The following is a 72,089-nucleotide window of genomic DNA, read 5'->3' as shown; positions in this document are numbered from 1 at the left end:
AAAATAAGAATTTTCTTTAAAAACTTCAAAGAAAAAGAATTTCTTTATCTATAATCTCCAAAATTATAATTTTTATTAAACTATTCTTTGATATTACAAAAATATTCTTATCTTTTATAGTAATTTTTTTATCTATTTTTATATTTTTTATTAATCATCCTATTTCAATAGGATTAGTAATTTTAATACAAACCTTATTTATTTGTCTTTTATTAGGAATACTTATTAATTCTTATTGATTTTCCTATATTTTATTTTTAGTTTTTTTAGGAGGACTTTTAGTTTTTTTTATTTACATCTCAAGTATTGCATCTAATGAATTATTAAATTTTTCTTTTTTAAATAAATTTATTTTCTCCACCCCAATCATAATTTTTACTTTTATTATTATCATTACAAAAAATAATTTAAATTGACTAAATTTTTCCTTTAATGAAGATATAAATAATTTTATTAATACATTTTTATTCACTTTTAATGAAAATAATATTAATTTATTTAAATTATATAATGAACAAACCTATTTATTAATAATTATAATAATTATTTATTTATTTATTACTCTCATTGCAGTAGTAAAAATCACAAATATTTTTTTTGGGCCACTTCGTTCTTTTAACTAATGATAAATTTTTATAAGCCTATTCGAAAAACTCACCCCATTATTAAAATTATTAACGGATCATTAATTGATTTACCTTCTCCCTCTAATATTTCTAGGTGATGAAATTTTGGATCCTTACTAGCTTTATGCTTAATAATTCAAATTATTACAGGACTATTCTTAACTATATATTACACAGCTAATATTGAAACAGCATTCTTCAGAGTTAATTATATTTGCCGAAATGTAAATTATGGTTGATTAATTCGAACTTTACATGCTAATGGAGCATCTTTTTTTTTTATTTGTATTTATTTTCATATTGGTCGAGGAATTTATTATGAATCCTTTAATTTTTTTTATACTTGAATAATTGGAGTAGTTATTTTATTTTTATTAATAGCAACAGCTTTTATAGGTTATGTTCTCCCCTGAGGACAAATATATTTTTGAGGAGCTACAGTTATTACTAATCTCCTCTCAGCTATTCCATATTTAGGAACTCTATTAGTTAATTGAATTTGAGGAGGGTTTGCAGTTGATAATGCAACCCTTACTCGATTTTATACCTTTCACTTTTTATTACCTTTTATTATTCTTATAATAACAATTATTCATGTAATGAAATGACATTTCACAAAATTGAGTTTGCCGCGCTTCGCGCGTGTATCAACTTGTCTGTGGTGGAGACTGGAGTGAGTGACGCATTGTGTGCAATGGCGTAATTACGTTGTTTTGATTTGTAAAAAGATAATTTAACGGATAAAGTTGAGGAGGCGATATTAGTGAACTTTAAATGTCGTTTCTTTGTTTTTCAGGTGAGAACTCATAGTTTGTTGTACCTATGTACCTACCTAATATTGTAAAAGTAAACGGGTGTTAAAATAAAACTTTGTTTTTCAGAGAAACCATTTATGTTTAATTGCAAAAATCCTCAACAATATAATCTTATAAAACGACATTTTCGTTAACTAAAGGAAGATGGATGGAAAAGAAGATTCAAGTGATGGCAAATCTAATGTATTGGCCATAACCTCAATATCTACAGAAGAAGGAAAATGTTATGTTTTACCTGATGAGTTGAAGCCGGTGATTCACCATACGTATATTGTTAAAATGAACACTTTCTCAAAAATAAAAAATAGCATAAAAAAAAGACACCAAAGTAGAAAAATATGGATAAAATTGGATGAAAATCTAAAGAAAACGTACATAGATGAGGAAGGTAATATGCAATTCTCAGATCAATATTTAGAAGAAATGAGCACAAAACAACCAGAACACAGAGATGACAGTTTGCAACATATATTGGAAAAATTAATAGAAACTACAACCAAGAAAGAAAATCAACATAACCTAAAACATATTTCAGAGAAATTTATTATTGAAAAATTCACAAGCAAGAACCCTAATGCAATGCAATGGATAGAGAATTTTGAAAAAGAATGTGAGCGCTTTAATATAACAAAAGATGAAACAAAAATAGACATATTGCGGTTATTTTTAGAAAAATCTTGTTTAGATTGGTATAGCTCGATGGTTATTAAATTAACAGTAAATTCTGAATGGAAGGAATGGAAAGACAAATTTTTGGAAATTTTAAAAATCAAGGATGGGACATGGTCACAACTGCCCTCGCATTCAGGTATAAAGAAGGATTGTTGATTGATTATGCTATAAAAAAGAGCGGCTCATACTAGATATAAACAAATCGATAGACCCGAAAACAATGACAGATCTGATTGCAACAGGTCTACCTGGGTTTATCCTAAATAGGTTAAACAGGGACGAACTCAATAACACTACTGATTTGTTCAACGAGATAAGAAAATATGAAGGTATGATATACAAGAAAAACTCAACTATAAGAAAAAGTGGTACATTTTTTTATAAAAATAAAACTAATGAGAAGAAGCCATGTACGACTTGTGAATCTTTGGACAAAGGAATTAAATATCATCCGGAGGAGTCATGTTGGTTTAAAAAAAATAAAAATGAATCTGAAAAGCTCTTTAAAGCTAATAACTCCATTATTGAAGTAGACATGAATACTGAAAAAAAAAACGAGTAAGTACACCATTAATCAAAATCAAGCTTTTATTAGAAAATAAATTAGAAGTGAGCGGCATTTATGATTCAGGCTCACAGATCTCGTTAATAAATTCAAGACTGATTAAAGTAAAAGAAAAAAAGATAACGTGAATATAGCATATATGAAAACGGTTAATGATGTGAAGAAGACAGATGGCTTGATAACAATAAAAATAAAAATCTTTGATTTAGAAGAAGAGGTGGATGTATATATAATAGAAAATGAGGATTTTGATGATTTTATAGTCGGATTGGATATGATAAAGAAATTCAAATTAACACAAAATGAGGACTTGCGGATAGAGCAAAAGAAAACAACAAATAAAATAGACATGATGTCTAAAGATAACACAAATGAAGATAAGAATATAAAAGCATATGCAATAAATTTCAATGAACACATAGAAACACAGGAATTTGTTAGTATGACAGACCATTTAGATAATGAAAAGAAAATTGAGATAGAGAAAATTATAAAGGAATATAAAACAATTTTTGCTAAGGACAAGTATGATATAGGATCAGTTAAAGATTATGAAGCTCGTATAGATTTACTAGTAAATAGATACTGTAGTAAAAGACCATACAGATGTACAATAGAAGATAAATTAGAAATTGAAGAGCAAATATCCATGTTACTAAAGAATAATTTAATCGAAGAATCCTACAGTCCATTCGCTGCACCAGTGACTTTAGCATTTAAAAAAGGTGAAAATAGAAAATCCCGCTTATGTGTAGATTTCAGAGAACTAAATAAAATTGTTGTACCACAAGCTCAACCTTTCCCATTAATAGATGATTTGATTATTAAAACTAGAAATTGTAAATATTTTACCACGCTGGATATAAACTCAGCATTTTGGGCAATACCACTACGGGTACAAGATAGAAATAAAACAGGATTTGTCACACAAGATGGCCACTTCCAGTGGACCTGCCTCCCTTTTGGCTTGAAAACATCACCAGCAATTTTCCAGAGAATTTTAAGCAATATTCTAAGAAAGCACAATCTCACAGGATACTCCGTAAACTATATTGATGATATTTTGATATACTCGTCCACTTTTGAAGAACATATAAAACACATAAGAAGTGTATTAGAGGCAATAATAAAAGAAGGCTTTAGATTGAAATTTAAAAAATGTACCTTTGCTTCAGACTCAGTAAAGTATCTTGGCCATGTAATTCAGAACAATTCGGTAAGACCACTAAAAGACAATTTGATTTCAATAAGATCTTTTCCAACTCCTAAGACGCAAAAGAATATCAGACAATTTTTGGGAAAAATCAACTTCTACCATTAATACATACCAAGAAGCGCAATTATCTTAGATCCATTACATAATTTATTAAGAAAAAATCAAAAGTTTGTGTGGTCAGAGAAGTGTGAAGAATCATTTAATCAAATAAAAAGATATTTATGTTCTCAGCCGATATTGGAAATATATGACAAAGACTTACCAATAAAAATCTTTACAGATGCATCCTTCGAGGGCATCGGGGCAATACTAAAACAAACACAACTAGATGGTAAAGACAAACCGGTGGCATATTTCTCAAAAAAACTGAATGAATCTCAAAAACGGAAAAAGGCTATATATTTGGAATGTCTTGCTATGAAAGAAGCTGTTAAATACTGGCAACACTGGCTCATTGGAAAACAATTCACTATCTACTCAGACCACAAACCTCTAGAGAACATGAACATTAAAAGCAGGACAGACGAAGAATTGGGTGATCTCACATATTACCTATCGCAATATGACTTCACAGTAAAATACATACCTGGTAAAGAAAATGTTGAAGCAGACTGTTTGAGCCGAAACCCTGTATTAGAATCAGAAGATAACAAAGAGGAACTATTGAAAATAGTTAATTTAATACAAATAAAAGATATAGTTGAAGATCAAGAGAAAAATGAAACAATAAAAGAAAAGAGAAATCTTATACACAAAAATAAAATTTATTATAAAAAAATAAAGAAACATGAAAAGATTATCCTTTCAGAAGAATTTAGTAAAAGACTCATAAAAAAGGTGCATGAAGATTTATGCCATATTGGGATCAGACAATTGCAGAAAAAAATAAGTCCAATATATACAGCTAAAAACCTAACAAAAAATATCATAAATATTTGTAAAACATGTGAAATATGCATAAAAAATAAATCAAGATGTCAAGGAAAATTTGGATTAATGTCACAACTGGGACCAGCCACAAAACCATTTGAGATTATGTCAATGGATACTATCGGTGGCTTTGGAGGCTCTAGGTCAACAAAAAAATACCTACACCTTTTAGTTGATCACTACACGAGATATGCATTTATTGCGACTTCAAAAACACAGAATGCAAGTGACTTTATAAAACTTACAAAAAATGTGCTGGAGACAGATGAGATTGGAATAATTCTGACAGATCAATATCCGGGCATCAATTCAAGAGAATTTAAGCAACATTTGCAAGAGAATAATATTAAACTAATTTTTACAGCTGTGAATACACCATTCTCGAACGGCTTGAACGAGAGATTAAATCAAACAGTAGTAAATAAAATAAGATGCAAAATAAATGAGAAAAATAATAAGAGAACATGGACAACAGTGGCAAGAGAATGTATACAGAAATATAATGAAACAGAACACTCCGTTACAGGCTTTGCACCAAAATATTTACTGGATGGTACGAATGTTAGTATTCTACCAAATGAATTAAAAATAACAAAAAGGGAAGACAAGTGGATGGCTCATAGAAAATTGGCATTAGAGAATACAATAAAATCCCACATGTACAACAAGAAAGTATTTGATAGAAATAGGAAAATTCAAGAGTTTAATATAGGAGACAGTGTATATGTAGAAAATGGAAATAGATTGAATAGAAAGAAATTAGACGAATTAAAAATAGGCCCTTTCAAGATAATAGAGAAAATATCGAACTCCATGTATAGGATTGACACTGGTAACAGAAAAACAGAATCAACTTTATTCCACATAACAAAATTACAACCTGTCACAACAGAGGCTGAAGAAGATGAAGTAGCGGAAAACGAATATGAAGATAACTTATAGGTATATTGTGTGGATATGTTGTTTAGAATTTTCGCTCTTAAGGGGGGGAGATGTAATGAAATGACATTTCACAAAATTGAGTTTGCCGCGCTTCGCGCGTGTATCAACTTGTCTGTGGTGGAGACTGGAGTGAGTGACGCATTGTGTGCAATGGCGTAATTACGTTGTTTTGATTTGTAAAAAGATAATTTAACGGATAAAGTTGAGGAGGCGATATTAGTGAACTTTAAATGTCGTTTCTTTGTTTTTCAGGTGAGAACTCATAGTTTGTTGTACTTATGTACCTACCTAATATTGTAAAAGTAAACGGGTGTTAAAATAAAACTTTGTTTTTCAGAGAAACCATTTATGTTTAATTGCAAAAATCCTCAACAATATAATCTTATATTCATTTATTATTTCTTCATCAAACAGGATCTAATAATCCATTAGGTATTAATAGAAACTTAGATAAAATTCCCTTTCATCCCTTTTTTACATTCAAAGATTTAATTGGATTTATTATTTTAACTACGATATTAACCCTTTTAACCTTAACTAATCCTTATTTACTTGGAGATCCAGATAATTTTATCCAAGCTAATCCTTTAGTTACCCCAATTCATATTCAACCTGAATGATATTTCCTTTTTGCATATGCTATTCTACGTTCTATCCCAAATAAATTAGGAGGTGTAATTGCTTTAGTAGTATCAATTTTAATTTTAATTATTCTTCCTTTCACCTTCAATAAAAAAATTCAAGGAATTCAATTTTACCCCCTTAATCAAATTTTATTTTGATTCTTAATTACAACAATTATTCTTTTAACCTGAATTGGAGCTCGTCCTGTTGAAAATTTATATGTCATTACAAGTCAACTATTAACAATATTTTATTTTTCTTATTTTATTATCAATCCTATTTTAAATAAAATTTGAGATAATTTAATTTTCAAATCTTAATTTATTAATTAATTTATTAATTAATGAGCTTGTAAAAGCATTTGTTTTGAAAACTTAAGAAAGAATTATTTATTCTATTAATTTATACTAAATTTATTTTATAATTTATTATTATTATTAATCCAATAAAAAATAATAAATAATTTAAAGATACAGGTAAATATCTTTTTCAACATAAATACATTAATTTATCGTATCGATAACGAGGTAATGTACCCCGAACTCAAATAAATAAAAAAGAAATTATAATTATTTTTAAATAAAATAATAATCTAAGATCATAACCTCCTATGTAAATAATAACAAATAATAATCTTATAAATAAAATTCTAGAATACTCAGCTAAAAAAATTAAAGCAAATCCTCCTCTTCTATACTCAATATTAAATCCCGATACTAATTCTCTTTCCCCCTCAGCAAAATCAAAAGGAGTTCGATTTACTTCAGCTATTAATGAAGATATAAAACATAGTGTTAAAGGTAATATTATAATTATAAATCAAATTAATTCTTGATAATTTGTAAATTTTAATAAATTAAAATCCATAATTAAAATAATACATGATAATATAATTAAAATCAGACTAACTTCATAAGAAATAGTTTGAGCTACAGCTCGTAACCCTCCTAATAAAGAATAATTTGTATTAGAAGATCACCCTGCAATTATAACTGTATAGACTCCCAAACTTATACAACACAAAAAAAATAAAACTCCTATATTAAAAACAATTAAATTAAAATAATATGGAATTACTATTCAAATTATTAAAGATAATATAAAACTTAAAACAGGAGAAAAATAATAAAAAATATAATTTGAGTAATTTAAATAAACTTGTTCTTTAGTAAATAATTTAATTGCATCAGAAAAAGGCTGTAATAAACCTATAAACCCTACTTTATTAGGACCTTTACGAATTTGAATATAACCTAACACTTTACGCTCTAATAAAACTAAAAAAGCAACACCAATTAATACCCCCACAATTAAAATTAATACCCCAATAACTATATATTTAGGTACGGAAGTAAAATTCAATTAAAAACACACAATTTATTAACACAAAACCAAATACTTTTACAATTATCAAACTTTTAATGATTGGAACAAAATTTAACACGTAAGACACAAAAAGTAAAAGTCGGAAATAAAGAAAACCATAATTCAAACCAGACCACGTTGATTACAGCACAAAAATCAGCAGCAAAATGAGCCTCGTACTTGGGCGCACCTCGCTTTTATAGGCGACTACCGCCTACAATCTAAGACGGCCTCTCCTGACTATGCGGCGTCCTCGTCCGCCGTCATAGCCAGAAAAGGTCGTGAGATCTTCTCTGCGGAGACTTGCAGCTGGTGCCGCAACGCTGTCGGCGTGCGGTGCGCGAGGGGAGACCGGTGAGGAGCTCGCCGAATGGAGCGATGCCTCTGCCTCTACCGCTGGAGGTGCCGGGGCAAACTCAGGTGCGGAAGGGGGGACCAGCACCTGGGCCTACTACTTCGTAGTCATCACCTGAAATTAGTTTCGATATAGCACAACTCCATAGCTACAAATGTTAACACAATGGGTAAGCAATTCGAAATGCGACTTAGCATTAGCTGGACATGTAGATAAATCATTTTGTTTTATGGGGTGTCCCTATCACCCAGAGGAGGTGACACCTATCAACCTATGAGACGTCTCAAACCTAGCGCGCGCTTCTTCTCGTCATCTTCAGACCGCCAGACTCGGGGAACGGTCTCAGACCGCCAGACTCGGGCAACGGTCTATGGAGCAGGAACTTGAGATGACCTTCATCAGACCACCAGACAGGGCAACGGTCTATGGAGCAGGAACTTGAGATGAACTTCATCAGACCACCAGACTCGGGCAACGGTCTCTGACCACCAGACTCAGGCAACGGTCTATGGAGCAGGAACTTGAGATGACCATCATCAGACCACCGGGCTCGGGCAACAGTCTATGAAAGTGCATCTCAACCAGCCATCGTTGAACTTCCCATGAGGAGTAAAGCATTACCGTGATTTGTTTAGTCATAGCACAAAAATAGATGTCGTGGATCAGTCCGTCAGTAGATAAGTACGTAAGGGAGCAAGCAAGGCCTTTTTAGTAAGGAGGGTGAGAGTTTTGGGGCTATGATTAACAAAATCACGACTTTCATCTTCACCACCACAAAGTAGTCAACAAGCTGAACTTACATTCGAAGAAGGCACCACACGCATCCGGGCACCACTCTCCTTGCCAGGGCACCATGCCCTCCGCCGCCACCTGAGCGGTCTTGCCATACGACCCACTCAGCAGCTCCAGCTCGTAGCAGCCGATTCAGGACCTTGTATGGACCTCACATGCCAGAGTCAAACTTCCCCGTTGACTGGGAATACTTGATCACCAACACCATGCCTCCAGCCTTCAACACGCGAGGCGGACGACGATTCTGGTTAGCATAGGCATCCTGCCGGGACTGATTTTACCTCAGCAGCTTACTTGCCCTGGAGCGTCACATTTCACGCCATGCCGCTCGATCAAGCCGTGCAGTTTCTGCAACCACATTGTTGTGTGCTGGTGAGGAACTCTGGAGACCTGCTTGTTTGATATACAAACCAGGCAGTGAACCACATGCTTGACTACGAACTCACGTAGCCCAAGAAACCAGAAGTACTTCAGGATCAGGTCCAGAGTCTTTTCGACAAAGACTTGCAGCAGACTAAGACGGTATCACGAAAACCACGCTTCCGCTCCTACTGCTGAGTAGCGGTAATAGAGCGTAACACTTTAGTACACATACCGATGAGAGTCTAGCTGTCCCACTTACAGATACTCGACGAGCGTGTCCTGATCTGCGACCTGCACCATCTAAACCCAGTTGCTCGGCTTGGCGATGCCGTTGACTTAAAGGGTTGCAGATAGTCGCCACAACACATCATCGTGCGCTTTTAGTACTCAAAGGCGAAGATGAAGTCATGGAAATAAATCCACTTACGGGTAACGCGCAGTAGCAGCAGCGCTCGGTGGCTGTGAAAGCGTTGTAGACGGTCACACCCTTAAACTGAAGACAAACCAAATGGTGGCGGAAGTGTTGACTGCCAACGCTTCTAGCACGTAGGAGTACTACCTACTCACTGCACCCTGGGTAAACCTTGCTAAAACAGGCGACCACACGCTTCTTGCCGTCGTTGTGGATCCACCTCAGCGCCGGGCCATAGCCGATGCTGCTGAAGTCAGTGTGCACCTCTGTTGGCAAATCTGTCAAGACTGCTACCTTGGACTCAGTGGTGAGTCGCCGAGTGATGTCCTGAGATACCTTTTCCTGCTCTGGCCTCAATGAAAAGGAACCTCTTTTTCCGACAGACGTGCAAGGCAGGCTGTCTGGATAGCATACTCCTCAACGTAGCGCCTAAAGTACCCAGCTAGATCTTAGATTGCCAGATTTGTTTGATGTACTCAAGGGGTAAGGACTTTACCTACGTTATGGCCTTGTCTTAAAGACTCGGCCTCGCCTGACCCTAACAAATGAATCTGATCAAAATGGCAAAATCGGAAACAATCGGTAACGGGAATTATCAGATTTTCTAAAAGAGTTGAATCTACCCACGTTACATTATTTACGAACGCACTACAGTGCGTCACTGACTCGCATATTATACGAAACACAAGTCCAAGACGGTATGCGTAGGTAACGTGATTTACTACAACACATACCTATCGAAATCATGGACACTAACTTTAAAAAAGAACATTCTCACCAATCAGCTCGTACAAGGGCTCGGCAGCGTTTATGCAAGCCCCACGGCACGCGCGGCATCGTGCCACAATACCAGTGAGCCGCCATGTTTGCGAGAGGCACCATAGCCCGCAGCGGCGCACGCAGCGCAGTACCACCAGCGCGCCGTCACGCTCGTGCAGTGCGCAGAGAGGCGCGGCAGCTGCGCGACACGGAACAGCAACGCCAGCGCACCGTCACGCTCGTGCAGAGCGCAGAAAGGCGCGGCACGGTGCAGCAACGCCAGCGCACCGTCACGCTCGTGCAGAGCGCAGAAAGGCGCAGCAGCGGCGCAGCACGGCACGGCAACGCCAGCGCGCCGTCACGCTCGTGCAGAGCGCAGAAAGGCACGGCAGCGGCGCGGCACGGCGCAGCAACGCCAGCGCAGCGTCACGCTCGTGCAGAGCGCAGAAAGGCGCAGCAACGGCGCGGCACGGCGCAGCAACGCCAGCGCACCGTCACGCTCGTGCAGAGCGCAGAAATGCGCGGCAGCGGCGCAGCACGGCACCGCAACGCCAGCGCAGCGTCACGCTCGTGCAGAGCGCAGAAAGGCATGGCAGCGGCGCGGCACGGTGCAGCAACGCCAGCGCATCGTCACGCTCGTGCAGAGCGCAGAAAGGCATGGCAGCGGCGCGGCACGGCGCAGCAACGCCAGCGCATCGTCACGCTCGTGCAGAGTTCCAAAGCCCGCAGCCAAGCGTGCAGCATTGCGTCGGAACATTCGAGAAAAGAAAGATAAATGTGAGCACTATGTTCGAATCATGTTCGAATATAACTATTTCCCAGTTGGTTTAGTACATCTGTCCTTATTACGACAGGTCTACCTATTCATACAACGATCTAACACCACATGAAGATTGATTTCTAATCTTATGTCGGGAAGCTCAAATTTTTTTTTCTCGTGGCAAAAATAATTGTTGAGCAAAAACTCATCTACCTACATTACGGTTACTCTTTTTACAAAAATAACACTGAACTGCATCAAAACCGATGTTTAGGTACACTTTGTGATCCTAATTTTCACACAGAAAACAGAGTGATTGGAAAGTACTATGACTAAGACTACGCTTTCTAGTCTTAAACTGCAAATTTAAATTGCGGGTATCTTTGGTGAGATACTTCATGAAGTGACTAATGGACCGACATAAATGTTCTTAATCTCAATATCGACCTCTCGTGGGCACAGCGGAATAAATTCCGTTTTAAAATTGATCTAAGACTGATCATAACAAAAACCTTTGTACAAGTTCCACTTTACGAAACTACCACACGGCTATGCCATCGGTTGAGGTTACGAACATGATCAACTTTTTTACACCATGCATCAACATCATTAAAAATTGAGACCAAAAATAAAGACATGGTTGGATCTCACCTGGTTAATTCCACTACGTGCCACTAATTGTACGACACCGACTTAGCACGCCTTTGTTCATTATTCAATTTACGTGAATTACTTTTATACTTAAATCGATTAGCAGATTTAGACGATGGCATTGTTAATTCACAAAAACACGTAGGGTAGACGTGAAAACTTTTACACAAAAATTCAATTTGGACAAGAACACTTGAACTAGATTCGTTCACGTAGCCAATACGTGCTTAGCCATAAAGCCAAAGGTATAGGTACTTGATTCTAAAGATTTAATTGCAGTAACTTCATCTTGTTCGGAACAAGGTGCAGAAACGGGAGTGTTGCATTCTGTTTGAACGGTCACAGTGTTACCGAAACGATTAGTATTACACTCGCGTTTAGTTACTACAGAGGTTAAACTATTTTCGACAAGTCTCGACACGTTTTTCTCGATCGCGGAGTATTGATTCATTATTGAGTGCAACGTTTGGATAAAAACACGACTAAGTGCGTGATCTCGCGACCTACATCTAGGCCCTGCTGTTTCACATCCACGTGGTCTGCTTCGAGAACTTCGATGTTGATCACGGCACATCACGGCTACGATCGCGGCCACGATACCCGCGATCCGACATCGTACAAGAACAACAACAAAAATTTAAAGGTTAGAATTTTGTTCCAATTTAAGCAACCTAATTGTCAGTGACTAGATTTTAACTATAGTGGGCTATTGAATAGGAATCCCAGTTCTGAATTTAGGTACGGAAGTAAAATTCAATTAAAAACACACAATTTATTAACACAAAACCAAATACTTTTACAATTATCAAACTTTTAATGATTGGAACAAAATTTAACACGTAAGACACAAAAAGTAAAAGTCGGAAATAAAGAAAACCATAATTCAAACCAGACCACGTTGATTACAGCACAAAAATCAGCAGCGAAATGAGCCTCGTACTTGGGCGCACCTCGCTTTTATAGGCGACTACCGCTTTTTTTTTTTTTTTTTTTTTTTTTTTCCGCTGGTAAAAATGCTATTAGGCATGCCGCACAAGGGCGGGTATGTGGGACTCACTCGCGGTTTGTTTAACCGCCATCAGCATACCCACTAAAAAACCCAGCGGTGCCGTCCGCGTCAAGTATAAGACGTCTCAGGATCCCGGATATCGGATGCGACTGAGACGTCCTGGCGTTGGGCCGGCACAAGTTTACTCCCAATGCCTAGGGCAGGAGAAGGTGAGCATACTGTCTCCTTCTCCTCCCCTGTCTTCTTCTGCGGAGCGGGTGGGCGTCGGCGTCCAGCTCTCGTTCCCGCTCCGCGGCCTCCTTCAGTGATATGACAGTTTCACAGAAGGAGGCCATTACGCCCCAGCTGGTCTCACTACTGATCATCTCGTCTATTGCATTTGAAAGTGAGAGGCTTCCTCTGAGGGTCGACGACAGGATGTGCCGCTGGGGTCCCCATGCCGCACACTCTACCAAAGTGTGATGTGCCGTATCTTCTGGTGCACCACACTCGTGGCAGGCCGGCGTCTCCTCCCGTCTCGCAATCTGATGCAGGTACTTACCAAAACAGCCATGCCCTGTAAGCACCTGCACCAGCCGGTACGTCAGCACTCCATGTTGCCTTTTAAGCCATCGCTCAAGGTATGGCCGAATCGCTTCAACCGACCAGGTACCGGCGGCAGGCGTCTCTAAGTCCTGCTCCCATCTATGGATCAGAGCTGCACTAGCCAGGGCTCTTATTGAGCGGTTCTCCTCCGCCTCTGGTCGCTCTCCCCGGGCCCTCGTGACCGCACGGTAGCGGTATATCTCGGTGAGCACCTCAGCCTGGAGTTCCCAGGGTGGGTCACCCGCCAAAAGAGTTGCGGCTGTCCAAGATACCGTGCGATACCCACGAATTGCTCGAACCGCGATGATTCTTTGTGGTCTCCGCAGAAGCATCTTGTTTTGTGGAGTCAGGGCATGTATCCATATTGGCGCCCCATACAGTGCCATGCTTCTCACAATTCCTGCGTATAGTCACCTACAGGTGGACTCTGGCCCCCCAATGTTAGGCAACAGTCTTCCTAAAGCGGCGGCGGCATTAACAAGCTTAGTGCCTAAAAGCTCGAAGTGCTTTTTAAAACGCCATCGTCCGTCCAGGGTCAGACCCAGATATTTCATGTGGGCCTTTACTGGCACTATTGTGCCCTGTACTGTGATTTGTGCACCACGTGGTGGACCTCTGCGAGGACCATGGAAAAGGAGGGCCTCAGTTTTCGAGATTGAGACTCTCAAACCCAGCAGCCGAATCCTATCCACAACCAGTGACGTGCCAATCCCCGCCAATCGAGCCGCCTCTTCATATGTCCTTCCACGGGCTGTGACGAGGGTGTCGTCCGCATAGCATAAGAGCCTCATCCCTGGAAGCAGCGGGGCCCGCAAGAGCCAGTCGAAACCAATGTTCCAAAGCACAGGGCCAAGGACCGATCCCTGCGGAACTCCGCTGCAGACACGGCGCCGGAAAATTTGCCCGTTTCTTCCCTCCCACACGATTTCTCTGTCCTGCAGGTACGACTCCAGCAGTCGCCGGAGGTACAACGGTACTCTGTGGTAGCAAAGTGCCTCGAGTAAAGTCTCGAAAGGGAGACTATTGAAGGCATTTGCAACGTCAAGCGAGACTGCAAGGACCACTTCCCCTCTATCAGTTGCTTCCATGGTCATACTTTTCAAGGCATCCAGGGCATCCAGGGTTGAGCGGCCTGCTCGGAATCCATACTGCGTCTCAGATAGATTCGGGCCTACTGTCTCAAGGTGCTCCATGAGACGAGTGGCTAGAATCTTTTCTAAGAGCTTGCCAGTCTCGCTGAGCAGAACTATTGGTCTATATGCTGAAGGGGAATCCAGCGGGCGACCTTCTTTACGCAACAGGCATAACTTTCCTTCTTTCCATGATTTCGGGAACTGTCCAGTGCGTAAGCATTTATCGAACACCTCCCTGAATTCCATCCGTAGGAATTTCAGAGCAATGTATAAAACTTTGCCCGGAATACCATCGGGTCCCGGTGCTGTCTTTCTAGCCCGTAGGCGGTCGAGCGCTAAATCCAGTTCTCCCTCTGTGATAGGAGGGATGTCGTCCATATTCTGGCTCCCAAATGGGGGTGACATAGCCGGAGGGACGTGGTTCTGGGAGTCGGGAAACAGTTCTCCAACTACACGCCACAGGAGATCAGGCTGCAGGGTCTCTGTGATGGGTGCGCCTTGTGTGCTGAGTTTATTTCGCGCAACACGATAGGGGCGCCCCCAGGGGTCCCTGTTCAATGTCTCTAGCATCTCTTCACGGGCGGACTCCTTAGCTTTACTTATGGCTAGCTGCAGATCTTTCTTAGCCTGTCGATAAACGCTCCGCACTTGATCCTCGAGATCCGGGTTCTGATCGTTTCGCCTACGGTACCGAACATACGCTCTGCGGGCTCTATTACTGATTGCCCGGAGGTTTGCGATTTCAGGGGACCACCAATACACGCGGCGGCGAGGGGACCAGCGTCGGGTACGTGGCATGGATGCATCACAGATGTCCTTCAGGACGTTGCACAACTGCCCAGAAAGTTCGTCCACGCTTGTGTTGCCATTGCTGCTGGAAGAAGACCACCGCCGTACAATGGCCGCCTCTTTGGCCAGATCGCGATCTAGTAGACTCAGGCACCAGCGTGGAAACTGACTTGAGTTTCTGGGGTTGTTCCTCGGCCCCGGACTGGTAGAGATCTCAAAGCGGATGTAATTGTGATCCGAGAGAGTCTCCGCCTCTTCCTCCACTCTCCAGTTAACCACCCTGTTCGCAACTGTGGGAGTTGCAAATGAAAGATCAATCACAGACCCCCCCTGCTGCCGCACACAGGTATGTGTCGTCCCTCTATTGAGGAGGGATAGACCCGAGAGAAGAGCCCAGATCTGTACCGCCCTACCCCTTGCATTTGTGATAGGATTTCCCCAAGCCTGGGACTTAGCATTAAAGTCACCAAGAACAACGATGTACCCCCCCGACTGTCTATCGATAGCTGCCCTGACAGAGTCGAGATAGACTTCAAATTCCGCCAGGCTGCGGTTGGGCGAGAAATAAATGCCTACCACTACGTATTCCCCCCATTTTGCCACCGCATACCCGGAGCCTCTTTCTAATACCGTAAGAGGAATGTCGGTATTACTTCTGGTCAGAACCGCCACCGAGCCATCCAAGTCACCAACCCAGTGTAATTGGGGAGGAATATAATATGGTTCGCAGGCCACTGCCAGATCTATTCCCCACTCCAATATAGACTGCTGCAGGAGATCCTGAGCCCCAGCGCAGTGGTTGAGGTTCGACTGGAGAAAGTTTAAATGACCCGACTGATTCATGATGACATTTCAGCTTCCTCTTGCGCCTGATGGCAACCAGCGCTGGTGGCAGGCTGAGACATTAGGACCATCTTACTCCTTACTGGGGGAGGGTTGCAACTCCTACCCCCCATTACATGATCTGAGGGTAGACCTGCGTCTTTGCACACTAGGCAGCACATGGAGGCTGTGCATCCCAGCGATTTATGACCGCTGCCCCCACACCGGAAGCACAGGTCACCTCGGTCTGCAGCGGATGGGCAGACAGGCTTTGTGTGCCCAATGCCGAGGCACTTGAAGCAGCGCAGGGGGCGTTCCTCTAGCACCTGAACTTCAGCAGAGCTCCAGCCAACTCGCAGCCTCCCGGCATCAGAGATCACTTTAGCCACCTCAATGGGGCAGTGCAAGACAGCCATACCCACCCCTCTAGGCCCGGATAGCACATCTCCAACTTTAAGCGACTGCGTGGAGCAGTTGCTGACTCGCACGACGGCAGCGATTAACTTTTCTTTTGTGACAGAGTCGTCAAGGCCGGTCACCTTAAGGGTCACTAGTTTAGAGGGGCGAACCACGCTAGCCACGCCATCTAATACCGTGCGGAGCCTGTTCGCTAGCAATTCAGCCTGTTCCGCCGTCTGACCCTTAGGCAGCTCTAGAAGTCTTGCGCCTGTGGCCGCCCGGCGAATTTTTATTCCGTCGCCTATGCCAAATTCTTCCAGGTTGACCTGTTGCTCTGCCTGTTCCAATATCTTAGCGTAGGTCACCCCCTTCTCTACTGCTGCTGGCTGCAATGTGATTACGACCGCCGCGGTTTTGGGGGACCTAAGTTTTGCTACAGCCGACTGAGTTGGTTTGGCGGCAGTTTCATTCGACGGGGCGGCGGTGGCGGCGTTGGCAGTGGATGAAGAGGCTTTCTTGCTCTTCTTCCCTTTTTTAACGACGGTTGCCCAGTCAGTGACCTCCCTTGCCTCAATTCGACTTGGTCCAGCAATTGTTTCGGAACTCGTGGGATTTGAGGCCGCTGTGGCACTCCGAGTCATCGGGCCCATCCGAGCACTTGGAAGAGCAGTAGCCGGCTGAGTTGCTGCCACTTCCTGACACTGTTTGTCGCCTGCTAAGGGTGGACGGTGCATCTTCTCAGGCAGAAGTCGTTCTTCGATTCCGGCGAATCGGGCATCCAGCATGACGCCTACTGAGGTGACAATGGACGCCTTTAGCTCCTCAATGAGTTTCTCACTTAAGGTGGGGACGGACGAGGTGTTCGCCGCCACCATGGACGTCTTCATTTCACTAAACTCTCTACGGTGGGCCTTTAACTCCGCTTTGAGGTTTTCCACCTCCTGGCGTAAGCGGCCATTGTCAGCTCTTAGTCGTCGGGTTTCCTCGGCTTCAGTCCTAGATGCCAGAGCATCCACCATCCCCTGGAGAGCGGCTGCTGAGTCCTTAAGGAGTCTAGCGTATGGGCCCTTGAGGTGCCCTGGTTTAGAGGCAACCTGGACTATGTTCGCTACGCTTTTTCCTGCAGCAGCTCGCAGCTCCTCGGCGCTGAGTTGGATGGGGTCCTCCTTTCGGAGCTCAAAAGAAACTTCTTCAGGGTCTAAGACAGGCTCAGACACCTTGTTGCTACACACTCGATCTCGTAGGAATTGGTTGAAAGCCTCCTCTTTGGCCTCTTCCTTCGCTTCTCTGAGACTGACTCTAGCACGGGAGATCCCTGTGCCTCGCCCTCGGCCTTTCGATCTACCACGGCTAACGGATGAGGCCCTGGAGCTCTCAGAGTCTGGATCCGATTCCAGGCCTGATCGGAGCGGACTCCGGGTTCGAGAGTCGTCTCTTGGTACCGGCAATACTCCTTGACTTCGCAATTTGCGAGCAGCAGCTACACCCGTCTCCATACTCGTTCCGTCATTCATCTGTACCTAAAGGGGGGGGGCGACCTGCTAGCTAAACCATGCAGGTCAGCAATCAAGGGAACAAATACAACCTAGCCTACAAATATAAACACCTAGCCTAGCTTAACTTAACTATCCTAGCTTAATTAACCTAGCTTTAGTCTATCTTAACCTAATTTATCACAGTCCCTAGGTCACTTAGTGTCACTAGGTCTCCAGCAGGCACAGGCAACGTAGTATACCACAACACCACGGCACAGGCACCATATTACCCCAGGCCGGGGCCAAGTTGTTATCACCTCCGAGCACCGGCTTCGAGCACACGACAACTCACAATAGTCACTCAATAACAAGCGTCCGACTCGCTTAGCCTCGCAATAGATCGATATCTACAGGCGCACGAGTGCGCCCGCGGGCCGCGCGCCTCTAGCCGACCGTTCGTTGCACCGAGAACACGAAGCAATCACAACACGTCTATCTCGCACGCGGTGCGTTGCGCGACTCCCGGCGACTACCGCCTACAATCTAAGAATATTTAATAAGTCTAATATTATCATATACTATTTATATAATAAATTATATATTTATGACTTCTAAAACCATTACATTTTTCTGCCAAAATAGTAACTTTACTTTTAATTAATGATATTCTTAAATTAAAATTATTTTAAATATTTGATCCTTTCGTACTAAAATATTGTAATTATCTAAAGATAGAAACCAACCTGGCTCACACCGGTTTGAACTCAGATCATGTAAGATTTTAATGATCGAACAGATCAAAATTTTAAACTTTTGCATTTAAATTTTATCTTAATCCAACATCGATGTCGCAAACTTTTTTTTTATATGAACTAAAAAAAAATATTACGCTGTTATCCCTAAGGTAATTTTTTCTTATAATCATTATTAATGGATCATTTAATCATATATTTATGTTTAATTTTTAAAAAAAGTTAATTTAATTTTTCTATCACCCCAACATAATACTTCATTTTATTTCAACATTAATTTTTATATAATTTTTTAATAAAAATAAATATAAAACTCTATAGGGTCTTCTCGTCTTTTAAAATTATTTTAGCTTTTTAACTAAAAATAAATTTCTATAAATAAATTAGAGACAGCTTATATTTCATCAAATCCTTCATACAAGTTTTCAATTAAAATAACTAATGATTATGCTACCTTTGAACAGTCATGATACTGCAGCCCTTTAATATTTATCAGTGGGCAGATTAGACTTTAAATTATATTCAAAAAGACATGTTTTTGATAAACAAGTGAATATTTTATTTGCCAAATTCCTTTTAATTAATTTTAATTATATATTTTTTTTTTTTTTTTTTATTTATACTAATTTTATCATTATTACTAATTTTTTATTATTAAAAATTATTATTTTATATAATTTTAAATATTTTCAATAAAATTTTATTTTTATTAATTTTTTTTTATAATAAATTAAATTTTTTAAACAATATAAATTTTAAAAATTTTAATATAAATTATTTAATTATAAATTTTTAAATTAAAGCTTATCCCCTAATATATTAAATTTAAATTTTTATAATTTTTTTTAATAAATTATAAAATTATTTAAATTTAAAATTAATTTTTTTTCTAAAATAACTAGATATATTTAAAAACGATTAACATTTCATTTCTAATTAATTATTTAAATTAATTATGTTACATTAACTTTAATAATTAACTAGCTTATGCCCGCGACTTCGTCCGCGTGGAGTAAACAAAATTTAAACTCCTATTTTACACCCTTAGGGTTGATCTCGACACAGATGACGTAGGCATCCGCTTACAAATAATTTTGGAAAACTTAACCCCTCAGGGGTTAAAACAGTGTCAATTTTCAAACCCCTATTTTAACCCCTGAGGGGTTTAGTTTTCCAAAATCCTTTCTAAGCGGATGCCTACGTCATCTGTTTTCTATAATATATACTTACATTTATATACTCGATATCTTGATTCAAATTTTAAAACTGACAGACTTTCATACAAATTTCAAACCCCTTAATTTTCTACTTAGGGGCTAAATTTTTCAAAAACCATGATACACGTTTTCTATGTTTATAACAATTTGTGTAAATACAAAATTTCACGATTCTTACTTCAAAACTAACTGACTTTCATACAAAATTCAAACCCCTATTTCACCCCCTTAGGGTTTGAATTTTCAAAAATCCTTTCTTAGCGGATGCCTACGTCATAATAGCTATCTGCATGCCAAATTTCAGCCTGATCCGTCCAGTAGTTTGAGCTGTGCGTTGATAGATCAGTCAGTCAGTCAGTCACCTTTTCCTTTTATATATGTAGATTACATTTATATACTCGATATCTTGATTCAAATTTTAAAACTGAAAGACTTTCATACAAATTTCAAACCCCTTAATTTTCTACTTAGGGGCTAAATTTTTCAAAAACCATGATACACGTTTTCTATGTTTATAACAATTTGTGTAAATACAAAATTTCACGATTCTTACTTCAAAACTAACTGACTTTCATACAAACTTCAAACCCCTATTTCACCCCCTTAGGGGTTGAATTTTCAAAAACCCTTTCTTAGCGGATGTCTACGTCATATTAATAGCTATCTGCATGTCAAATTTCAGCCCGATCCATCCAGTAGTTTGAGCTGTGCGTTGATAGATCAGTCAGTCAGTCAGTCAGTCAGTCAGTCACCTTTTCCTTTTATATAAATAGAAGATTACATTTATATACTCGATATCTTGATTCAAATTTTAAAACTGATAGACTTTCATACAAATTTCAAACTCCTTAATTTTCTACTTAGGGGCTAAATTTTTCAAAAACCATGATACACGTTTTCTATGTTTATAACAATTTGTGTTAATACAAAATTTCACGATTCTTACTTCAAAACTGACTTCCATACAAACTTCAAACCCCTATTTCACCCCCTTAGGGGTTGAATTTTCAAATATCCTTTCTTAGCGGATGCCTACGTCAAAATAGCTATCTGCATGCCAAATTTCAGCCCGATCCGTCCAGTAGTTTTAGCTGTGCGTTGATAGATCAGTCAGTCAGTCAGTTAGTCAGTCAGTCAGTCACCTTTTCCTTTCATATATATAGATAGAAAAATAGAAAAATTTCACGATTCTTACTTCAAATTTAACTGACTTTCATACAAACTTCAAACCCCTATTTCACCCCCTTAGGGGTTGAATTTTCAAAAATCCTTTCTTAGCGGATGCCTACGTCAAAATAGCTATCTGCATGCCAAATTTCAGCCCGATCCGTCCAGTAGTTTTAGCTGTGCGTTGATAGATCAGTCAGTCAGTCAGTTAGTCAGTCAGTCAGTCACCTTTTCCTTTCATATATATAGATAGAAAAATAGAAAAATTTCACGATTCTTACATCAAATTTAACTGACTTTCATACAAACTTCAAACCCCTATTTCACCCCCTTAGGGGTTGAATTTTCAAAAATCCTTTCTTAGCGGATGTCTACGTCATAATAGCTATCTGCATGCCAAATTTCAGCCCGATCCGTCCAGTAGTTTGAGCTGTGCGTTGATAGATCAGTCAGTCAGTTAGTTACTCAGTCAGTCAGTCAGTCAGTCAGTCAGTCAGTCAGTCAGTCAGTCACCTTTTCCTTTTATATATATAGAAGATAGAAAAATAGAAAAATTTCACGATTCTTACTTCAAAACTAACTGACTTTCATACAAACTTCAAACCCCTATTTTACCCCCTTAGGGGTTGAATTTTCAAAAATCCTTTCTTAGCGGATGTCTACGTCATAATAGCTATCTGCATGCCAAATTTCAGCCCGATCCGTCCAGTAGTTTGAGCTGTGCGTTGATAGATCAGTCAGTCAGTCAGTCAGTCAGTCACCTTTTCTTTTTATATATATTTTATATATATAGAAGATAGAAAAATAGAAAAATTTCACGATTCTTACTTCAAAACTAACTGACTTTCATACAAACTTCAAACCCCTATTTTACCCCCTTAGGGGTTGAATTTTCAAAAATCCTTTCTTAGCGGATGTCTACGTCATAATAGCTATCTGCATGCCAAATTTCAGCCCGATCCGTCCAGTAGTTTGAGCTGTGCGTTGATAGATCAGTCAGTCAGTCAGTCACCTTTTCATTTATATGTATTTTATATATATAGAAGATAGAAAAATAGAAAAATTTCACGATTCTTACTTCAAAACTAACTGACTTTCATACAAACTTCAAACCCCTATTTTACCCCCTTAGGGGTTGAATTTTCAAAAATCCTTTCTTAGCGGATGTCTACGTCATAATAGCTATCTGCATGCCAAATTTCAGCCCGATCCGTCCAGTAGTTTGAGCTGTGCGTTGATAGATCAGTCAGTCAGTCAGTCAGTCAGTCAGTCAGTCACCTTTTCTTTTTATATATATAGATTACATTTACATACTCGATATCTTGATTCAAATTTTAAAACTGACAGACTTTCATACAAATTTCAAACCCCTTAATTTTCTACTTGGGGCTAAATTTTTCAAAAACCATGATACACGTTTTCTATGTTTATAACAATTTGTGTAAATAAAAATTTCACGATTCTTACTTCAAAAGTAACCGACTTTCATACAAACTTCAAACCCCTATTTCACCCCCTTAGGGGTTGAATTTTCAAAAATCCTTTCTTAGCGGATGTCTACGTCATAATAGCTATCTGCATGCCAAATTTCAGCCCGATCCGTCCAGTAGTTTGAGCTGTGCGTTGATAGATCAGTCAGTCAGTCAGTCAGTCAGTCAGTCAGTCAGTCAGTCAGTCAGTCAGTCAGTCAGTCAGTCAGTCACCTTTTCTTTTTATATATATAGATTAACTCTTTTAAATTCGAGATTTTTTATTTTAAAAAATTTATTTAATAAACTCTGATACACAAGATACAACAAATTAAATTTTCTTTTTAATTAATTTAATTTCAATTATTTCAAATTTCTCCTACAATACATATTTCCCTATAAAATTTAAAAAAATTTCCATTAAAAATACTTTGACCCCCATTATTTATTTTTAATTTAAAAATTTTTTTATTAATTTTATTTTATTAATTTTTCCCCCTCAAATTAATTAAATTTTAATTTCTTTTCAATGTAAATGAAATACTTTTACAAGCTCTAATTTGATCATTCTAGAAACACTTTCCAGTACCTCTACTTTGTTACGACTTATTTCAATTTTTAAATGAAAGTGACGGGCAATATGTACATATTTTAATTTTTAATCATTTTAATAAATTAATTAAAATTACATTTAAATCCACCTTCAAATTAATTTTAAAATTAAATTATTCATATTAAATTATTTTATTGTAATCCATCATATTCTTAATTATATTCTACATCTTGATCTGAATTAATTTTTATTTGAAATTTTAAAATATTATTTTTACTAAAAAATATTTTTTCAACAACGATATATAAAATTTTAAATTAAGTAAATTTATTCGTGGATTATCAATTATTAGACAGATTCCTTGTACACGCCACGACTTATGATGTGTACAGTAAAATAATACTTCAGCAGGGCTATGCTGTATCTTTGAAAGTTTTCGTTAGACTTTGAGTCCAGTTGGAAATCCATGAAATTTAGGTCACGTGATTTTCTATTCAGTATCGAATGCGTGGCTAACTAATTACGAATATCTAACATTTGGCAGTTGGCCAACATTAACATACTAGCGTATTTTATCGACTTTATATGGCTAAATTAAATATCTCTGCCTGACAGGAAGCGTAGTAGAAATGTAAGACTTTTTAATTTGTACGACTTACACTAGTTTTCAATTATTATCTATGGACATTTGACATTGACATTACGAGTTACGACCTAATTGTTTGTTTTGATAAACAAACTTATTTTAATTTTTAGCTGGTGTTTTCTTAATTCGATCTACGGTTTTGTTTTGAAAAGTAAGTGAAAAACATATTAATGTAGAATAACTATGACTATACTGTAGAATACCGGTATTCGTGAGTGATTTTTTTGTGTACAGTAGCATAATACCTAGTTAATATTAGTTCTTCAGCATAGAAGTTGAATGTGAGTCATGAATTGCCCTTTTTAACTGACTTCTTGCCTTTATAGATGGCTACATACAACTAGAAGGGTGTCGGTCCGACAGTTCGAACTCTTAGTAGAGTTCGCAGACCCAACGCGACTTGTCCATACGCGCTTGAGGGCCTCCAGCTAATCGCTGTTGGAGGTGTGTCCAAAGACCAAAACTGCCGAACATTGGCAAAGAGTGAGTTATTTTTACCTATTAGTATTCAAAAAACATGCTAGTCATTTCATAGGTACATTATAATACTCATACTAACATCGCATGCTGCAGTTTATGTTATGTCACCTTACCTATAACATTAGATCCAAAAATTAATCACTACTTGTGATTCTATGTTTCTATTTCTATTCTTGTGACCTGTCTATTGTGAAATAGAAATTTTTTGAATATCAATATCAATGTACGGGTTGTGTGTGAATTTGATGCACACATGCAGATAAACATAAGCTAATTAATCTTTGATATAAATATATGAAAAAAAAGCTGACTGACTGATCTATCAATGCTCAGCTTAAACTACTGGACGGATTGGGCTGAAATTTGGCATGCAGATGGCTAGTGTGATGTAGACATCCGCTAAGATTTTGGAAAATTCAATCCCTACGGGGGTGAACTAGGGGTTTATAATTTGTGTAGTCCACGCGGACGAAGTCGCAGGCATAAGCTAGTTAATTATAAAAACTAACTAGTTTTATTATTTTCAGGACGTACTTAATGCTCGAGACCAAGAACAAGAAGTTTAAAAGACAAAGTAAGTATTTAATTTATCATCATACATCCCTTCATATAGATAGCACCTTCATTACTTCTGAGTAAGATTCTCAGTGTGAGATGACCTTGGCCAAGTGTTGATTGGTAGAATTCACACACCATAGAGAACATTATGGAGACATGGCATACAGGTTTAGTTTCCTTAAGTTAGTGAAAAACAACAACTTTTACTTTTAATAAGTTTATAATATTCAGATTATTGACATTTTTTTTTACTTTATTAAATCCTTACTTAATATAAACATGAAAGCGCCTGTCAGTCTGTCTGCTAGCTGTTCACTGCCCACCCGTTTAACTGATTTTAACTAAATTTTGTACAGAGGTAGTTTGTGGCTACTTTTGGCCTCGGAAAATAAGAGTTCCAACAGGATTTTAAAAGTCTAAATCCAAGTGGACAAAGTAGCAGGCTTCATCTTGTTGTCATATTATACTTACATTATGATTTTTTTTACTTTTGCGATTGCAAAATCTCATGTTACATAAAGTTCACCATTTTCATTTCAGTTCAGCAGGATGTGAACATGCCCAGCTGAGCATACCAGTTGGAGACATGGCGGCTAGCCATCGAGGAGCGGCATGCGGCGGCTCTCAATAGAATTGCTAACTGCAAGCAAACTGCAGCTCTAGTCTAGAGCAGCAAACTGAAGCTGAACGAGTGGCTGATGGGGTACCTATCCCAAATCAAAGACAATGCGTGTAGACTTTAGATTTGGAATTCAATCGGCATTTGTTTATAAATCAAACCTGGGACTTCAGTTAAAGCAATCAGCATTTGCTTAAGAATCGAACCTGGGGCTTAAGGTCACAATTTACTCCTTGTTTAACTGGTACGGGTGGTGCCTTCTATAATACCATAAGGTTATATATTACATTATCCTATTACATACTTATGACTTATTAAATACTGTTACCTATGTCAAAATTTATAACTATAAATTATCAAAGTTAGAATATTAATTATTGTTATGATTGTTACTAGATTTTTTAAATAATAAAATTTAATTGTTTATTTCTTGCTTTTTGAATAAAAAAACACTCCTTAATAATAGGGTTGTATTCAAGAAATGACAAATTTGTTTTTGTACAATAAAAAATTATTTTTAGGGTTCAGTACTCAAAAGATAAAAACGGAGCTCTATTGATGTCATTCTGCTATGTCTGTACGTCCGTTTGTCCGTCCGCATATTACAAACCTGAAATTTTGGTATTGGTGTTGAACATTAACTAAATCGAATATTGAATTTGAAATTCAATTAAATTATTTACCAGGGGTTTACACATATGAAAAAGCGGCATGGAATTTTTCCATACCCTAGCATGTGTGGTATCATTATCTAGAACTCACTGAGTAGACTACAAATATATTATAAAAATCCTGTGGGAACTCTGATTTTCCAGGGTATAATGTAGCCTATGTCCTTCCCAGGGATGTAAGCTATCTCTGTACCAAATTACGTCAAAATCGATTGAGCAGATAAGCCGTGAAAAGCTAGCAAACAGACAGACAGACAGGCACATTCGCATTAATAATGTTAATATGGATTAATTTTTTATCTTAAAAAATAAAGAAATGCAGTACCATCAAAGTTATCAGTTTAAGGATGAGATCTATAGAGCGCACGTTGACTTTGCTCAGACTAAAGACACTGTTAAAACGAGGCAGCGCTATATCACTAGCATATATTATCTGTGTAACTTGAGTCAACATAGTCAAAGTACACACTATAGATTTGAGCCTTAGACCATTTTTATGGCAGCGTCTATCTCAAAAACCAAACAAAAGTTAGGAATGTGAAATTTCGGTATATTATATACTGAATTTAAACAGCAAAGATAGTAGACATCATATACAGTTAAGAATTATTAATTTCTACTAGGCCTTCTATGGCAGAGTCTACTATGTTGGTTACTCTGCTTCTTCAAAAGATCTCCTTGATTCCGATTTGATCACATAGAGACACCGAGAGTGTCTCACAGAGAGTGGCATTACCACTTTTGCTTCACCATTTGCTAAACTATGTTGGTTACTCTGATCTTCATCCCTGAAATAATCAATATATTATATACCTGAAAAAAGCTTCCATGCTAATTTATATAATGACAATTTCTGTACATAGGGTGTGCCATAGTATAATGGATATTTTTATCAATAATAATAAACTTATACATATAAAAAGACTAAGTCCTAGGACACACTAAACCACTGGGTTAGGTTCCTTTTATGATGTAGGTACACAGATTTTTGGAAACTCCACCCCTCGCTGATTTTTAAAACTCGCGCGAAGCCGGGGTGGGTCAGCTAGTAGCTGCTATAGTAGGTACATACTGGAAGTATGTGATAGCTTAGTGGTTAAGACGTCTGCCTCCTACTCAGGAGGTCGGGGATTCGATTCTGGGCACACACCTAAACCTTTCAGAGTTATGTGTTTTTTAAGCAATTAAATATCACTTGCTTTAACGGTGAAGGAAAACATCGTGAGGAAACCTGCATGCCTGAGAGTTCTCCATATCCGCACATGGCCAGCGTGGTAGACTATGGGCAAACCCTTCTCACTCTGAGAGGAGACCCGTGCTCTGTAGTGAGCCGGCGATGGGTTGATCATGATGATGATATAATAGAATAATGTGCCACGAGCTAAGGACACCTGTGACATACGTACAAACAAACTGACAGACAGACCGATAGCAGAATGACATTAATAAAGCTCCATTCTTAGCTGTAGCTTCCAGTAGCTTTAGCTGTGCGATGATACAGCTAAGCAGTTAGTCAGACAGCTTTTCTTTTTATATATAACTAGCTTATGCTCGCGACTTCGTCCGCGTGGACTACAAAATTTCAAAACCCTAATTCACCCCCTTAGGAGTTGAATTTTCAAAAATCCTTTCTTAGCGGATGCCTACGTCATAATAGCTATCTGCATGCCAAATTTCAGCCCGATCCGTCCAGTAGTTTGAGCTGTGCGTTGATAGATCAGTCAGTCAGTCAGTCAGTCATTCAGTCAGTCAGTCAGTCAGTCAGTCACCTTTTCCTTTTATATATATAGATTAGAAGATAATATGCTAATTAGTTTCAAGTTATTAACTTACTTTTGCATAATTATTTTCCTTTCCCTTTGGGGTGCAGGAAACTAAGTACTTAGTGAGTACTTCCCAAGCATTGAGGTTTGAGTGCATCGGTTACCTCAGACTTCGGCTAAAGGTGGGTTGGGACATTTTATTTAAAATAGATGCCCCCATTGGGCGCTGGTATGTTCCCGTTGCATAAACATGCAGAGCTGCCAGGCTCTACAACAAATATTAGTAAATTTTCATGTTAAATTATTAATTTCAATATTTTCCTAACTCCTCAATATAGGTACTAAATTGCAGATTTTTATTTTTATTTGTTACTAGATGGTGGATTTAGGTTTTTAACTAATCCCGTGGGAACTCTTTGATGTTCCGAGATAAAGAGTAGCCTATGTTCTTCCCCGCGATGTGCAAGCTAACTCTGTACCAAATTTCACCAAAATCAATCATCTAATCAATGTTAGTATGAAAGTATGGATTTTGTACCCCAGAAAGTTGTAACAATAAAGAGAAAAAGACAGTAGAAGTGGACAGGGAAGCTCTTATTTCTATTAGAGATTTTGACCAGTGACGCTTGGCAGTGTGAGAGGTTGTAAACAGAGTAGAATAGGTACAACAAAAAGTACCTATTCTAAGTAGGTAGGTAAAGGTCAGTAATATTCTGTTTTGTTGGTTGTTATGAATGTGATAGGTACATAATTGAAGGCAAAAGCTAATCATTGTCTTACAAAAGATCATAAGTAAGTATATTAAATAAATACTTACCTACTAATTATTTAGTAGGTAAGTACCTACTTAGTCACATCGTAGCAAAGATCATATCGAAAGGGAGCCACGATCCTCAAAATTGAGGGAGCGACGCAGGAAGGAAGACCTACTTAGTACTTACCTATTTATTAAGCTATGACATGGTTTTGACTAGGACTAGAGTTAAGTAGTAGGTACATGAGACTTACTTTTAGTTCATTGCGAACAGCTGTCGAACGGCTTGGAGGTGAGGCTTGAGTTCTTCCAATAATTGCTCAGACAAAAGTTCACAATGAACTCTTCTCTGGCAGCTCCATTGTGTCATATCGCGCAGCCTGCGCCTGTGTATCTGTAGCACGTTTTGTAATTTGTTGGCGCTGCTCCTCGTCTTGCCCCATCAAAACTTCACGACCCATATTTTGATTAGATTCCTAGGTATTATCTACAACATTAACATAACCACAAAATATAAATAATAATTGAACTCACAACACTAAATTATCATATTTATTACCTATTTACTACTAATAGGTACCTAAGTATTACTTTTTTAATAGGTATTTACTAATAATTTTCATCAATTATTAACAAAAAACGGGCTGAATTGAGTCTATTTGAAATTAATAATCCTTCGAAATTAAAACATCTCTACATTCGTTGAGATTGCTAAAAATTTATTACCTCTATAAAACGGACGCATTATAGTGGAGAGTCGCAAAACACTGGTCCCGACTAGTTGTTAAAACGATCGTTGCCACCTAATAAAGTTTCCAATTGCAAACTGTCATTTTTGCTTAGTGAATAGAGTTTTAAAAACTATCGATACGAAAACATACGTGAAAAAGCATTTCTGGTTTCTTTTCCATACCATTAATGGCTATGATCAAGAGTCATTGTCTATGACGTCATCTTCGTTAAAAACTGACGTTAGCGAATAGAAAATTTGAGTTTGACATGTAATTATTAGAAATTTTCACGAAATTAGTGTGCCACTGAGATACAGCATAACCCTGCAGGTCACTGGTATTATGGTCCTTTATTTACTGAGCACTGCAAACTTAGAACAACAACAATTTATACTTGCCTCGACATAATATGGTTCCATACACTATGAACTTTAGCGCGACATACAGGAAATCAGCGCCATCTGTGTTTGATCATGAAAACTAAACTTATATACCTGATTATGAACTTAAAAATGTCTTAGCAGATTATACATTCCGCCCACCATGAACCAATGGTTCATAAGTATTCTGCGTAACAACTCTAGAGCTTAACAAATATCGTGAATAATCTCTAGTCCATGGTGGCTCTATAGAATAGCGCATACTAAAATTAAAAAAAAATAACAGAAATTGACAAACTCAAACTTAACTAACACTAGAAAGCACTATAATCTTATAACTCTACAAAATACACAATTAAATTACAAAACTATAAAATTATTCACATCCAAGATGGTTCTAATCGAGTGACTTAATCAGTAACAGGGAGAATACAAATCTTAGAAACTGGTCTTTTAATGATAGTGCCTTTGCATCTTAAGCTTATCACCCGTGTAACATTGTCCGAAACAGTATGCTTGTCAACGATTACCTCGTAGAACCACTCTCAGTGAAACAGTCTCCAATTCTAGATTCGGAAGAGTGGCGAGTCCAACGATAACGGTGTAGAAACTGAGTCATTTTGAGTGGGTTGCCATCTACGGAAACCACTGATGTTAAACTTCTCATAATTGGCATCTGGAACGAGCAAAGTGGCTCTCCTACCAGAAAACGTCCAGTTGTCAACGGGAACGGATCACTTAACGTTGACAATGGCCTCGAAAAGAACTTAACTTGAAAATAACTGATAGACTTCTGTAACGCTTCATTCATCTCCTGACGAGTTAGACAAGCTGGGAAATTAGTACTTCGGGGGCTTTGGTCACTTCACAATATTCTTGAGAAAGCAACAGCTCTAATTAGTTTTCGAAGCATTGAGAATCTCGTAAAGAAGTTTCGTTTAACTCAACACTCTCTACTGTATAGCAAATCTTTCTTGGCTTCTCTTCTAATTTGGTATCTTGGCATTCTTCATGTGGACTGTAATTTATGTTAACTTCACTTAGCCAAGAGGGACCTTTCTTCCACAAGTTTAAACTATCGTAATCCTTGGCACCCCTTGATGCGCTATCGGCAGGGTTGTCTTTTGACTGAACATGTTCAGACCGGTAAGTAACCCATTCTTTTCTCCTTGTTACTGGAACCTGTATTGGTGGGAGTTGGACACTGTATTCAAACTCGTCGGTGCTACTATTCCAGGTAAGTTCTAATACCTTCTGTATAGCTTCCGTTTCTTTTCCTGTGCCTATTTCTAACTTCTTGCTTCTTCTAACTTCTGCTTCCCTTTCACCTCTTCCCTTTCCAATTTTCTTTATGAACTCCTTACTACTACTTGCCCATTTCTGTAGTTCAAATCTTCCTTTCTTACAGATTGGGTTGTCGTCTCGAGAAGGAAGCTTCATCACGCAACGTCCACAATCATCTCTGGTCAAGGTGTTAGTAAATCTCTCCTCGCATCTCCGTCCCTCGTCAGTTAGCATTTTCTCCTTAGAACAAACATCATCTGATTCTAGCTCCCAGACTTTTCTCAGTAAATTGTTTTCATTACTTTGAATGTGCATGCTGACAACGATATTATTTTCTTGCTGCGCCTCAGATTCTTGAAGACCTGAGTGAATCTGACCAGATAAGATCCATCCCAACTGAGTGTTTTGGGCTAAGGGAAACCCGGGAGGACCCTTGATAAGACCATCAATTAAAATCTGGCTATACACATCTGCGCCAAGCAACAAATCTATTTTATTTGGTGTATCAAACTTCGGATCCGCTAATTTTAACCCAATTAAATCTGGGTATAATTGAACGGTTGCCTTCTTAAAGGGAAGAAAAGATGTCAGTTTGCTAAGCACATGAGCCTTAACAACTAAAGTGTATTCCGGATCGTGAATAGACTTCAATCTGAATTCCACCATGTACATGGAAGCTAAAGACTCGTCCTGATTGCCAATTCCTGAGATGTAAGTCTAATTTGGCATTTTTCTTAGTCCCAATGCTTGGACGGTTGACTCCGAAATTAAGCAAGCCGTTGAGCCTTGATCCAACAAACATCTAACAACTAAATCAGTACCACCTGTTCTCGACTCAACCTTAGCAAGAGCTGTAGCCAAGAGAACTTGACTATGTACATTTGAGCAACAGGTAACTATATCGGTTTGTGATGTAGTTGCTGAAGAAACAAATACACCATTATCGCTGAACTCTACATTCTTCGATTCTATCTTCTCCGACTCTACCTTCTCTGACTCTACCTTCTCTGACTCTACCTTCTCTGACTCTACCTTCTCTGACTCTACCTTCTCTGACTCTACCTTCTCTGACTCTGCCTTCTCTGACTCTGCCTTCTCTGACTCTACCTTCTCTGACTCTACCTTCTCTGACTCTACCTTCTCTGACTCTACCTTCTCTGACTCTACCTTCTCTGACTCTACCTTCTCTGACTCTACCTTCTCTGACTCTACCTTCTCTGACTCTACCTTCTCTGACTCTACCTTCTCTGACTCTACCTTCTCTGACTCTACCTTCTCTGACTCTACCTTCTCTGACTCTACTCTTTCCGACTCTACCTTCTCCGTTGCTTGAGGGTGAAGTAGAGAATGATGTTTTCTTCTACAAACTCTGCATCTAGAGGATTGACGGCATGAAAAAACAGGATGGTTCTGGCCCATACAGTTGAAACACAGCCTACTAGTTCGGACAAAGTTATGCCGGGTATTATAATCCATCTTCGCAAAATCTTTACAATTTATTAATTTATGATCGCCTCTACAATATTGACAGATAACTTTGGACTGATTGGATGTATTAAAACCATTAAAATTCGCTACATGAGAAACATTGACCTTATTGTTTACAATAGAAGGCTTAGGCTTAACATTCAAAAATTCTAGAGATCTAAACTTGTGTTCAAGAAACTCTTTAAAAACAGACAAAGTGGGCAATTCATTTGACTCATTTGCCTTTGATTCCCATTGCTTCCTGGACTCAGAATCCAGCTTTTGACTCACAATATAAATAATAATAATGTCCCAGTTACTAATGTCTATCTCTATATTTTGTAGAGCACTAAGGCATTCGTTCATATTGTCTGATAATTCTCTAATGGCACTAGACGATTCATTTTGCAAAGTTTTCTGACTCATGAAACGCCGTAAAATGTTGTTAGCCAAATATTGTTTATTATTGTAACGATTAGTTAACTGAGTCCAGCAAACACTATAATTTTTATCAGTAATGGGAACATGTCTTAAAAGCTGCTCTGCTTCTCCAGACAAATGACTCTTAAGATAATGTAGTTTCTGAACGTCATCTAATTTAGGATTGTTGTGTATTAATGAAGTAAAAAGATCTCTAAAACTTGTCCACTCTAGGTACTTTCCAGAAAACTTCGGAATGGAAATCTCAGGCAATTTAACAAAGTATTTAGATTTACTATCTTCACTTGACAACTTTACTGACTCTACAGATGATTCGCGTTTGCCTTTTAATTTTAATAACAGTTCTTTTAATTCAGTTTTATAATCTAAATATATTTCTTCCGTTGTATCATATATTGAATTTTTAAAATAACTAGATGTTTCCAATTCTTTCTTAGTACCTTCTGTCATTATTTGTCTATGCACATCCATAAACATTTGCCATTGATTCTCTAAAGCCTCCAAACGCGTCTCTACATATGAAACCGTAATACGATCTTTAGGTGATTTCCTAAAGTTAATTTTACCTTTAGAGATAAGCTCCTTATTATCCTCCTGAAGTTTATCGAAAACTTCCATGGCTATGATATGTAGCGCGTAAACAAATAATTAATGAGAGATTTTTAAACTTAAACAAAGAAAATTTTAAACTAATCGACAAATAAATTTAAACATAAAACACAAGTTAAAGTTCAATTTTTAAAAAATCACAAGTCCAAAATAGACCGCAAATATTTTACAAGTTAGAATTCAACATAGAAAATTTCACAAGTCCATATTATAACTTAACTAATTCTATGTTCCAATATACCGAAAATTTTCTAAGTGTTTGAGAATTAGGGACATAGACGAAATTTGGGCATGGATTCCCCGTCACTTCACTTTTCTTCGAGAATTAGTCTATGTCCATGCACTAGCTTTAATTTGTTAAAGTTAATTGCTTCTTTGACTTAAGGTCCAATTTTGCTCGAATTTATTTCTTTGACTGAAGGTCCAAATTAGCTTGACAAATGAATAATTAATAAAGTACTCACAATTTATCACGGCACACTTCACTCACTATATTCCGCACCAACTTCGCACCTGGTCGGCCCGTGTTGTCATCGGGTCCTCGTGACGTCCTCGGTTGATCTGCCCTCTCGCTCCACCACTGGCCGCTGACGTCACAGCCTGGTCTTTATCTTCACTCTTCAGGCTGAAACCCCTGGCTCCAATCTCCAGGGTTGACACCATCGATGACAATCCGCCACCACGTCGATGCCGACTAGGTTGTACAAACCACCAACCCTATAATCCGATATATCCGGATCGCAGGAACATTTTGTACACGCCACAACTTATAATGTGCACAGTAAAATAATACTTCAGGTCACTGGTATTATGGTTGTTTATTTACTGAGCACTGCAAACTTAGAACAACAACAATTTATACTTGCTTCGACATAATATGGTTCCTTACACTATGAACTTTAGCGCGACATACAGGAAATCAGCGCCATCTGTGTTTGATCATGAAAACTAAACTTATATACCTGATTATGAACTTAAAAATGTCTTAGCAGATTATACATTCCTCTAAATGAACTAAAATACCGCCATATTATTTAAGTTTCAATATTTTTTATTTACTATTTTAGTTTTATAAATTAAATTTTTAATAATAGGGTATCTAATCCTAGTTTATTTATTAAATTTATTAAATCATAAAATTAAATTAAAATTTAATCAAATTAAAATTTCACTTAATAATTTAATATTTATTTTAATTAAATATATTATTTATTATTTACTGAAATAATTTAATTTAATTTTTGTATAACCGCAACTGCTGGCACAAAATTAGTTATTAATTTTTATATTACTAAATCTTAATTTCTTAAATTTTTAATTTTAATAACTATAATCTCATTATTAATTAATATTAAAATAATTAAAATTTTATACTAAAATTTATATGTAAAGTAAATTTATAATAAACTACAAAAAATATAATTATTTTATTTATTTATAAAATTTTCCACATAGATTTTTTTTTTATATTAAATGTATAATAGAAATTAATAAATTTTTATTATTTTCTCTCATTTTTTTTCATAATAACAATATTAAATATATATTTCATGATAATCAGAATACAGGTCATTTTAAATGATAAATATTATTTAATTAATTTTTATTAGTCCAAAAATTTATAAATTATTAATATATAAATTAATTAAATTATATATAATTATAATTAAATAAATAATAAATTAAATTTTTAATATAAATATATATATATATATATATATATATATATATATACATTAAATATATATATAAATATTTAATATATTTGATTAAATATTTATTTATTATTAAGACCATTTTTAATATTTTTTATTATAAATATAAAATATAATAATTAAAAATAAGCCAAATAAAGCTTTTGGGCTCATACCTTGGTAATGATTATTTTCAAAGATTTAATTTAATTTAATGATAAATTTTTTAATAATAATAATATTTATAATGCCTATTTATGTTGAAAAAGATATTTACCTGTATCTTTAACTTATTTATTATTTTTTATTGGATTAATAATAATAATAAATTATAAAATAAATTTAGTATAAATTAATAGAATAAATAATTCTTTCTTAAGTTTTCAAAACAAATGCTTTTACAAGCTCATTAATTAATAAATTAATTAATAAATTAAAATTTGAAAATTAAATTATCTCAAATTTTATTTAAAATAGGATTGATAATAAAATAAGAAAAATAAAATATTGTTAATAGTTGACTTGTAATAACATATAAATTTTCAACAGGACGAGCTCCAATTCAGGTTAAAAGAATAATTGTTGTAATTAAGAATCAAAATAAAATTTGATTAAGGGGGTAAAATTGAATTCCTTGAATTTTTTTATTGAAGGTGAAAGGAAGAATAATTAAAATTAAAATTGATACTACAAAAGCAATTACACCTCCTAATTTATTTGGGATAGAACGTAGAATATCATATGCAAAAAGGAAATATCATTCAGGTTGAATATGAATTGGGGTAACTAAAGGATTAGCTGGGATAAAATTATCTGGATCTCCAAGTAAATAAGGATTAGTTAAGGTTAAAAGGGTTAATATCATAGTTAAAATAATAAATCCAATTAAATCTTTGAATGTAAAAAAGGGATGAAAGGGAATTTTATCTAAGTTTCTATTAATACCTAATGGATTATTAGATCCTGTTTGATGAAGAAATAATAAATGAATAATTGTTATTATAAGAATAATAAAAGGTAATAAAAAGTGAAAGGTATAAAATCGAGTAAGGGTTGCATTATCAACTGCAAACCCTCCTCAAATTCAATTAACTAATAGAGTTCCTAAATATGGAATAGCTGAGAGGAGATTAGTAATAACTGTAGCTCCTCAAAAAGATATTTGTCCTCAGGGGAGAACATAACCTATAAAAGCTGTTGCTATTAATAAAAATAAAATAACTACTCCAATTATTCAAGTATAAAAAAAATTAAAGGATTCATAATAAATTCCTCGACCAATATGAAAATAAATACAAATAAAAAAAAAAGATGCTCCATTAGCATGTAAAGTTCGAATTAATCAACCATAATTTACATTTCGGCAAATATAATTAACTCTGAAGAATGCTGTTTCAATATTAGCTGTGTAATATATAGTTAAGAATAGTCCTGTAATAATTTGAATTATCAAGCACAAAGCTAGTAAGGATCCAAAATTTCATCATCTAGAAATATTAGAGGGAGAAGGTAAATCAATTAATGATCCGTTAATAATTTTAATAATGGGGTGAGTTTTTCGAATAGGCTTATAAAAATTTATCATTAGTTAAAAGAACGAAGTGGCCCAAAAAAAATATTTGTGATTTTTACTACTGCAATTATAGTAATAAATAAATAAATAATTATTATAATTATTAATAAATAGGTTTGTTCATTATATAATTTAAATAAATTAATATTATTTTCATTATAAGTGAATAAAAATGTATTAATAAAATTATTTATATCTTCATTAAAGGAAAAATTTAGTCAATTTAAATTATTTTTTGTAATGATAATAATAAAAGTAAAAATTATGATTGGGGTGGAGAAAATAAATTTATTTAAAAAAAAAAATTTAATAATTCATTAGATGCAATACTTGAGGTTTGTATTAAAATTACTAATCCTATTGAAATAGGATGATTAATAAAAAATATAAAAATAGATAAAAAAATTACTATAAAAGATAAGAATATTTTTGTAATATCAAAGAATAGTTTAATAAAAATTATAATTTTGGAGATTATAGATAAAGAAATTCTTTTTCTTTGAAGTTTTTAAAGAAAATTCTTATTTTTGATTTACAAGACCAATATTTTAATTAAATTATAAAAACAAATGATAATATTTAATATATGTAGGCTCGTCAGCACCAGAAGTATGTTATTATGATCGAGATTGAAGACTAAACCACTAAAAGTAACCTTAGGTAATGGTTAACCAGATATGTCAGGATTGTTACCTTTAGATTAACCGAGCCTTCATGGGCATACCAACATCATTCCTGCACACTACGAGAGATATCACAGACTACCCTCAACTATTAACCTACCGTCAATAATGAGTCATGATAACAATGTCTCTTATGAGACTAGGCAATGCTAACTAACACCAGCTAAGTCCCTACCTAGCGACCGGCTCCAACCATCCCCATACCGGCCCCAGACCAACCAGCTAACCTAGCACACCACACTTAGTTCAATTAACCTCAACTACAACAATCACGTTTGTCTAATACAAATTGGAACGATACAAGAAGGACTTACCGATACACAGCTAGTGAACACACACTACACAGTCACACACACTTTCACAGCACCTTTCACAACCTAGTACTGTAACCTTACGTCTTAAACCACATTAGGTCACAACAACAATTATAATAACCTACAGTACGACACACATAGTGTCTACTGAGAAGTGCCCCCGGCAAGAGCCACACGAATAATGTCTCGTGACACACTGCGTATCTCATTTTATAATCTCGGTGACGGTGGGGACGATGACGCGATGTTCAATGAGCAAAGTGTTTACAATTAAATGGCGGCGAGCCTACATATATGAATAATAGTATTTATTATATTTTTATTTGGGAATATAATTTTTGTAAGAAAACATAAACATTTATTAATTGTTTTAATAAGATTAGAGTTTATTGTTTTAAGAATTTTTTTTTCTTTAATGTTATATTTAAGAAAGGTTGATTATAATATATATATACTAATAGTTTTTTTAGTATTTTCAGTATGTGAAGGAGCTTTAGGATTATCAATTTTAGTTTCCATAATTCGAACTCATGGTAATGATTATTTTCAAAGATTTAATTTAATTTAATGATAAAATTTTTAATAATAATAATATTTATAATGCCTTTATGTTTAAAAAAATATATATTTTGAATGGTTCAAAATATAATGGTAATAATTGCTTTTTTATTTATAAATATGTCTATTAATATTAATAATTTTAGTAATTTAAGATATATGATAGGATGTGATATAATTTCTTATGGGTTAATTTTATTAAGAATTTGAATTAGATTTTTAATAATCATAGCTAGAGAAAGATTATTAAAAAATAAATTTTATGATAATTTTTTTTTAATAAATATTATTATATTGATAATAATATTATATTTAACTTTTAGAGTAATAAATTTATTTTTATTTTATTTATTTTTTGAGGCTAGATTAATTCCAACTTTAATATTAATTATTGGGTGAGGTTATCAACCTGAACGAATTCAAGCAGGGTTATATTTATTATTTTATACTTTATTTGCTTCTTTACCTTTATTATTAGGGATTTTTTATATTTATAGAAATATAAATAGAATAATAATATATTTTTTAAAATTTTATAATTATAGATATATTTTTTTATACATTAGAATAATTTTAGCTTTTTAGTAAAAATACCAATATATTTTGTTCATTTATGATTACCTAAGGCTCATGTTGAAGCCCCTATTTCTGGTTCAATAATTTTAGCAGCTATTATATTAAAGCTAGGGGGGTAAGGACTTTTACGGATTATAATTATTTTACAGAAAGTTGGGTTAAAAATAAATTTTATTTGGGTGGTTATTAGATTAATTGGAGGATTTTATATTAGTTTAAAATGTTTTTGTCAAATTGATATAAAATCTTTAATTGCTTATTCATCTGTATGTCATATAAGAATTGTTATTGGAGGGATTATAACTATAAATTATTGAGGATTTATTGGTTCGTATGTTTTAATAATTAGTCATGGATTATGTTCATCTGGAATATTTTGTTTATCAAATATTAATTATGAACGATTGAATAGTCGAAGTTTATTTCTTAATCGGGGGTTAATAAATTTTATACCTTCTTTAAGATTATGATGATTTTTAATATTATCCTCAAATATAGCAGCTCCTCCATCATTTTATTTAGTAGGTGAAATTAGATTAATTAATAGTTTAATTAGTTGATCTTGATTAACTATAATTATATTAATATTAACTTCTTTTTTTAGCGCCGGGTATAGATTATATTTATATTCTTATACACAACATGGGAAATATAATATTGGAATTTATAGATTTTATACAGGAGTTTTTCGGGAATATTTGATATTAATATTACATTGACTTCCTTTAAATATTTTAGTAATAAAAATTGATTATAGAATACTTTGATTTTATTTAAATAATTTAAAAAAAATATTGATGTGTGGAGTCAAAAATATGAGTATATTCATTTTAAATCATTAATAAATATTCTTTATGTTTTATTAGATTTTTTTTCATTTTTTTTAATATTAATTAATTTTTTTATGTCAATTTATTTTATTATAAATGAGATGGTATTATTTTTAGAGTGAGAAATTATTTCTTTTAATTCAATAAATTTAGTAATATCTATTTTATTAGATCCAATTTCTTTAACTTTTATAATATTTGTATCTTTAATTTCTTCTTCTGTTTTTATATATAGTAAAAGTTATATAAGATCAGAATTAAATTTAAATCGTTTTATTATTTTAGTTTTATTATTTGTATTTTCAATAATTCTTTTGATTATTAGTCCTAATATTATTAGAATTATTTAGGTTGAGATGGATTAGGTTTAGTTTCTTATTGTTTAGTTATTTATTATCAAAATATAAAGTCTTATAATGCTGGAATATTAACTGTTTTATCAAATCGAATTGGGGATATTATAATTTTAATAGTAATTGCTTGAATAGTGAATTATGGAAGTTGAAATTATATTTTTTATTTAGATTTTATAAATAATGATTATTCAATAAAAATTATTGGGGTTATAATTATTTTAGCTGCTATAACTAAAAATGCTCAAATTCCATTTAGTTCATGATTGCCTGCAGCTATAGCTGCTCCAACTCCTGTTTCTGCTTTAGTTCATTCTTCAACATTAGTAACTGCTGGTATTTATTTATTGATTCGATTTAGAAATTTATTAGTAAATACAATATTTATTAAAATATTATTATTATTGTCAGGTTTAACAATATTTATAGCTGGTATTATAGTGACGGCAGAACTGGTGATCCACGTGAGATCAACGGTTCTGACCTTTTAAAAAAAATAAAAACAAGACCGTTTTTCCGATATCAGAAGTGGGATCGCTCCAGCGATCCCTTTCTGCCGCTCAGTATGTTACAGATCCTGGCTTTAACGAAGTGAATCCTGAGGTACTACCTGGTGGTGCGCATGGTCGGAGAACGCCTGCGCGAATCATGCAGAATACGAGTAACCCTGCTGTCCTGCCACCACCGCCGTTCCAGACATGCGCCAACTAGGTGACAAAGTGAAGATAACCGAGTCTTCCTGCCTTTTTACGACTCGGACGGTAACGTGGGAGTACGTGAGTGTGTGTGCGATTATATTACTACAACTAAAAGTTATCTCACTAAATCGTTTAGAAATGAAAAATCGTTAGTTTATGATGGATTTGTTTTACTTAGTACCAATGGTTATCTTTCCTCTGATCACTATTAAAATATCGTGGTAGTTCATTAGATGGATAATTTAATGCCTTTAGTTCCAAAAGATTGAAGCACTTACGGCCCTTTTGTTTGATACCTCATTATTTCCTAGGCCAGATATTTCCTAATATTTATTGCTCTTCTCTAACTTGATTAAAAAGAAATTATTTCAACCCCTTACCAGCGTTTAAAATATTAAAACTAAAAAGATAAGCTATTGAATTTCACATCCATGTCGGAAGCGCAGCTTCCGGACTTCGACTAATTCAAAGTCGACAATGGTCGATGCATGTGATTACTAACGCTGAAAATCTGCTGTACCTGAGGTTCTTCAACACTTTGGATTCATGGGCGTAAGTTCACGGTAATAGGTACCTAACTGACTGCAAAGCGCTGTAGGAGTCCAATCAAGGTCTTCTACGCTGGGCGTGTCTTGAAAACTTCGAGTATAGACTACAGGATGGGCGAGCGTTAATTTAAAACAATAGGACTTCTTTATTAATAGTTCTTACTTAGCAACCGCAAAAACCAGGCCTCACTTGGTTTCAGATTTAGTTTGTTAATAATAATAAATTCTTGCTTAATAATAACCACGGAAATAAGGCCTCGCTTGGCCTCTAATATAATGATATATAATTAATCATTTTCCCTGATGAAAATCTCAGGGAAAACCCTAAAAGCTCCCGTAATCAAAAGTGGCGCAGCCGGTAGGATTTTCCGACTTAAAATCGTAAAGGAAAATTCGTAGAACCAAAACAAATAAATTTTCTTTTGTGACGAGTGTGAAAAAGGGGCCAAGTATGGGAATAGAGAAGGCAGTTCGGTGAGTTATCCTTTCGCCAATCCTTTGTCCTACAAATATAGAGACTATTAAAATAAAATATATTTTATAATTGTTGCAAAGATATTAAGTATGAATTATAAATTAAAATGAATTTATTTTAATTTAAGTTTTATTATAATCAAAAAATTATTTGCAAATAAATTAATATTAGAAATTAAAATGAAATTATTTTAATTTCAAGTTGTATTACCTATTTACAAAAATATATAAGTTTTAACGGTAATGTACTTTTTACTTTATTAATTTGTAACTTATACAAATCTTATTTCTAATTCCAATTTTTTTATTCTTACATTACGCTTTTATTGTGTTAAGGGCCCATGTGTGTCTATTTTGTTAAGGGCGCATGTGTGTCTACTGTGTTAAGGGTGCGTGTGTGTCTATTGTGTTAAGTTAAAGTTTTTTTAAAGAAAGCCAGTTGCATCCTCATTTCATTACTATTATCATGGCAACCCCGTCCATCTTGTCTGTACCGAAGGAAATCGTGCAATTAATTCCCTTGTATGGTGGTGATAAAAGACAGTTAAATCTTTATTTGCGAAAATGTCAGTACGTGATTGATCGGTTTCAAAGAAATGATGAACAAAATTTTTACATTTTTAATGTTTTAACGAGTAGATTAAAAGACGATGCAGCTGCGCTCCTGTCCGAACGAGAGGACATCGTTACATGGTCCGCATTAAAAGCTTTGTTAATCCAACATTTTGGAGACCCTCGCAGTGAAGCGTGCATTAATATCGAGTTAGAATCTTTAAAAATTAATCCAGGTGAAAGTTTTCTTGATTTTTGCAATAGAATCCAAAGTGTTCGTTCGTTATTAATGTCGAAGGTAAATTCGAGCGATGATTTGGAATTAAAACATTCTAAGGCAGTTATATATAATAACACAGCTCTTAACGTGTTTCTGTATAATCTTCCCGAAAATATGGTGCGTATTGTTAGGCTGAAGGCACCCACTACTTTAGAGGCGGCTTTAAGTATCGTACTCGAGGAAGTAAACTTTTTAGAGCAATATAAGACGCGTAATCGTGTGCATGGTAATAACCCAATAATGAGTCCGAGTTCAAGGCCAATTAATTTTAATAACCCACAAATGAAGATGCCTCAATTGCAGGGTCAAGGTTAACCATCAAACCTAGCGTTCGGTCATAGACCTCATTTAGGTTTTCAGCCACAACAGTTAGGGATTAGGCCCCCACATAAATTTGGGTACATGCCCCCACAACAATTTGGGTACAGGCCTCCACCACAATTTGGGTACAGGCCTCTACCATAGCTTGGGTACAGACCCACACAACAATTTGGGTATAAACCACCACAACCCCAGCAAAAATTCGGGTACAAACCACCACAACAATTTGGGTACAAACCCCCGCAACAATTTGAGTATAAAACACCACAATCCCAACAACCAACTAATGACGTATCTATGAGAACAGCACAGCCGAAAATGCAACAAAATTTTCAGTTGAACGAATTAACTTTGACTAACGATGAGGACAGCTTTCCGAGCTATGACGATCATTATAAGTATGACAATGACTCTTCAAATGACATTAACTACGGTTATAACGTTGACATAAATCAAACAGAGAATTCTAACTCTAACGTATCTTATCATAAATCAGTACCACTAAATGATATTGAAACCCCAATTCCGGATTTTCAGAAAACAGCCTCTGCAAATAAACAAGAAGTCATAGAATTAAATTGTGACCCCAATTTAAACTTCCCTATATTTATTTGGAAGAAATAGACGCAAAAATGATGATTGATACAGGCAGTATGAGATCTTTTCTCAGTCCTCGAAAAGCTCATGAGTATTTTAGTGACTCTATTAGAAAAGAACAATTTCAGGTAGTTAGCACTCATGCTTCTAGTAGGCATGACGAAGTGATAGAAATTCCTCTCTTACCTAGTTTCAGAAATGAAAATTGGCATAAGTTCTACTTATATGACGTAGACAACCGTTATGACGGACTTATTGGTAATGATCTTTTACAACAATTAGGCGCAATCATAGATTTGAAAGACCAGTTATTGAAAACTAGCACTACTTGTATTCCAATTATAAACGACAATTTAAATTATACGATTAATATACCTGCAAGGTCAGAACAGCAAGATAAGTTACCCATCGATCAAAAATCAGGCGATGCTGATGCTCTGTCTACAATTAAAATTATTGCTCTAAATTCAAGCGAAGAAAATTTGTCACTAAAAGTTAACGTAGATCAAAATTTGAGTAGCAAAGATTCATCTACAGTAACTACGTTAGATTTGAACCGAACAACAACCGCTAGTTCCATAGAATTTAATGGTAAAAACGTAAATGATTTCCCAGTACGACCAGAATCTAGTAAAACAGATACAATTATAAATACTATCTGTCCCGGCTTACTCACGTGTGTAGTCGACGTTAGCCCGACTAGTTTCGAACCCATCCGGGGTCCTTTTTCAAGGGAGTCCGTCCGCGCACGCGCTGCGGTTTTGACTGCGGGACACACGTGCCGCTGCCCGTAGAGCCCGTTGTGAGGGTGGCTGGGGTGGGGGGGGAGACAGCTGCCGATCGTCTCCCGACAGTTCTTGCTGTTCTTCATCACTGGAACTGTCACCGAAATCCAGGCACGCGGAGCTAATGGTGTCCCGTCCCACGACTGATGCCCTTGTCTTAGCGTCAAAAAGCGGAAACTAGTCGGGCTAACGTCGACTACACACGTGAGTAAGCCGGGACAGATAGTATTTATAATGGAAATCACTCACGGTAGTTTAAACGCTAAAACAGATACAATTAATTTAGCTATAAATCCAGATTTAACTGGGATACCGATTCTGAATGAGGTCATAAACAGAAAACCTGTTTTACAGCTAACGAAAACCCAGAATGCCCCGTTTCAGGAATTATTCATTGATCTTTTTAGCATTGAGGGAATAAAGAAAAAGGTTAGGAAAAAGAAACGTGACGAAGCTAATATTGAGTTTTCTGAAGGAAACATTGTTTTTGCAAAGGATGTTAATAGGCGTAAAAGTAAAGATAAACCTAGATATATCAAAGCAAAAGTTATATGTCGTTCTGAAGGAAATATTTTACCAATAAAAGTAGGAGAAAGGAAATCCAAAACCTCCATTAAAAACATTAAACATCCTCCACAGGTTCTGCTATGTCCTGCTAGTGGTGATGCAGTCACAGGCTTTTCATCTAAAAACTTAATATAAAAGAAACTGACTTGATTGTCTCTAAAATGTTTGATCATTTTATTAATGTAATCAGCTGCTAAGCAAAACAATTGGATTTTTGTAACTTTTTACAGGATTATTTAGTATATTTAGAAGTATTTCTCGTACTATTTTTGTTAGTTTAAGTGAAATTGTAACAGCATTAGCGTTAAGCAAAATCTCTATTTTACATTAATCAATTGTGAACTCTACAGAATTACTCTATGTATCATTTAAAAGTAATTTCTAACTCGAGAACCCTAGCTATCATTCCCAAATATCCTTACCTTTTGGCGAAAGGAATAAAGTATGTACTTACCGCTTGCTAAATCATGTCAAGAATTTTCTACCGGCAATCAGTTCCTTGCACTGCAGATAACCGAGCGTTATATCATTATGGACTTGTTACGTAATTAAAGGGCTTAATAAAAACTAATAAATTTAATTTATAAAGATGAATAATATTTAAACAATAATTAAAACAAAGAACTTATACTTAAAGAAACAGAGTAACAGTGTAGAACAGAGTTTGAAATAGAATGTTTGGATTTTGGGATATCTGGGTTATATATGTGATTTGGAACTGGAGAGGATAATGAATGGTCTAAAGGACGAGGGCGAGATTTGGTTTGTTTACATAATAATGATTTGTTTACAATATAATGGAGTACATTTTAAAATAGGCTTATTTACTAATGTGAGGTTTAAAGGTTATAGATAGGTACAATTATAGGTTAGTAGGTATAGTTAGATATATTATTAAATTATATTGAGTTAGTACTTATCTCTAATACTTAGGTATAGCTTAGGTATAGAAGTACTTAATATGGAGATATGGAGGTTATCTAACACCTCCCCTCTTAGAATAAAGATCGGGCCTTTGGAGTGCGCGATCTTGGGTTAGTTGTTGGTAGGTCTTCTTCTTCTTCTTCGTCTTTGGAAACTGCATTCGTGATGATCGTGGCCATTGGGATAGTTTGATGCTGACGAGAGTTGTCGAAACAGTTGTTGAAAATTTGAATGCAACCTCTGGATTGCAGATCTCGATCTGGTTGGTTTTGGTTTCGAAGGCAGAAGCGGCGCCAGGGACAACATTTATATTATATTAGGAAAATGAGCATAGATGTGCCCAGTGCCATAGTGGCAAAAGAGTATTTGGTATTGGAATCACTATGATTGAAGGAGTTTTGATACTCCTTTAGAAGTTGTTTTTGTACTTTGATTTGATCCTTGATGATGTACAGCGAATTCAGTGGTATGTGTCTTGTTCTGCATTCAATGTCACAAATGTTGCGTAGAATCTGCATCTTGTTTCGATGAAATGATTTTAGAGTCTTCAGAGATCTTTTGATGTTCAATTAAAATTTTAGTGAAAATATCCATCGGTTATTTTTAAGCGTTTTAAAAGTGTTGCTATTTGTTGAGAATATTTTAATTGGCAATTTATTGGTAGTTCTTTTTGTTGCTTGTAGAATCTTCTTTCAGGTAAGTACGACGATCTTGCATCTTTCCGGAAGCTTGTAGACACGCAGCGTTGCCGTGTCGTAGAAGTGGCAAGTTATGTTTGCTCAAAGAAAGGAAAGTAGAATAAAAGAGGAATTGGAATGATTAAAAGGAATGGAATATAATGTTATATTATGATAATATAAATTAATTTGAATAAAATTGTAAAACCTAAATTAACTTAAAGAGATTTGTGTATAATATTAGAGTTATAGATTCTATAAAGTTGTAGTATTGTGTAAAGTGTTATGTATTTTTGAAGCAATTATATTGATGAAGCTTTTCATGTGATTATAATAAAAAGTTTTTGATGGATACGGTAAAATAATAGATAGGCAGATTGTGCTCGATTCAATAGACAATATGCTTGTTGTAATAACATCTAAAACTATTTTTGGGCCAATTGTAAATTTTAGGATTTAGAAGATATAGTCGATATTCGTTTTAATTATAATGAGTTAAAAATGATTTCATTAGTTTGATCTAAATATTCGCAAATAGAATACTTAGGTATTTGTCGTACAAAATTCTTAAAATAGTTTTAATCGAAGTTCAAATAGAAGTATTAATTTGTGATTACAAGTTTAGAATTCATTTATAATATAGAATATAATTTAGCATAAAACGTTAGGAGTGTATGAATTTTTAAATTTATTGATATAGAAGTTTTTCACAAAGATGTAGAGTTTGTATAAGAATAAATTTAAGTAAAGATAAAATTGTAAAACTGAAGTATGGGTATTCATGATTTCAGCGAATTTGGTATTGAAATGTCGTGTTTCATTATTTGGTTGATTTCGTGGGATAGGATTGGCCATCACCAAATGATACGACCTGAAAAACATTATTCTTTTATACGACTTAGAAATTATTTTATTTTTTTGAATTAGAGAGTTTAGAAGTATAAAAGATTTGGTAAAATTGTATAATTTGTAAATAGAAATTTGTAAAATAATATTATTTTAATTGTATAAACTATGTTATGTATAAATCTATCTAAAACTATCTAATATATAAATTAAAACTAGGTATCAAGTTGATCATTGCAATCCTGTAAAGGTCTTAAGCGATTGCCGTGAACTAATTGGTTTCTACCAGATTTCCTTATAATGTAATTTTCGTTGAACCCTTTTCTTGCAATTTCGTATGGTCCTTCCCATTTGCTATCTAGATTATTAGGATTAGGTACGCGGAGCATAACTTTATCGCCTAATTGAAAATCAGCTATGTTTTTGATGTTATTGTCATAGCGTATTTTAGCTCTATCTTTCATGCTGTTAAGGTTTCTTTGAGCTATGTCACGAGATATTTTAAGACGTTCGTTAAGGTCGTTAAGGTAGTCACTTGTTGTGTACTCGCGCGAGTCTTTAAGGGTATAAAGCAAACGAGGTTTATATCCGAATAGGAGTTCATGAGGTGTGAAGCCTGTCGACTGATTCAGTGAGGTATTATGGCACATTATTGCAAGTGGTACGATTTGATCCCAATTGTGGGACCTTTTTGTAGAGTACATGCGTATATGGTCTCTGAGTACTGCATGGAATCGTTCTAATGCGCCGTTTGTTTGTGGATGATATGCTGTGCTGAACGTGTGTTGTGAGCCTAATAATTTCATTAGCTGTTTCAGGATATTATTGACAAATTCACCACCTTGGTCTGAATGAAAACGTTTTGGGATGCCATAATGTTGGCAGAAGGTTAGAAGGGATTTAGCGACAGTGATTGCTTGTTTATCGGGAATGGGATAAGCTTGGACGAATCTAGTTAAGTCGTCTTGTAAGGTCAGTATGTATTTGTTAGAGTCACCTGTAATGTCAGAGTAAGAAACTAAATCGATGGTAACTCGTTCGAATGGTTCTGTAGAAGAGGTTGTTATAACCATGGGAGCTTTGTATGTTTTTCTTTGTATTTTACCACGTTGGCATGTCATACAGTTATTAACATAGTCTTTTATAGTATCAGTCATACCATTCCAAAAATATTCGGATCTGATTTTACGTGTTGTTTCTACTATTCCTCTGTGTCCTGATAAACGGTCATCGTGAAATGTTTTTAGAATTTCAGGGATTTCTTCTGGATTTGGATGTTTAACCTTATTTTCACAAATCGTAATTTCGCAGTCATAGGAGTCAGCTAAGTATGCGGTGATGTGTAGTTGTTCGTTGCCTTGTAATTTACATGTTGGGTAATTTTTGAGATCTGGGACGAAAAGTGATTTGCAATTATGTTGTTGTAAACAACTTAGAAGAGTTTTGAAATAACTTTCAGAATCCCATGAGTCGAAATGTGTTGGCCTTGTACAACCGAAAAACATATTTTGTTTGTTATTTGAAACCACTAAATCGACATTGTAAAGTGTTTTGGGTTTTTCTAAATATGGATCTACTTGAGGACATGTTGAGATTGCAGTGTTAAAAAGGTCGTTCTTATCTGACAGTTCGCATGAAATGGGAATAAATATGTCTTTATGTCTGTCGTCTAAGAGATTGTCTGGAGAAATATGGAGATTTGGAGTGTCGAAGCTATAAGTGGAGTTTTCAAAAAAATGAGAGTAATTGATTTGGAGATAATCTTCTGAGAATACTTCAGTAGGTTTTGGATTTTGAGTGGAATTTGGAATGTCGTTATCGTCGAGTGTTGGGTCTACAACATTAGTGTTCATGACAGGGGGTCGTGAAAGCGCATCGGCGTTTGTGTTACTTTTACCTGCTTTATAAATAACTTCGTAGTCAAATTCTTCTAGTTTTAGTCTCCATCTAACGAGACGACTACCTGGGTCTTTTATAGAAAATAACCATGTAAGTGGTTTATGGTCAGTCACAATTTTGAATTTTCTACCGAATAGATAAGGACGGAAATGTTTGACGGCCCAAACAATTGCCAATAATTCGCGCTCTGTAGTGGAATAATTTGATTCGGCTTTATTAAGTGTGCGAGATGCATAAGCTATAGGTAGATCCTTGCCTATTGGTCCTTGAGATAGAACTGCGCCGATGGCGTGTATTGAAGCATCAGTGGTTAAAACAAATTCTTTTGTAAAGTCAGGATATTGCAGGATAGGTGGATTAATTAGTAAGTTTTTACACTCTTCGAATGCTTTTTGTTGGGTTTCGCCCCAAATAAAAGGTGTGTCCTTTTTGAGAAGACTAGTAAGTGGTTTAGTTATTTTGCTAAAATTCGAGATGAATCGTCGGTAATAGCCTGTAAGACCTAGAAATGCTTTTATATCTTTGCAGCATTTTGGAACTGGAAAATCTTTGACTGCTTGAATTTTGTCTGGATTGGGTTTTACGCCTTCGCTAGAAATAATGTGACCTAGGTACGCTACTTCACGTCTTAAGAATTCGCATTTGTCAGGTTGGACTTTGAGTTCGTATTTTTGGAGTCTAGAAAATACTTCACAAAGTTTTTGTTCGTGTTCTTGTAGACTTGATGCAAAAACAACAATGTCATCTAGGTATACAAAGCATCTTTCACCTTGTAATCCGCAGAGTACGGAATCCATTACACGTTGGAAGGTGGCAGGAGCATTCTTAAGTCCAAAAGGCATCCTTTTGTACTCGTAATGACCATAGGGTGTATTAAATGCTGTTTTAGGAATGTCTTCGGGTTCGACTTCGAGTTGATGGAATCCTGAGGCAAGATCTAAGGTAGTAAAGTATTGAGAGTGTCCTAATTTGTCTAGAATGTCAGTGATGTTAGGAAGTGGATAGCTGTCACCTACAGTTACGTCGTTTAGTTTGCGGTAGTCTATGACTAAACGCCATTTTTGTTTTCCAGAAGCGTCAAGTTTTTTAGGAACTACCCAGATTGGGCTACTCCAAGGGGATGAACTAGGTTGAATAATATCTTGGTCTAACATTTTCTGGACTTGAGTCTTAACTTCGTTTTCGTGAACTTGTGGGAATCTGTAAGTCTTAGTATGAATGGGCTTGTCAGAGGTTGTAGGTATTCGATGTTTCGTGTGGTTGCTGAATGTGAGAGAGTCGCCTTCAATAAAGAATATGTCTGAAAATTCGGAAACTATTTTGTTTAAAGATTCTGATTCTTCGGAATTTAGATGTTCTTTTCTTACTAACTGCATAACTTTGCTTTGACGGTCTAAAGAGTTCATGTTGTTAATCGTTATAGGTTCTTGGGATGTGTTGTTGTTTGTAATATTATAGTCATTAGTATTAAATGGAACCGCATTAATAATAGGCGTAGTGATTATCTCGTCGTTTTTGTTAGCATTTACACAAGTGATATAGAATGAATTGTTTGTGACATTTACTAATGCGTTAGGAATAACGACGCCATTAGCTAATATTTGTTTCTCAATAATGGCTGTGCCCGAGTCAATGTTATTTGTTTTACATCTAATTATGGTTTCCGTTCGGCTTGCAAGAAATTGTTTATTTGGATCGTAATTAGTGACGGGTTCGTTAAGATAGTGAAGCTTATAGGTTTTATCACGTATGCGCATTGTTTTTGATTTCATGTAAATATTGGCGTTAAACTGTGTCATGAAGTCGTTACCTAAAATACCATCCGCTTTAAGGTTCAAATTGGCTACGTGAAATTTAAACTTTGGGAAGTTGTCTAGAGAAACTTCAGCTGAGCCAAAACTGGTGGTTGATGTTTGCGAGTTAGAAATGCCTATTATAGAGACTTTGTCTAGGTCATTTAGCTGAGCTGTACCTATTTTGTCTTGTCTCAATATTGAAATTCCTGCACCAGTGTCAATTAATAGAATTACGGGTTGATTTTCTATTTGGAATGTGCAATGTAATAAGTTCTCGGGAGGTACGTCATTTAGAGGCGATACGGAGTAGGATTGAATAGGGTTTGAATCGGTAGGAATAGTATTCTGAGGTTTTGGGTTAGGTTTAGGTTTGGGTTTAGGCTTTGAATGGTATCGTGATTTGGTAGATTTACGGGATTTCGTAGGAATAGTGGGTTTGGCATGATTTTTTGAGAAATTGGTGAAATCAGTGGAAATGGTAGGTTTGGTAACGTTAGTTGGAATAGTAGAACTCGTAGGTATGTTGGATTCGGTGGAAATAGTAGGTTTGTTAGAATTAGTAGGTTTTGCGGAGCTCGCAGATCTAGTATTGTTGAAAGATTCGGAGTTAGTAATTACATCAGTACTGCGGGTTTGGGGCTGGTTACCCTGTTCGTGAGTTACCGATTTTGATTGAAATTCAGATACAGTGTTCGAGGATATTGAATCTTGATTGGTTTGCGTAGATGCATCTTTGTATTGTCTCCGATAGACTGGCGATGCGTCATTGATTTCCTTAGAGGCAGTTATATTGTGTCCCCGATGGACTGGATTTTGGAAACTGCGACTAAGACTTTGTTTGGGCAGAGTAGGTCTGCTTACCATTTGAGTTGGAAATTCTCTAGGTTCAAACTCGGTGTCGGAGTTTGGATCATTGAGCAGGAGGCTGAAGCGATTTCCGACGAGCTGCTCATTTCGTTGGTCGCTTCGCAGTTTAAATTATTTGCATAAGCTGGAGGAGCTGGTAGGGCACGTTGTATTAGTGGGCGTGTCTGTGCCGAAGGGGTTGGTAAGGCTCGTTGTGTTGACGGGCGCGTTTGTGCCAGAGAGGCTGGCAACGTGTTTCGTATGAGGGAGTCCGACTGGATATTATTGCGCAAGTTATTGTTATATGCTCTTTTGCGACATTCAGATATTAGATGACCTGGATTTTTGCAATAGTTACAGGTTTTCGTATTTGATGGGTATGAATTATAAGTTGTACGAGGATTAGGAATGATTTGAGTTCGTTGTAAGCTGGGTTTATGTTGATTCGTGTTATTTTTAAATAAGGATTGCCTAGCTGTGTTCATAGCTCGTATTTTTTCTTCTTCTATGGCAAAACGCCCAGCTACAGTTAGGTTTTGGAAACCTCGCGTTCTTAGCATCGTACCTATTTCGGAGCTAATGCCGTTAACGAAGACGCTTAAGGCGGTCTCTTCTGTTGTTGCCATCCGACCTAATAACGTATTGTCTTTGATTTCGGTATTTAGTTTTTCAACTATTTTGCTTCGGCATAAGTCGACTCTGTGGAAGAAGTCGGTTATGCTTTCGGCTGGTTTTTGGAACATCGACTGTAGTTCTAAATTGAGATGTGAAATCGTCTTGACATTGGAGAATTTCTCAATAAGGTAGGACTTAAGGTCTTCCCATGAAGTATATTGTTTAGAGTGGACATCGGAAGCACATGTACCCGTTATGTTATTTAGTGCATAGACGAGTAGGATTTGTTCCTTCTCGGCGTCTGCTAGAAGAAATGCAGAGTCACAAGACCGGACAAATCTGTAGATTTGTTGTGATTCTGCGGTGTCGAATGTTGGGATGAGTTTTAATAACGTGTTAATTTCTAGAGGCATTGTGTTTGTGTCGTGTATCGGCGATTAAGATAAGTTGGGATATAGAGAGTTGGTGTATGGTTCGTTTTTTATGGATTTAGGCATGTAGAAATAGGATAAATAGATATAAAATAGTACACACAAGGAAAAAAATAGGAATTGAGCAGACAAATTAAGCCACTTACCACAGTAACATCAAGATGAGGAGCATTGCGTTCGGCGACATTTGTTAAAAGCTTGCAGCTACCGTACGTTTTGAGCTATTGTCTCTTGACGCACGTTCTTGTCGTCTTAAATTTGCACAATTAATTTAATTTGTTACGCAATTATCCTACCGAACTGCGCCAATTTGTTACGTAATTAAAGGGCTTAATAAAAACTAATAAATTTAATCTATAAAGATGAATAATATTTAAACAATAATTAAAACAAAGAACTTATACTTAAAGAAACAGAGTAACAGTGTAGAACAGAGTTTGAAATAGAATGTTTGGATTTTGGGATATCTGGGTTATATATGTGATTTGGAACTGGAGAGGATAATGAATGGTCTAAAGGACGAGGGCGAGATTTGGTTTGTTTACATAATAATGATTTGTTTACAATATAATGGAGTACATTTTAAAATAGGCTTATTTACTAATGTGAGGTTTAAAGGTTATAGATAGGTACAATTATAGGTTAGTAGGTATAGTTAGATATATTATTAAATTATATTGAGTTAGTACTTATCTCTAATACTTAGGTATAGCTTAGGTATAGAAGTACTTAATATGGAGATATGGAGGTTATCTAACAGACTTACCCTGGTCACAATCGACGAACCGTGTGAGCTGGAAATTTATGGAATTCACCTCCACCACCGCATTATCGTAGAATCAGATAATATATAGATGATTCCAATTATTAGACTACCTCAATTAAACACAAATGAGACTCTATCTGGTGCAAGTGTAGTTAACATGGAAGCAATTAGTTTAGACGAAGTGAAATACATGGCCTTTTCAGTGAAACATAGTGCTGTTGTTGAAAGTGTTATAAACGATCAAAAGGACAGTAAATTCAGTGTAATTTTAGGATATCTGACATCAGGTTTCGTAGTTTTAAGTATTTTTGTCTTCTTATGTTACTCCTGGCTAAAATCGCCAAACTGTTCATTAATTAAGAAAAATCATCGGAATGAATCTAGAATCGATCCTTCCGATAATTTTCCTCTTAGGGATGGAGGAGTTATGGTTCGCCCATCTGTGTTAGATTAAGACGTACCTATAGTGTTCCACGAATGTAAATTGCGTGGTCAGCGTCTAGACGCGGTGGCGATCTGCGCGTCGCCCGATTATTATTTCATTATTAAAGCAGCCTCAATATCGGCTTTACGTGTTTTAATTAATCATTTTCCCTGATGAAAATCTCAGGGAAAACCCTAAAAGCTCCCGTAATCAAAAGTACGTTGACGTGTGGAGCCGATCAACGACCAATATATTTAAAATAACTATTGACGTGTGGAGCCGTTCAATGGTTAATCCTATCCGAAAAGAATTATGGTCCCCTGTGATACACGGCGCTCAGGACCGCTCAGAGGCACAGCATCGACCTTCCCAACTTACCACCCATTCTTCCTTCTACTAGAGCCTTCTTCGTGGACCTGTTCCCCTCACATCCTGTCACTTAACACTACATATAACTGTATTCATATGAAAATTATGAGCAGTGTCTTGTGTGTTAAAAATAAAACTAAAAAAAAAAGCTGTTGTCATGTGGAATGAGCAGCTAAACATAATATGAAAATGACAGTTGACTGTTGTCATGTCGAATGAGCAGTTACAAACTATGAAATAATCTATTTACTTAACTGTTGTCATGTGGAATGACCAGTTACACATTACATAAAAATAATTTATTCACTCAACTAATGCCATGTGCTATGTGTAAATAATAACTTTATCATTTATTCCACTGTTGTCTGGGTAATGAGCAAGTTACGTAAGGGCGGCTACCTGGAGCGGGGGTTGAAGGTAGAAGTCCTTTTTGGTTGTGAAAATGATTTTATTAGGACATTCGTGTCGACGTTAGGACACGAAGGCCTTTATTGACTATATCTTATCTAAATTACACATACTACTTATGCTAGATTAATGATGCCTTAATACTATGCTATATGATTTTATATCAGTGTCCCCTCTTACATCTATACTCAGTTAGCACCAGAAATCACGTGCGGTACTGGCTGCAGACCTTGATGACTCTATGTGCCGGAACGTGATGAGATGGCATATTTCCACACGTAGCTGGGCTGCTGGAAGACATGTTAGCTCCCCCGGCGATGCCTGGGTTTTATATAGAATATAGCTAAGGATAGCTGTATCCGTAACTAGCAGATAAACACAAATGAATTTACTTTGATCTGTTTTCGCGTAGAACGAGCAGTATGAAATAACAACATCTTTACAGTTTAAATATGAACTAAGTTTTTCAACACTTAGGATTCTCCTTGGTCTAAGGAAAAACCTACATTGCAAAAATGTTGCTTCTAAATAAATAAGACAATAAGAATCTATAGGTCTAGGTTTACTGTGGAAGTGCCTAGCTTCAAAACTAAATTTTTGTCTAGAGAACTGAACCGGGAGAAAAGCGCTGCAGAGCACGCATCGCCCGCAGAATGGCCGTGTCGCCGCGGAGACTTCACCGGCTTTCAATAAACTTATATTTTTTATAAATCCATTGTTACTGATCAAATTCTACAATTTAAGTTATTTATAAACTAATATTTTACTTGTTTCTAAACGAATCTTTGTATGCTTTGAAGTAAGTAGGCACTCGTTTTGTTTCCTATTTGTTTTTGTGTAAATGTTTTGCTGTTCAGATTGCTGGAGAATCAATGTTAAAATATTGAGATAATTTAAGAAGCTGTTTAGATCCGTTCTAGGCTTAGTTTACTTATTTGTTACTAAATAAGCATTCAAATTGTTTGTTACTATCCAAACAAGAGCCAATCGAAACGCGTGCAATGCGGTCCGGCCAATGGGAGCTGAGTATGACTGTCGTCACGCAAAGCGAGAAAATGGTGGGACGCTGTTTGCTTGGACGCGTTTCGATCAGTGAGAATTTAGCATAAAATTTTCGGCTCGCGCTAGGGAAGGGCTAGTAGGAGAAAACTCTGCCCAATTTTAGTGTCAAAATAGAAAATAGACGACTCTGTGTTGGCTAGGTCTTATTAGCTCGAAATAGTACTTACAAAGTAGTTTTGAGTTGTGTTTAATGTGAGTTGCCGCAATCCTTGAAAGTAGTAGGGGATTCGCCGGTTCTGGCCCACCTGCTGGGCCCCCTCCCAGCCTCGGCCCCCTCCGCCGGTCGGTCAAGGATTCGCCGGTTCTGGCCCACCTGCTGGGCCCCCTCCCAGCCTCGGCCCCCTCCGCCGGTCGGTCAACTTCGAAATCTTAAAAAAAAAAAAAAAAAAAATTTTGGGGTGCGCTGAATCGTTTGCGCTCACTCCCGTGTTCGTATCTCTAACCGTTTAAAAGTTAGCTTTTCGTCATAATTAATCCCTAGTTCGTTATCTACTTGCTAATGACCTACTAATCACCCTCTATTGTTCGCATGCTCGCTGCTTCATTTCATGGAAATTACAAAGGAAACTCTTATCTCTCATAAGTACTATTTATTGGCCCCCATATATTGATTTAAATAATTCTAACAAGAACATATCATTCTCTAGCGTATTTTTATTGAATAAATCTAAAAAATCTGAACTTGTATAGTAGCCCGTAAACATGAAATACAAATATTATTATACTATATTCGCCGCAAACTGCTGTATAATCATTTTGAATCCTCCTTGTATTGAAATGCCACATTCTTGTATTTCTTTCCAGGAACTGCTTATGATATTTAATTGGTGGTCGTCCAAATGAATCAAAATATTGTCCAACACCATTTATATCTATATACATGGCTATCCAATGGGACCCTGGTCTGTAATCGGGGTCTAAATTGCTGATTAAATAGGCTGGCGTTCCAACATAAATCGGTAATCGGTTAGCAGCATACACATTGTTTTGAAGACTTGGGTGGATTCTTCTTAAATATGTCTTTATCTCAATTGTATTCATATTACTTCAATACTACTGATCTTATCGTTGCAGAGGATCATAAAGGAATGGAAAGTAAGACCATGTTATTTCAGATATATTATATATCATCATCATCATCAACACATCGCCGGCTCACTACAGAGCACGGGTCTCCTCTCCGAATGAAAAGGGTTTTTGGTCATAGTCTACCACGCTGGCCAAGTGCGGATTGGCAGACTTCACACACTTATTTAATTACTTAAAACGCACATGACTCTGAAAAGTTACAGGTGCATGCCCGGGATCGAACCCTTGACCTCCGATTAGGAGGTGGACGTCTTAACCACTGACTTTCACTACACATCATATTATAAATAATGGTGGATAACCTAAAATAAAATAAAAAATATTTCTTTTATCAGTGTTTTATTACAAACCTCAATATTAATGTAGGTACAAATTATAACTTAATCTATTTACAAAATTAGGTTTCTTAACTGCTATAGTCCACGCTTACATTACGATTTTTATCAATTTCAATAACATTATCAAACTCTGCGTATACGATACAGTTAATGGTTTCAGGGATAGCTGTATCAAATCGAACTTCTAGCCTAACACTACCGTGCTTTATAAGATTCCAATGACTAGAGTGAGCTGATAAATCAGGAGTTAAATCAAATGCTAAGAGACAATAGCCTTTTGCATATTGTTCCCTAGATATTCCGTTCCCTTCATTTAAAAAATGGATTCCCGTCCCTGAGAATAACGTATGATAGGCTGAACTGAAAGTATTACTATCGAATGATGGCTGCAAAGCTTTTGAAGGTATTTGTTGACCATCAATATATAAACTAAATGTATTCATATGATAATTTTCAAAGTTAATGGATTTTTCGGAAGAGTTCCATTAAATGCTGCATTGTTAACAAATCCGACAATACATCTTTTAGGAACTTGACCAAGAAAAATATTATCGAGCGTTTTACCATGAACCCCTGAAGGAATTGTTAAAACTTTAACTTCCGCTCGAGTTATTGGATATTTTGCAGTAGTAGATGCTAAAACTTTTTGATGTGCAAGTAATACAGTCGGATTTATCCGCGCGCGTCGAACTATAAGAGTCGCATCTGTGATACACACTTTAAGTTTCAAATCAGTTGAAGAGGCCATAAGACTGAAAGTTTCCCTTGAGCGAATTAATTTAACACACATTTCAACACCATTAATCAAAAATTTTTCCTGGTTAAATATATCTCCATGTAAGTGTCCAATCATTTCTATTTCTTTGCTTTCGGCTGCAAGAGTCTGCCTTTTACTAAAACCTGTATTTTTTTCATCTACCGAATCCATACTTCCTGCAGTATCTTCATACCAAAGACCGCAAGTCAGATGAGACTCTTTTGCTGCTGGTGCATAGTTTAATAATGTCTCAATATAAGCACGGTAAGCGTACGTATTGTTTGGCGGTGAAATGAGTTTTTGATTCAAATATACATCTAGCTGACTGAAGACTGAATGTAACCAATTGTTAATTGGAGCTACAGCTGTAGATGAACTAAGTTTTGATAAATCTTGATTCACTATCTTCGCTTTTAAATGGATCAACGTATGCGACAAATCTATGTAGTCATCACTCGTTCCAGGTATTTGAAATTCTATAGGTCCATCATCAGCAAGGGATGAAATGGGTTTGTAATGAATCCATAGTCCATTTTCTATACTTGTTTGTGTCGATGGCAAAGCAAATAAATCTAACTCTGATTTAATACACTCACATGAATGATTATGTAAAAAAGACATAATTAATTAGAGAATATATCTTTTATTTTATTTTGACTTAGCCTTGATTTTTTAATAGCTTTCACTTTAGCTGTCAGCGGTTGAATGAATGAAGATTGGCGTTTTCTTTTAGTTATATATCCTGAACCAGACATATTAATTCTGTCTATCTTGTCATGAGCTTTTCTTTTTAAGTTTGAACTAGCTTCCTTAAGACGAGTTTTGATAGAATCTTCCATAGGTCGTGCACTAACCATATCCGATAGAAGACCAACACCTGTATTTAATGCTTCTTTTCCTATAGCTCGAGCACCACTAGAGAGTAGTGGTAAAATAGACCTAAACAATCCTCCAAGAAAACTACCAATACCATGACCACGTTGATATGGTACACCTTTATAAATTACTCCAATACCTGATCCAGCTTGATGTGAATAATATTGCTCGTAAGGACATGTTATATTGGTTCGATAAGAATCCATTATAATTTTCTAAAATGAAGTTTAATACACACTGTTCCAAACTGGAATGGGATTTTATTTCCTGTGCTTGACCTTATATCTATTTCAATAGTATCAAACTCACGCCGCATAACAGGTAAATAGTGAGGTGGTGAGAAAATATGCATTTTATTTGCTCCATATACATATGCTGTTGTATCTAACGGTACAATTCTAAGAAGGGGAGCCATTACATCTCCCACAATTTGTGGTTCTATTATATCACAATAAACAAACAATTGAGATGGTAACCCTAATTTTAAATTAGAAGGATAGGTCCCAATTTTATTTACTATAAGATTTTTGTTTGGTTCAAATCCAAGTTGTAAACATAATTTGGTTGACAACCTAAGTGAGTCAATTGAGTTATCCAAAATTGATATTGATACATGTTTGGTTATTTCATCATAATTAAATACTATTTCATCAAAAGTATTTCTATTTAAAGTTGCTATCACATGTTGAATGCTGTCATAATTTATAGCAGGAATACGTCCTTTATAGTGCACTAATGAATGTTTTTCATCATCAGGCATCAAAACCCACTTAGATGTGTTAATAACATTTTCATTTTCTTGAACAGTAAATACGGTGCAAGGATATTGAATTTCTACAACTCCAACAAACCATTCACCTTCTAATACAAGGGATTTTGGTAACTTCGTTGAAAACATAGTTGTTTTGTTTTCCGGAAAGTATTCCATTGAACTATTACTAAGTAAAGTTAAATAAAAGTTTTCCTTTATCATATTTGATTTAAATTAGATTCTAAAACCCAACTGTTAAATTTATCAGGATAACCTTTCCACTTCACTAACACTTCTTTTCTGTTGCCAGAGTATCGAGAACTAATGATTTTATCTATTTTATAACTTGAGGAGGGATCATAATATACTTTCTGTAATTCTTTTTCATAAAAAGTTCCAACTATGGCTTCGTTTTGTAAATCTTTCAATGTATAAACTATATACGGGGATCTATCTATTATTGAAGATATAATAAATATTTCATCACTCCAGTTAGATTCATAACCCTTTGAAAGATGTGTTTGTATTTTGAAATTCTTACATTATCACCAACATGAAATTTGGGTAGTGAATTTTGTGATGATGGTTTATTAGTTGCTTTTCTATCGTATAAATTTCTCCAAACAGTCATTATATTGTTAGAACTAACATCACAAGGACTCATCTTAATACTAGAATGAAAACTATGGTTATACGAATATATCAAGTCTTGTAAAATATTGTAGCAGATCCAGACATCTCCACTGATGCGTGTGTGCACCACGCCGCTTGGCGCCTGACTGAGCTACATTTTGATCGCACGTTCCTTATATAGAAGCTGTAGTGACTAGTGAGACGAGTACTCCGATGTATGGACGGGACCTCCGCGCTGCGCCGCTGACTGCTGCTAACTGAGCTGCAAGACAACGTTCCTTGCCTTATATAAGCGACACCGTGGTCACACCTGTTGTACGAAACCGCTTGCTGCGCATGCGTCCATCTCGTAGTTTATGATTGGCTATTTGTTAATTATTATGCTCATGTACTCGTCGGTGTAGTTATGTCTTACGCGCCCTAAGATCCTATATAGCAAATACCCTAATAAATGAATTCATGATCACAAAATCGAGTTTTATTCGAATTGCCTAATAACAAAGATATGGACGGCAACAATATCTATGTATTTATATGTATTTTTATATGTGAAATAGCGCCACATTTTAGATTTTAGAGTTCTTTGAAACCTTTCTACAATACTTGCTTTTATATCAGGATTATTTGTAGTATAATAATTTATATTTTTACTTTTAAAATATTTTTTTACATCTTTAGAAACAAACTCAGTACCTTTATCAGATTGTATGTGTGTTGGAGTCGCACTAGATTCATTAAATATACTTTCAAAACATTCAATTATTGTTTCAGAATTTTTCTTTTTCATCGACCTAGCATAAGCATATTTACTAAAGACATCAATAACACACAATATATAGTTAAAACCATCATTATATTTCGAATAAGTTCTCATTTCACTAAGATCAGCTTGCCATAATTCATTTAGATTTGATAATATGTATTTGTTTCGAGAAAACTTTCTGTGAACAGGTTTATGTAGAGTGTAAGTTTCTTGTGATTGCAACCATTTCTTTACATCCATTTTAGTCATTTTACCTATCATGGTCTTTGATAATTTATCAATGCTACTAAAGCCAGCAGGGTGTTTTGGATCATAATATATATTATTAATTTCTAATAAGGGGTCCATTTTTCCCAGTCAATTTTGTTCTTAATTTTTTTTAAATATTTATCACTACTACCTTGTGGGGTATTTAAAGTTCCTTCATTAGAGGTATAGTTCCCTTCGAGTGATTTCATCTGAAGTTGATGAATAAAATCAGACCTCTTAGAATTTCCGATGTAAGTCAGTGGTATTTTAATTGAATGTAATGCCTTGGCAAACTTTTCCCAACCTATTGGATCACTTTTTTTTAGTGGTCTCAATGAATCATTTATTAAATCAACAATATTACTTCCAGGAATTTTTTCTTTATTAATTATCACTGTACCATCATCATCATCCCAATAAATTGTGTTTTTGCTTAAAGAAATCAAGTTTAATAACAGCTCACCTTTTTTCAAATATGATTTTGGTATAAGACTTAGTATTTGAGTTATTGTGTAACGTGATTCATTATTTTTATTTAAATTATTATTTTCTTTCACTTCAGCTGTTGATGTCTCTAACGACACTAAGTTTTTATTTTCTATGTCGTTATTTTTATAACTCTTGTTTTCATTTATATTGTCAGTTATAATTGGTAATTCTATAGGTTGACGTTCTCCTTCGGTAAAATGTAGGTATCTTTGTAGAATTTGTAGGAATAAAATACATTTTTTACGATCTTCGATATTACTATTTAAAATCTTCTGCATTTCTGCATCTAATCGGGACATAGGATTTTCAGTATTGGTATGTTGTTTTAGTTTTTCTATAAAACTAGACTCAACAAGCAACATTTTTTTGGCATTTTCCATTTTAAACTAATGCTGATACCAATCCGCTCAAAATAGAATCCAAAATCAAAGGTAAAAATGCTCCTCCTTTTTGAATCAATATCTTTTTTCTAAGTTTATTTTTTCCCTTGCTAACCAAAGTGCGAAGTATATTTTTAAATTTTTTTAATTTTTTCTTTTGTTTGCCTTCCAATGGAATTTTACCTTGTAATACGTTGTGAATGCATTCACAAATGCAATTTATCTCTTCTTCTTCACACGATTTTAATAATGCTTTTTGATATTTAGGTTTAAGTGTATGCAACGCTTGTAGCAGCTCTTTATGTGTCTTTAGGCTTCGAGGCATTATTTGTAAATGATAGGAATTTGATGATTCTTTAAATATTTATAATCTTTTGTTGGAATATATACTACGCAATATTCATCGGAGGGAAATATTTTTGATTTAATTCGACACATGTCATTTGTATCTTGTTTAAGATCAATCATCAAATATCCATGTGCTTGTTTCGTTGCATCCTTATAGGCATCCTCAATGAATTTTGAATTTTCTGGTGACACTTGTCTCGACAAGTATCGTATTTGTGTTTTATCACGAGGATTTTTTAAATAAATAATGTAACTTGAATTCAAAGACATATCTCTTTGACCTTTTCCCTGATGAAATAAATTTTGAGTAATATAAAAAACACTTAAGTTTCTGTGATGACTACCTTTAGTGAAAATATCTACAATACGACCATCAGATTCCCTCATAAGATCGTCGATTATAACGAGGTGAGCATCTTTACCATCAAACATTGTAAGATCAGGAATTCCCTGATGATAGTTAACATTTGGTAAATTGTAAAGTGGTTGCATTTCATCATAACACCAAGTTATTTGAGTAAAGTCTCTACTGCAAATTTCTTTTGCATATTTTATGAAATTTGTAACAAAATTTGACTTTCCACAACCACTTGGACCAGCTACGATTGCTGTAAATGGATGAATAAAACAGTACATTGTGACGTGTGTTTCTTGAAAGGTTTTAAAATAGAATGAGACATTTCAGTTACTTTATAAGATTTTATTTTACTTAATATACATGTAATGAAATGACATTTCATAAAATTGAGTTTGCCGCGCTTCGCGCGTGTATCAACTTGTCTGTGGTGGAGTGAGTGACGCATTGTGTGCAATGGCGTAATTACGTTGTTTTGATTTGTAAAAAGATAATTTAACGGATAAAGTTGAGGAGGCGATATTAGTGAACTTTAAATGTCGTTTCTTTGTTTTTCAGGTGAGAACTCATAGTTTGTTGTACCTATGTTCCTACCTAATATTGTAAAAGTAAACGGGTGTTAAAATAAAACTTTGTTTTTCAGAGAAACCATTTATGTTTAATTGCAAAAATCCTCAACAATATAATCTTATAAAACGACATTTTCGTTAACTAAAGGAAGATGGACCGGCTGCAATTTGAGTTTACGATGATAGCTTCAAGTGATGGCAAATCTAATGTATTGGCCATAACCTCAATATCTACAGAAGAAGGAAAATGTTATGTTTTACCTGATGAGTTGAAGCCGATGATTCACCATACGTATATTGTTAAAATGAACACTTTCTCAAAAATAAAAAATAGCATAAAAAAAAGACACCAAAGTAGAAAAATATGGATAAAATTGGATGAAAATCTAAAGAAAACGTACATAGATGAGGAAGGTAATATGCAATTCTCAGATCAATATTTAGAAGAAATGAGCACAAAACAACCAGAACACAGAGATGACAGTTTGCAACATATCTTGGAAAAATTAATAGAAACTACAACCAAGAAAGAAAATCAACATAACCTAAAACATATTTCAGAGAAATTTATTATTGAAAAATTCACAAGCAAGAACCCTAATGCAATGCAATGGATAGAGAAGTTTGAAAAAGAATGTGAGCGCTTTAATATAACAAAAGATGAAACAAAAATAGACATATTGAGGTTATTTTTAGAAAAATCTTGTTTAGATTGGTATAGCTCGATGGTTATAAAATTAACAGTAAATTCTGAATGGAAGGAATGGAAAGACAAATTTTTGGAAACTTTTAAAAATCAAGGATGGGACATGGTCACAACTGCCCTCGCATTCAGGTATAAAGAAGGATTGTTGATTGATTATGCTATAAAAAAAGAGCGGCTCATACTAGATATAAACAAATCGATAGACCCGAAAACAATGACAGATCTGATTGCAACAGGTCTACCTGGGTTTATCCTAAATAGGTTAAACAGGGACGAACTCAACAACACTACTGATTTGTTCAACGAGATAAGAAAATATGAAGGTATGATATACAAGAAAAACTCAACTATAAGAAAAAGTGGTACATTTTTTTATAAAAATAAAACGAATGAGAAGAAGCCATGTAAGACTTGTGAATCTTTGGACAAAGGAATTAAATATCATCCGGAGGAGTCATGTTGGTTTAAAAAAAATAAAAATGAATCTGAAAAGCTCTTTAAAGCTAATAACTCCATTATTGAAGTAGACATGAATACTGAAAAAAAAAAGAGTAAGTACACCATTAATCAAAATCAAGCTTTTATTAGAAAATAAATTAGAAGTGAGCGGCATTTATGATTCAGGCTCACATATCTCGTTAATAAATTCAAGACTGATTAAAGTGAAAGAAAAAAAAGATAATGTGAATATAGCATATATGAAAACGGTTAATGGTGTGAAGAAGACAGATGGCTTGATAACAATAAAAATAAAAATCTTTGATTTAGAAGAAGAGGTGGATGTATATATAATAGAAAATGAGGATTTTGATGATTTTATAGTCGGATTGGATATGATAAAGAAATTCAAATTAACACAAAATGAGGACTTGCGGATAGAGCAAAAGAAAACAACAAATAAAATAGACATGATGTCTAAAGATAACACAAATGAAGATAAGAATATAAAAGCATATGCAATAAATTTCAATGAACACATAGAAACACAGGAATTTGTTAGTATGACAGACCATTTAGATAATGAAAAGAAAATTGAGATAGAGAAAATTATAAAGGAATATAAAACAATTTTTGCTAAGGACAAGTATGATATAGGATCAGTTAAAGATTATGAAGCTCGTATAGATTTACTAGTAAATAGATACTGTAGTAAAAGACCATACAGATGTACAATAGAAGATAAATTAGAAATTGAAGAGCAAATATCCATGTTACTAAAGAATAATTTAATCGAAGAATCCTACAGTCCATTCGCTGCACCAGTGACTTTAGCATTTAAAAAAGGTGAAAATAGAAAATCCCGCTTATGTGTAGATTTCAGAGAACTAAATAAAATTGTTGTACCACAAGCTCAACCTTTCCCATTAATAGATGATTTGATTATTAAAACTAGAAATTGTAAATATTTTACCACGCTGGATATAAACTCAGCATTTTGGGCAATACCACTACGGGTACAAGATAGAAATAAAACAGGATTTGTCACACAAGATGGCCACTTCCAGTGGACCTGCCTCCCTTTTGGCTTGAAAACATCACCAGCAATTTTCCAGAGAATTTTAAGCAATATTCTAAGAAAGCACAATCTCACAGGATACTCCGTAAACTATATTGATGATATTTTGATATACTCGTCCACTTTTGAAGAACATATAAAACACATAAGAAGTGTATTAGAGGCAATAATAAAAGAAGGCTTTAGATTGAAATTTAAAAAATGTACCTTTGCTTCAGACTCAGTAAAGTATCTTGGCCATGTAATTCAGAACAATTCGGTTAGACCACTAAAAGACAATTTGATTTCAATAAGATCTTTTCCAACTCCTAAGACGCAAAAGAATATCAGACAATTTTTGGGAAAAATCAACTTCTACCATGAATACATACCAAGAAGCGCAATTATCTTAGATCCATTACATAATTTATTAAGAAAAAATCAAAAGTTTGTGTGGTCAGAGAAGTGTGAAGAATCATTTAATCAAATAAAAAGATATTTATGTTCTCAGCCGATATTGGAAATATATGACAAAGACTTATCAATAAAAATCTTTACAGATGCATCCTTAGAGGGCATCGGGGCAATACTAAAACAAACACAACTAGATGGTAAAGACAAACCGGTGGCATATTTCTCAAAAAAACTGAATGAATCTCAAAAACGGAAAAAGGCTATATATTTGGAATGTCTTGCTATGAAAGAAGCTGTTAAATACTGGCAACACTGGCTCATTGGAAAACAATTCACTATCTACTCAGACCACAAACCTCTAGAGAACATGAACATTAAAAGCAGGACAGACGAAGAATTGGGTGATCTCACATATTACCTATCGCAATATGACTTCACAGTAAAATACATACCTGGTAAAGAAAATGTAGAAGCAGACTGTTTGAGCCGAAACCCTGTATTAGAATCAGAAGATAACAAAGAGGAACTATTGAAAATAGTTAATTTAATACAAATAAAAGATATAGTTGAAGACCAAGAGAAAAATGAAACAATAAAAGAAAAGAGAAATCTTATACACAAAAATAGAATTTATTATAAAAAAATAAAGAAACATGAAAAGATTATCCTTTCAGAAGAATTTAGTAAAAGACTCATAAAAAAGGTGCATGAAGATTTATGCCATATTGGGATCAGACAATTGCAGAAAAAAATAAGTCCAATATATACAGCTAAAAACCTAACAAAAAATATCATAAATATTTGTAAAACATGTGAAATATGCATAAAAAATAAATCAAGATGTCAAGGAAAATTTGGATTAATGTCACAACTGGGACCAGCCACAAAACCATTTGAGATTATGTCAATGGATACTATCGGTGGCTTTGGAGGCTCTAGGTCAACAAAAAAATACCTACACCTTTTAGTTGATCACTACACGAGATATGCATTTATTGCGACTTCAAAAACACAGAATGCAAGTGACTTTATAAAACTTACAAAAAATGTGCTAGAGACAGACGAGATTGGAATAATTCTGACAGATCAATATCCGGGCATCAATTCAAGAGAATTTAAGCAACATTTGCAAGAGAATAATATTAAACTAATTTTTACAGCTGTGAATACACCATTCTCGAACGGCTTGAACGAGAGATTAAATCAAACAGTAGTAAATAAAATAAGATGCAAAATAAATGAGAAAAATAATAAGAGAACATGGACAACAGTGGCAAGAGAATGTATACAGAAATATAATGAAACAGAACACTCCGTTACAGGCTTTGCACCAAAATATTTACTGGATGGTACGAATGTTAGTATTCTACCAAATGAATTAAAAATAACAGAAAGGGAAGACAAGTGGATGGCTGATAGAAAATTGGCATTAGAGAATACAATAAAATCCCACATGTACAACAAGAAAGTATTTGATAGAAATAGGAAAATTCAAGAGTTTAATATAGGAGACAGTGTATATGTAGAAAATGGAAATAGATTGAATAGAAAGAAATTAGACGAATTAAAAATAGGCCCTTTCAAGATAATAGAGAAAATATCGAACTCCATGTATAGGATTGACACTGGTAACAGAAAAACAGAATCAACTTTATTCCACATAACAAAATTACAACCTGTCACAACAGAGGCTAAAGAAGATGAAGTAGCGGAAAACGAATATGAAGATAACTTATAGGTATATTGTGTGGATATGTTGTTTAGAATTTTCGCTCTTAAGGGGGGGAGATGTAATGAAATGACATTTCATAAAATTGAGTTTGCCGCGCTTCGCGCGTGTATCAACTTGTCTGTGGTGGAGTGAGTGACGCATTGTGTGCAATGGCGTAATTACGTTGTTTTGATTTGTAAAAAGATAATTTAACGGATAAAGTTGAGGAGGCGATATTAGTGAACTTTAAATGTCGTTTCTTTGTTTTTCAGGTGAGAACTCATAGTTTGTTGTACCTATGTTCCTACCTAATATTGTAAAAGTAAACGGGTGTTAAAATAAAACTTTGTTTTTCAGAGAAACCATTTATGTTTAATTGCAAAAATCCTCAACAATATAATCTTATATACCTATATTTGAATGCTGAAAACAGGTGTATTCAAATGCTTGAATACTGAATGATACTATATTTAAATACTGAATAATGGATCTATTTGAATACTTGAATACTGAATAATGGATATATTTGAATACTTGATGATAATCGAATGCATGATTTGTATACTGTATTTATTCAAATGCGTCATCAAATATTGAATAATAAGAATAAGGTAAAAGCAAATAAAACAACCAAACTTTAGTACATAAGTTTATTATCTAAACACCATTTTCTTAAACATAGAACATTTTTTAATGCACATATTTTAGTATGAAAAATACAGCTATATAAATCACTAGCCATATATTTTTCATGTAAACTTTACCAAATTTGGGCAATCTTTATCATCTAAATTATAAATTGTGCTTTTTTCTAACATTTGCATTAACCACAATCGTTTTTCACCGCCTTTAACATAAATAGTTTTATCTTGTAAAATCTTTTGAATAATATATTTGTAGTTCGAGTACGGTATGTGTCCCTCACTCCAAAAACATCCTCTATTTCTTTCAATCCAACAAACATGTTTTCTTTCAGTTTTCGACAAATCATAAAATGGACATGGCGGCTTGATCAGAAAAGTTTGTATGCGGTTATTAGAATGAATAGCAATTTCTTTTAAAATGAACTCATTTCCATCAGTTTTGAAACCTTGAATATCTACTATTATAGGAATCATGATAGTTTTCGAACAATGTTACTCAGCGGCTTATATTCTATTAGCCGATCGTTTATAATCAGACAGTAAGCAGTCGTATTTTCAGGGATATCTTGTGAACATTCTATTTCTAATCGAACATCCACCGGTCTCGATTTAAAATTTTCGTTTTGTCTTGAACAATCAATAATAAAAAGCGGTGCTTTGTCTTTAAATTTAACCAAAGCAACGGGTCCGCAGGAGCGTTGTAGTAAGACTGACGAAACTTTGTGTACATTTCATATAATAAACTATATTTATTTTCGTCAAATTTGAGATTTGGATATTCGTAAGGATAATATTGTGAATTCAGAAATAATGTTACATTAGTTACTTTACAATGATCAAAAAGAGAACCATCTACAGATTTTTTATTTTTTTTATTTGTTTGTAGCCCTAATATAACATACCGAGGCTTTTCCAACTGTGAAGCCGTTTTGATTGACCAAGAATGTTTTGTAGTCCTAGGCAAAAATGCATCATATTCATATAAATCCCAATTTCTGAAAGCTAACTGAATAGGTTTGTCTTTTTCTAATAGTTTCAGCAACGTCAGCCTTTCACGATCTGATACTTTAACATGCGGAACACGCCATTGTATTCTCTCTATTTCTATTTGTATGTTGTTGGCATCATCTAATTTTACACTGTTTAGATTAGAATTGCTTCGGTTTAAAACAAGTTCATGTTTGCAATTCATAATTATTTTAGTATAATCTTCAGCAAATCCCATTATTTTATTCAACGGAATTATTACACTGAAAGAGCCGTCGTTACTTTTAAATCCGTTTATATTCCAACCCCATATAGCTGCAACATTACTTTGACCAGCATCCATAGATATAAACGATTTTATTGTTGTCGTTATTCCAGGATTCTTAATACGATCTATTTCAACACCATTCATTTCATATCTGATGTCTTGAAACAAAAACATCATTGCATTGTTAGTGAACTCAACAGGCGTGCTAATAGGTTTATGATCTTTACCAATAATTGTTGCTTTTCCTTCAATGTAGATAAAGCTAGCGGAGGGTAATACATAGATATCTTGTTGGTGTATAGGAATCCGGATCTCATCGTTTTCTTTAAAACTGTTATTATAAGGGCTATATGTATGAATTTCATAGCTTTCAATAGAATTATCATGCTGCGGTAAATCAGTGATCTGTAGTATATTCATCGTATTTTAAATCCTAATGAGCGAAGAAATTCTTTATTTATTTTTGTAAGTGTTTTATTAGATTTGATACGTCTGCGACCTTGTTGAACTCGGGGAGTTGTAATGCGTTTTATCACAGTATTTGGATTTTTATTGTACACAATCATCCTGTTTTCTTAAGTGGAGGCGCAGGTGGAAACACTCTTCTCAGAAATCAATGTACTGACCTTGCTCGTTAAGAATTTTTATATTTATAGATGATATGATATTTTTATTTACAGGAAAGTAAATAATGGTTTTCGGTACTTCTATGAATCTATATCCGGGTGGAACGTTTGGCACAAATTCGTACAGAATATGAGATGGATATCCGTTAATATACGATCCCTTTATAAGATCACATTCGACTCTTATCGTGGACAAAGGGAGAATGTTAACAGGGTTTTCCGATTCGTGCCATTTATTTGCTTCTAATTTAACATTTCGATAACCTAATATAGAACCTATACTGTTCTCCACATCAAAATTTAACGCATTCGAGCAATTTATTAGACATTTTAAAGTATTGTTATTTGGTTTGATCATAACATCGCAATCTACGACTTTACTTCGTATATAGTCAGCTATATCATAGAGATCATAAGTACCACAAGGTATTTTTAGTTTTTTGCCATTTCCGTAAGCAAATACATTATTGTTCTCGTTAATGTTTGGTATTGAATTAAGAACAGAAAAGTAAACTAAACCACACTCATAATTGTCGTCTATATTCAGAGATGGTTGAAAATATGATTCAAGTGATGACTTTTGACTCGTGATGGTTATCGCAATAGACATGACTACAAACTAAACGATCTTAAGTGTTTACGAACTATTTATTTATTTTATTTCCATTCCAAAATTTATGCAAAAACTTTAAACACAAATGCCCACAATTATACGGATGATCTCGCTGAATGTTATCATAGTTATAATACATTTCAGATCCAAAATATCTTATCAATTCTTTTGTTTGTGTGTGTTTGGTGGTTTTAAATTACCGTAACTGTCGAAGTACTCGATATGATTATTGTATTTCGCGTAGGCTACCCAATGACTGCCAGGATTTTTTGAACTATCTAAATTAACGATTCCGCATTCTCTTTTAAAGGGATGGTTAGGTAATTCATCTCTCATGAACACTCCACGAAAATAAGGAATATTTTTAGAATAATTCATAATATCTATATTAGTGAGAGCTCTATTAGGTAGCCGGTTATTTAGTTTTTTTTGTTAGAAACGCAAATTCCAAGACCTTTCTTGAAGGGCTTAATGCTTAATCCATTTCCAATAGATAATGACCCAATTTTTTCATTATGCCTTTTTAATTCATCCAGCCGTTTTTCGGCCGCTTTGCAATCATTTATTGCTTTAGCTATTCCAGACACTCCACCAGCTAAGCTACCGACTGCAGACAACCCAGCGAAAATAGGTATCAATGGTAGAAATCCTCCCGTTTTTGGGATAGGAATGATACGTGGGATTTTAACTTTTGCATTCGTTGCTAGTTCCTTAGCAGCGGCCATTGCCAATTTAATCGCCATACTTTTACCCTTAGGTTTGCATTTTTTAAGATGATTCTTTGCATGCGATATGATATGTTTCAATTGTTTCTTTATTCCGCCACTTGAACTTAAGTCGCTTACTTTATTTTTGATCCCAAAACCGGCACCATATTTAACTTTAGCTACCATTGCTTTATTGACTATATGAGCTGCTATTTTTTCTCCTAAACTAGCGTCT

At 35.1% G+C, this 72,089-nt stretch overlaps 5 protein-coding genes, 2 long non-coding RNA genes and 1 pseudogene across 7 annotated transcripts in view; 4 read left to right on the top strand and 4 right to left on the bottom strand.

Annotated features, from left to right (window-relative positions):
* The window catches only part of LOC117996086 (NADH-ubiquinone oxidoreductase chain 6-like), a 1,249-nt gene extending 122 nt beyond the window's left edge, over nt 1-1,127 (top strand). The window contains 1 exon segment of the mRNA XM_069509261.1: nt 32-1,127. Coding sequence (XP_069365362.1) covers nt 32-623 — 592 coding nt within the window. The 3' untranslated portion in view covers nt 624-1,127.
* A 5,675-nt stretch (nt 1,128-6,802) lies between these two features.
* On the bottom strand, nt 6,803-7,734 carry LOC138404685 (NADH-ubiquinone oxidoreductase chain 1-like; the record flags this gene model as incomplete). The annotated part of the gene is given in 1 exon segment (XM_069509260.1): nt 6,803-7,734. A coding segment is annotated over 1 exon segment (801 nt), but the record flags the coding sequence as incomplete, so codon positions are not given.
* A 15,906-nt stretch (nt 7,735-23,640) lies between these two features.
* LOC138404683 (uncharacterized) lies at nt 23,641-25,946 on the top strand. The gene is made up of 4 exons (XR_011238518.1): nt 23,641-24,014; nt 24,190-24,346; nt 24,871-24,917; nt 25,442-25,946. It is a non-coding gene; the product is annotated as an uncharacterized lncRNA (long non-coding RNA).
* Nucleotides 25,947-26,210: 264 nt separating this feature from the next.
* On the bottom strand, nt 26,211-29,763 carry LOC138404692 (uncharacterized). Its single transcript, XR_011238519.1, has 3 exons — nt 28,963-29,763; nt 28,025-28,222; nt 26,211-26,979 (listed from the first exon to the last, which is right to left on the bottom strand). It is a non-coding gene; the product is annotated as an uncharacterized lncRNA (long non-coding RNA).
* An 8,414-nt stretch (nt 29,764-38,177) lies between these two features.
* On the top strand, nt 38,178-39,790 carry LOC138404690 (NADH-ubiquinone oxidoreductase chain 4-like; annotated as a pseudogene).
* A 75-nt stretch (nt 39,791-39,865) lies between these two features.
* LOC138404684 (NADH-ubiquinone oxidoreductase chain 5-like) lies at nt 39,866-40,692 on the top strand (the record flags this gene model as incomplete). Its single annotated transcript, XM_069509259.1, is given in 2 exon segments — nt 39,866-40,190; nt 40,193-40,692. Coding segments are annotated over 2 exon segments (825 nt in total), but the record flags the coding sequence as incomplete, so codon positions are not given.
* Nucleotides 40,693-51,999: 11,307 nt separating this feature from the next.
* LOC138404682 (uncharacterized) lies at nt 52,000-53,053 on the bottom strand. Its single transcript, XM_069509258.1, has one exon. It carries the CDS (start codon nt 53,037-53,039, stop codon nt 52,023-52,025), a length of 1,017 nt encoding a protein of 338 aa, XP_069365359.1. The 5' UTR covers nt 53,040-53,053; the 3' UTR covers nt 52,000-52,022.
* A 16,070-nt stretch (nt 53,054-69,123) lies between these two features.
* Nucleotides 69,124-70,328, bottom strand: LOC138404689 (uncharacterized). The gene is made up of 2 exons (XM_069509266.1): nt 69,556-70,328; nt 69,124-69,280 (listed from the first exon to the last, which is right to left on the bottom strand). The coding sequence occupies exons 1-2, from the start codon at nt 70,326-70,328 to the stop codon at nt 69,124-69,126; spliced, it is 930 nt and encodes a 309-aa protein (XP_069365367.1).
* Nucleotides 70,329-72,089: the final 1,761 nt, after the last annotated feature.

This window comes from Maniola hyperantus, unplaced genomic scaffold (genome assembly GCF_902806685.2).
Source record: "Maniola hyperantus unplaced genomic scaffold, iAphHyp1.2, whole genome shotgun sequence".
Classification (NCBI taxonomy): Eukaryota; Metazoa; Arthropoda; class Insecta; order Lepidoptera; family Nymphalidae; genus Maniola; species Maniola hyperantus.
This window is presented reverse-complemented; position numbering and strand designations above follow the sequence as displayed.

Excerpts from the sequence above, each read along its gene's own strand:
- LOC138404689 (XM_069509266.1), bottom strand. The coding sequence starts at position 70,328 with ATGAATATACTACAGATCACTGATTTACCGCAGCATGATAATTCTATT. Across the intron at positions 69,281-69,555 it reads TCACAGTTGGAAAAGCCTCG|ACAAAACGAAAATTTTAAAT; the intron begins GTATGTTATATT and ends TGATTGTTCAAG.
- LOC138404682 (XM_069509258.1), bottom strand. The coding sequence starts at position 53,039 with ATGCCTCTAGAAATTAACACGTTATTAAAACTCATCCCAACATTCGAC.